At 41.7% G+C, this 72,089-nt stretch overlaps 1 protein-coding gene, 1 long non-coding RNA gene and 1 other non-coding gene across 3 annotated transcripts; 2 read left to right on the top strand and 1 right to left on the bottom strand.

Moving 5' to 3' along the window:
- Positions 1–3,888: 3,888 nt before the first annotated feature.
- Positions 3,889–3,959, top strand: TRNAG-GCC (transfer RNA glycine (anticodon GCC)). The gene has a single exon. It is a non-coding gene; the product is annotated as a tRNA-Gly (tRNA).
- A 10,308-nt stretch (positions 3,960–14,267) lies between these two features.
- Positions 14,268–18,295, top strand: LOC129657218 (uncharacterized). The gene is made up of 4 exons (XR_008716614.1): positions 14,268–14,606; positions 14,912–15,036; positions 16,552–16,717; positions 17,234–18,295. It is a non-coding gene; the product is annotated as an uncharacterized LOC129657218 (long non-coding RNA).
- A 6,785-nt stretch (positions 18,296–25,080) lies between these two features.
- RHOH (ras homolog family member H) lies at positions 25,081–66,714 on the bottom strand. Its single transcript, XM_055587456.1, has 3 exons — positions 66,566–66,714; positions 27,660–27,786; positions 25,081–27,360 (listed from the first exon to the last, which is right to left on the bottom strand). Exon 3 carries the CDS (start codon positions 27,139–27,141, stop codon positions 26,566–26,568), a length of 576 nt encoding a protein of 191 aa, XP_055443431.1. The 5' UTR covers positions 27,142–27,360; positions 27,660–27,786; positions 66,566–66,714; the 3' UTR covers positions 25,081–26,565.
- Between the last annotated feature and the right edge of the window lie 5,375 nt (positions 66,715–72,089).

Raw genomic sequence — 72,089 nt, 5'->3', positions numbered from 1 at the left:
ACATGCTATTGAACCTGTGCTCTAGAGCCCGGGAACTACAGCTACTGAGCCCACATGCTGCAGCTGTTGAAGTCCATGCACCCTAGAGCTGGTGCTTCTTCGCAAGAGAAGCCACCACAGTGAGAAGCCCCGCGCACTGCAGCTAGACAGTAGCCCCTTTACTCCACCGCTAGAGAAAAGTCCATACAGGAACAAAGACCCAGCACAGCCAAAAATAAATAAATAAATTATATTTTGAAAAAAGAGAAAAGGCTTCTCAAGGAGGTGACTTCAGCTGAAAACCAAAGAAGGGCCTGGAAGTCCTCATGAAAAGCCAGGGTTGAGGATCAAAAAGAGGGGGACAGTAAGAGGCAAGCCAGGCATGGCAGTGGAGGGAGATAATGTCAAAACAGGCACACATAAGTCTCAAAGGCCAGAGAGGGAGGTCCTTGAGCACCTGCTTCAGTCCTCCTGAAAATTGGGAGGCCATTGACACAGCATCTGGGGTTATTTTAGGAGCTCTTGCGGTAACAGGAGTGAAAGACCCTAATGAACAACACTCACTGGAATCTTCTCATGACTCATATATCATCTCGTTTAACTCTTCAAGTGCAAACTGTTCAGGTGCTTAAAGTCATCAGCTTAAGGTCTCATCGATGGTATAGGACAAAGCTGGGATTCTGATGAAGCCCTTTCCCTTGATTATCACCTTTTTCTATCTCTTTTCTATGGAGAAAGCATAAATTCTTTCAAATCAAAGTCACCTTCTTCCCCCGTGGCTCCCAGGACATGCCTGTCTGCAATCTTTTCCCCTTTGCAGAACAGTGTCTCCCAGGAGAAGAAGTTAAAAATCTAAATGCAGCAGCTAAAGGCTGCAGAGCCTGGGGGAAGCCACTTAGCCCTAAGTTCCTAGATGTTAAAACCAGCATAACCATGGCAACCCACTCCCAGGGCCTTCATTAAAGAATCTGACAGTGAAAATCAGACTAAATCAATGTAAGGAGGAGAATGTTCCATTCTTTCTAAGTGCAGCTGGTTCGCACCCTGAGGAACTAAAAGCATTCTCCACCACCCACTGCAGCAGGGCAGCCCACCACCCACTAGAGACTCCCCATCTGTAAGACAGAAATTTCAATGAACACTCCTGTGCACTCCTGGGCCTGTCCCTTTCCCCAGAGAAGGTTCTCTTGCAGAAGACATGTCCACCTTTCTAAAGAAGCCCCAGTGCAGCCAGGTAGCATCTCCTGCACATTTTCAAGAAAGAGAGAAAAAGAGAGAGAATTGGGCAGAGAGTGAGAGTTCAGTCAAACCTTCTCTATTTTCACTCTCACTCCTGTTTTTCTCTCCATTTTTCCACTTCTCCAACTTGACTTCAGCGCCTTCCCTTGATGCCTCTCAGAATTACCCTCTGGTTGGTGCTTTGGCCTAAAGTATTTGTAATACAGGTTCTCCCTGCTCCATACAGTTGTATCGGGGCAACTGGAGCCCTGCCTCCTCCACCTGTTGTCTCCAGGATGAGAAAAGACATCGGCAGCTCTGTGCCTGGTCAACTCACTAAGACCTGACTGGATTGGGAAATATTCCAACTTCAAGTGGTACTGAAGCACTGGAAGTACATTCTGTGCACTGGGGACAACCTTTGTCAGACCAAGTAGTACATTTTATTACCTCTTTAATTTCTCTGTCACCAGCAAAACTGAGGATACCCCAGGAATGACAGAGGTGAACTTTTTACTGAGTCTCCGTATGGCCCACTCACATGCTGAGTACATTACCTCATTTCAATTTAATTACATTATGAGATGGGTATTATCATTATCTTATTCAATACAAAATTATTATTTTATAGAACCACAATCTGAAATTTTAAAAGTTTAATAACGTCTTTAAAGTCATTTAGGGAGACTTCCCTGGTGGTCCAGAGGTTAAGACTTTGCCCTCTAATGCAGGAGGTGTGGGTTCGATCCCTGGTCAGGAAACTAAGATCCCACATATCTCATGGCCAAAAAACTAAAAGCATGAAACAGGAGGAATACTGTAACAAATTCAATACAGGCTTTGAAAATGGTTCACATATAATAGTCTAAAAAAAAAAAAAAAGACTTGATTTAAAAATAAAGTCGTTTAGGGTTTTAATTAACTCAGGTCATCTGACTCCATGGTTTTTTACTTCCCCAGATATTGTCTCCTGGTCAGAGAATGGATCTAGAACATTACAGTACTGATTAAACCAAAGTCTACTTTGGGCCCAGAATTGACTTGTCAACATGAGGTGACATGGGAGGTGTTGTGTCATGGGGAGTCTTACGCATATACTGTAAATGGTCACAGATACCTCTGTGAATGGAAAGTATTAACTGCCCCTAAGGTAGCTGCAGGCACCTCATGGAAATGAGGGCTCTGACTGACTCATTCGCACTGCAGATGCCTAATGGTGGCAGCGGCCTCCTTTTTTGATGTGGCTTCCTCCTCATGCTTATCTTGCCAAACTGCTAGAGAGACATGAAATTCCTTCCGTGGGACTGAGTCCTTCTCATCTTGGCTGCAGCACGCTGGGAGGAGGAACAGAGAATGAAGGAGAGTGAGCGGGTGAGCGTCTGGCTGCAGCTGGTAAGGAAGATGGGCTTCCCCAGCCGGCACAGCCTGGCAGTCTGCAGTCTCTTTTGATAGATGGAAAATATGCAAAGGGTTGGATCAGTTCAGTTCAGTCGCTCAGTCGTGTCCGACTCTTTGCGAGCCCATGAATCGCAGCACCCCAGGCCTCCCTGTCCATCACCAACTCCCGGAGTTCACTCAAACTCATGTCCATCGAGACGGTGATGCCATCCAGCCATCTCATCCTCTGCCGTTCCCTTCTCCTCCTGCCCCCAATCCCTCCCAGCATCAGAGTCTTTTCCAAAGAGTCAACTCTTCGCATGAGATGGCCAAACTACTGGAGTTTCAGCTTTAGCATCAGTCCTCAGGGTGCGGCATATATGAAAAGGCAGAGAGAGAGCCAGTTATATTAATCAATCTGTAGCATTTAATCTGTCAGTAAAGAATCTGCCTGCAATGTGGGAGACCTGGGTTCGATACCTGGGTTGGGAAGGTTCCCTGGAGGAGGGCCAGGCAACCCACTCCAGTACTCTTGCCTGGAAATCCCCATGGACAGAGAAGCCTGATGGGCTACAGTCCATGGCCACAAACATTTGAACACATCTGAGTAATTAAGCACAGCCCAGCACAGCATTTAATCACATGAATTAAATGTTTGTTTACATATTGTCTCCAACTTTTGACTGGAAGACCCTTTAGGGAAGGGACTGTGTTTTCTTTATCTTTGTTTTTCAAAGCCTTTACTTGGAAGACATGAAAATTTTGCTGAATGAATATGGGCCTGGAGTCCAGACAGCCCTGGTTCAAATCTCTTTCTCAGCCAAGTACTGTGGAAACAACAGCAAATGATTTACCTAAAGGTTGCAAACGGCCGACAAACCACATCCAAATCAGATGTGATGTGTTTGGCCCACAGAGTGTTGACCCACCACTGTCTTGAAAGTTGTAAATTAGTTGGTAGTACGTAAAACTCAGGAGATTTCATATATAAAGATCTGGATTTCTAACTTCTGCTGAAAACTTGGAAGACAGCACGTGGTCGATTGGTTGCAAAGATGGCCCCAATTCTTCACCCCTCCCTTTGATCACACAGTTTGCAGTGTCACTTTACAACACTTCCCATAAACAGTTGACATCTATGTCCCCACATTTTGCCTCTGGATCAAGCCTTGTGACTTGCCTTGGCCAACAGAATATGACAGAAATGAGTTATGGAGACATCTAATCCAAACACTCGGATCTCATGTGGACCCCTGAAATGCAAGATCCTCCCAATTATTTAATTGAAATATGCCAGTAAGAATTTTGAGGCCTGCGTTGGTGGTTCAGTGGTAGAATTCTTGCCTGCCACGCGGGAGGCCTGGGTTCGATTCCCAGCTGATGCATTGCACTGTGTTTTGGGGCTTCTCTGGTGGCTCAGTTGGTAAAGAAACTGCCTGCAGTGCAAGAGACCTCAGTTCAATCCCTGGGTGGGGAAGATCCCCTGGAGAAGGGAATAGCTGCCTACTCCAGTATTCTTGCCTGGAGAATCCCATGGACAGAGGGGCCTGGTGGGCTACAGTCCATGGGGGTACAGAGTCAGACACCACTGAGTAACTACACACACAAGAATTTTGAGACAAATATGACCATTTTGCTGGAAATTTGCAGGCATCATTCTCCATAGCTGTGAATGCACATCCTATTTTTAGTAAGGGAAAATGGATCTAAGTATGCCATACCTGAGAATAACAGTTGTCACTTATTAATCTTCTCTAGTCCCATGAGAAGGAAACTTCCACTGCAGTGCCAGAGGTCTTGGGCAGTCTAAAGTGTTATTTCCCAGGAATCTCCTGAGGTTCTTTGGCAACAGCTATCTTAAGCTAGCTATGCTTATTCCTTTTTGTAAATCCTAATGGCTCTTGGTTAATAATAAACTATCTTAAAATTGTCTAAAATAATAATATGACAGAAATGAGCATGCCAGTCCTAAGCCTGGACCTAAGAGGCCTTGGACATAGCACTCTCTTTCTTGGAAACGTGCCAAGCCCCCTGTGAACAAGCTTAGGCTCACCCACAGGAAAGTAAGAGATCATATCAAACAAACACGTTATCTCAGTTGTCCCAGCGAAGGCCCAAGACACGCAAGAGACCCTATTCAAGATCAGCAAACTGCTCACAGCTGACCCAAAAGATGACCTTACATGCATGAGTGAATCCAGCCAGGACTGAAGAACTACCTACCTGATCCATAGGTTGTAGGTAAATAATAAATACTTATTGTTTAAGTCACTGAGTCTGGGGGTAGTTTGTCAGGTAGCAATAGCTGACTGCCATACCTGGCCATGCTGGGCCAGCTGTCTCCCATGACCATACTTAACTGGGGGGAGCAGAGCCCCCTTGAGAGGAGGCTGGAATGCTGCGACTGCTCCTGCCACTGTACCCTCTTGTCTTTCTGACACAGAAGCTGAGTGAAAGTTGACACTAATTGTCATTCTTTTTTTTTGTTTTTTAATGAGTCATATGCTCTTTTATAGGTCTATTTTCTCAAAGTACGGAACAACAATGAGAGTCGTGGCATAATAACGGTAGGATTACTAAGTTTTATTGTTGATAACTATATATTGTCACCCTGTTTATTTAATTTATATGCAGAGTACTTCATGTGAAAAGCCGGGCTAGATGAAGCACAAATTGGAATCAAGATTGCCGGGAGAAATATGAATAACTTCAGTTATGCAGATGTTACCACCCTTATGGCAGAAAGTAAAGAGGAACTAAAGAACCTCTTGATGAAGGTGAAAGAGGAGAGTGAAAAAGCTTAAAACTCAACATTCAAAAACTAAGATCATGGCATCTGGTCCCACCACTTCATGGGATATAGATGGGAAAACAATGGGAACAGTGAAAAACTATTTTCTTGGGTTCCAAAATCACTGCAGATGGTGACTGCAGCCATGAAATTAAAAGATGTTTGCTCCTTGGAAGAAAAGCTATGACAAACCCAGACAGTGTGTCAAAAAGCAGAGACAACTTTGCTGACAAAGGTCCATATAGTCAAAGCTTTGGTTTTTCCAGTAATCATGTATGGATGTGAGAGTTGGACCATAAAGAAGGCTGAGAACGAAAGAATTGATGCTTTGGAATTGTGGTGTTGGAGAAGGCTCTTGAAAGCCCTGTGGACAGCAAGGAGTTCAAACCAGTCCATCCTAAAGGAAATCAGTCCTGAATGTTCATTGGATGAACTGATGCTGACGCTGAAGCTCCAATACTTTGGCCACCTGATTTGAAGAGCCAACTCACTGAAAAAAACCCTGATGCTGGGAAAGATAAAAAGCAAAAGGAGAAGGGGATGACAGAGGATGAGATGGTTGGATGGCATCACTGACTCAATGGACATGAGTTTGAGCAAGCTCCAGGAGATGGTGGAAGACAGGGAAGCATGGCATGCTGCAGTCCATAGGTCACAAAGAGTTGGACACAGCTGAGTGACTGAACAACAACAGCATTGTTGGTAACGCTGATTGAACAGTTACATGTGCTGTAGTGCATGACATCATTTAATTTCTATACCACACTATGAAGTAGATGTTCTGCTAAGTCACTTCAGTCGTGTCCAACTCTGTGCGATCCCATAGACGGCAGCCCACCAGATTCCGCTGTCCCTGGGATTCTCCAGGCAAGAACGCTGGAGTGGGTTTCCATTTCCTTCTCCAATGCATGAAAGTGAAAAGTGAAAGTGAAGTTGCTAAGTCGTGTCCGACTCTTAGCGACCCCATGGACTTCAGCCTACCAGGCTCCTCCATTCATGGGATTTTCCAGGCAAGAGTACTGGAGTGGGGTGCCATTGCCTTCTCTGGAAGTAGATGTTACTGTTCACATTTTAAAGATGAAGAAACAGAGGTTGAGAGCTTAAGTGACTTAACTATTCGAGTCACAAGCAGGCTTGACAAAGTCATGTCTTAAATATTCCCCTGGCCACATTGTCTTTACCTATGATCTTTAACAAGAATGGTCATCTTAAACTTTAAGTTGTTTGTGTTGACTAATTGAGAGGTCTTAACTCTCACTAGTAACATCTCATTATCATTCTTAAGTGGTTGTTTTTCTCATCATTTGGTTAACAGCAAACCAAGAGTTCTTATACTCTTGACTATCAATACAGATTGAGAGAGCTTTATATTCTAAGCAAAACTAGTGGAGGGAAAAGCATCATCTTACACCCACTCCCTACGAGTACCTTAGTTTGAGCTCTTGATTGAAACCCTGTAGGCTTCAGTTCTCTCTGTAAAATGAGATTAAAAACACATGCTTTGGGCTTCCCAGGTGACACTAGTGATAAAGAACCCGTTCAGCAAAGCGAGAGACGTAAGAGAGATGGGTTCGGTTCGATCCCTGGGTCAGGAAGACCTCCTGTAGAAGGGCATGGCAACCCACTCCAGTGTTCTTGCCTGGAGAATCCCATGGCCAGGGGAGCCTGGTAGGTTACAGTCCACGAGGTCGCAAAGGGTCAGACATGACTGAAGTGACTTAGCACGCACACATGCTTTGGTGGATTCTTTAAGAATTAAGTTTAGCAGAACAGACAATGATTTGGTGCATAAATTCTGGAGCTAGGTTGACAAAGTTTAAATCCCAGATTTCCCACTTATTAACTAAATCCATGAATAGTGCCTAGACAGATGCAAACTATCTCTAATAGATGTTCAGTGAAATTACTTTAGTCCCTTTCCCCTGAAAGAATTATTTCTAAACTTTACTTGGTTCTGGTAAATTATTATCAATTAAAGCTAATTTTAAAGCAGATTATTTATTTGGAAATATCCTAAGAACTGATAGGGACCAAAATAATGTGAATTTGTTGAGTACTAAATAACTTTGATAAGAATTATAAAATATTTATACCTTCTGATCAAGGTAAAAACACCTTCTGAAGATACTTCAGAAAAATAGCATAGGTGAAAACACTTTAGATATTTATAGCATCTACTCATGCAATGGAATATTTAACCTTAAATATCACTGTGGGAAAACATGAAAATTTGTTCAGAAAATAGTGTTAAATGAAAAATATGCATGCACAAAATAATAAATACACATTAATTGCAATTCTACAAAAATACAGTACACATTGAAAACACTTGGAAGAGGATATTGAATAATATAAATAGTCCTTTCAGTTAAAATTTTAAGAAAATTATCAAGTATACTCTAATTCTAAAGTTTGGAAAATACAGATCATTATGCTACCCCCATCATAAAAAGTGTAAGTATTTTAGGCTATTACTCAAAGTGAATAATCACAATATGTTATTTTATTGGTATTTATCAATAAATGTAATTGAATATTGATATGTTTCATTGGGAGACATAAGAAAAAGCTATTATATAAGCAAAATTTTTATTCTCTTAAAACCAGCAATCTGAATGTTTACACTAGGACTCATTCTTTCATTCCTACTCCCAAACCACATTCATTCCTTCTTGTTGTTAAAAACCAAACAGAACAAAGCAAAATTTCAACACTTCTAGCTCTCGATCAGACTGTAACAGGGAAATAAAAGGTTCATCCTCACCAGTGACAATATGCTATGTTCAGCCCACCAGGGGTGTTGCCCGGTGGACTGAACACAGCATAATCCTTGTTCTCTGGGTTCCAAGTTGTCTGATGAAACATTCACACCCAGGGTGTTACAGTCACAGGCAGCTTTCAGCAGGTCCTCCTCTGGTTGCATGTGGAAAGGAAGATCTCCCTCCTCCTGGATACCACTGAGTAGAAGCCACTCCATCCATCAGACACTCCTCTAAAGGAGGGTTTAGATGCATGTGCAATGCGGGAGACCTGGATTCGATCCCTGGGTTGGGAAGATCCCCTGGAGAAGGGAAAGGCTATCCACTCCAGTATTCTGGCCTGGAGAATTTCATGGACTGCATAGTCCATGGGGTCGCAAAGAGTCGGACACGACTGAGTAACCTTCACTTTCACTTTCACAGTGGAGGAAGGGCGCTATGACTAAAGACAGCTTAATTGATGAGCTGGGAGAACTCAGTTTTCTTCCTGAATCTTGTAGTTTGAGTATGGACTCTGATTTTCCATGGTGTAAAATGGACGATTCTTTCTGCCCTTTCTTATTTCATAGGTGAGAGTGGTGGCGATAATGATGGTGATGATGCTGGTAAGAGCGGCCAATGAGAGCCTGCTATGTGCCAGACCCTATGTTAAGCTTTTAATCTTCATTTCTCTCACTTCATCCCTGCAAAAACCCATGAGAATGGTATTGATATTATCCCCAATTTTATATTTGAGAAAACAGGAATTTGGAGAAGCTACATAATTCGCCTTTGTTCACACAGCTAACAAATGGCCATGAAAGAACTTTAACTCAGATCCATCTGATAATGCTAAAACCTGGCCTTTGACCTTCCTACCATACGCTCTTGATGTAAATTTATGAAGCATCCTAGGGAAGCATGTTAAATATCCAAAAAGGCTAGAAATGACATATTAGAAGATTAGTGAAAGGACATTTTATGTTATTATTTTTGGGAGGTAGTATAGGTTCCAAAACAAACTTCATTTCTGAAACACTCTTTCCTACTTGTTGGGAAGAAAAACCAAAAAAAATTTTGCTTTTTTAAAACACTACTCTTAACTCATAAAACTTACAGTCATGCTATATCAGCTCAGAGCACCAGAAGGGACTTTCAAGGTTACAGGAACCAGTCACCTCCTTTCATAATAGAAGACACTGCAGCTGGCACAACAGACGGTCATGACCACACACCGCTTTAGTCCAAGCTTAATTTTGCGAAGCCTTGGTTAATTCTCTCCTGGCCCCTTCCACAGAGCTTTAGTCTCTGTTCAGATGATTCTTGGAAGCACTGAAAAAGTCACCTGCCTTCTCCCCGTCTCCCTCCCTCCCTCCCCCTCTCCATCCCCCACCAACCACATCCTCAGTCCCTCGGTCAGGTCATCTGCCAAGCTGTTTGTACTTGCTGGGCGGCCTGCTTTCATAGTGCTCCACACGCAGGTGCAGGAAGGGCTGCAGGTGAGAGCTTTGATTCGGTGGCGAGAGGCTCCCCCAGACCTCAGCTATTCTCAGCTCACCACATTCCAGGTAGTCTCATCACTCTGCCGCAGACAGTGGGTCTCCGCCACCCTCTGGCCACCAAAAACTGCAGCTGAGATGTCTGCAGACTTGCATCTCCAAACTTTGCAAGGATTCATGCAGTAGCAAAGGAATGAAATATAACCATACAAAATACAGAGATCTGTAGAAACAGCTGATGAAGGCCCATTCTTTGACATTTCAGTGAGATCCAATCGAAAAATTCAGTTCGACCCAATTGAACACATTCTAATCAAGCTTTTGCCAATGCCTTTCAGATGAAACAGCTGTTGATAAGGTTACTATTATGTTAATAAATCCAACAGCCAGTTCTCAGTTCTCTTCCAGTTGAAACCCAGTAGCATCTGACACAGTTGAAGAATGGTAAGTGATCAGGTAATATTGTCACTTGGCTGAGAGGTTATCAATGCCCAAGTGACCAAGTTTTAGTAGTTAACATCAAAGTGGGCCAGTATTCTTTGTAGTTGTTGAACATTTGTTTGTGCTAAAGTGGTGTGGACATGCCCCTCTGCAAAATAAGTTCAGTTCTTTTTATTAGTCTTTAGGAAGTACCACATCTTTCAAGTCACATAAATCTCTCAACAGAAATCTGTTAAAGTCTAAGAGGATGTAATATTAAAACTACCACTCACACACCTGCCATTTGGTGAGAGTCCGCTATGCATCAGGGATTACATAGTCCAGTAGTTAAGATCACAGACTTCCTGGAACCTTCTGAACCCTCACCACCTAGGTTCAAATTCTGGCTCTGAGGCTAACCAGCTTAGGGAACAAGAGAAATATACAACATGTAAGACTACCTCGAGCAGTTGCCTAAGTTGTTCACTGCACAAAAGTACTCAGCCAACAAGTGAGTGGTAGCTACAGTTATATCTACAGTCCTTTCGCCAAGCCCTGTGTCCAGTGTGAGGTTATGTCCACCTGAAGGAGGGAGCTCTGCTTGCAGAAGTGTGGGCCTTTGTATACACAAAGGTGTCAGATGGCCTAGCAGCAACCCTGAAATTGGGTTCTCAAGGAGGCAGTTCTGAAACTGGGGCCTCTGTGGTCAATTAATTTCACCGCGGGATAGGTTACATTTAGAGCCTCAGTGCCGAGAATACCACCTGCCACACAGCACTCAACAATGTTTGATGAGTGAATTAAACAATTCAATTAAACAATGAGAATCATCTTCATGAAAAAGTTGTAAAAGTAATGAACAATAATCACTGTAGTAACCTCAAAAAAAAAGTCAAAATTATTTTTTAATAATACTAAGGACTGACAGACCTATTTCTCTCATTCTCTGAAAGTGTTCGGAGTTCATCCATGTGGTTCAGATTTTACCTTGCAACTCACCTTTAAGAAATCATAACATCAATTTTTGGAGTACTTTCAAAGAAAAAACATCCACAATTATCTAAAAAGCCTATTAAAGTGCATCTCTTTGTTTATGTGAAGCTGAAGCTCTGAAGTTTCTTCATATATTGCATTCAAAACGACACATTGCAAATTGTGCCCGATTGAATGCAGAAGCAGACTGAGACCCAGCTATCATTTATGAAGTTAGACATTAAAGCAAACTGCAAAAATGCAAAACAATGGTATGCTTCTCATTAAAATTTGTGTTTAGGAAAATATTTTTGAATCAAGAATATGTCATTTATGTTAATGGTGAATGGATTTATCATTACTTTCAGTTCAGTTCAGTTCAGTCGCTCAGTTGTGTCCAACTCTTTGCGACCCCATGAATCGCAGCACGCCAGGCCTCCCTGTCCATCAACAGCTCCCAGACTTCATTCAGACTCACGTCCATCAAGTCAGTGATGCCATCCAGCCATCTCATCCTCTGTCGTCCCCTTCTCTTTCTGCCCCCAATCCCTCCCAGCATCAGAGTCTTTTCCAATGAGTCAACTCTTTGCATGAGGTGGCCAAAGTACTGGAGTTTCAGCTTTAGCATCATTCCTTCCAAAGAAATTCCAGGGCTGATCTCCTTCAGAATGGACTGGTTGGATCTCCTTGCAGTCCAAGGGACTCTCAAGAGCCTTCTCCAACACCACAGTTGAAAAGCATCAATTCTTCGACGCTAAGCTTTCTTCACAGTCCAACTCTCACATCCATACATGATTACTTTAAGTGAATATATAAATATTTTGTCATTTATCCATTGCAATTTTAGTTTGGTTAACAGTAATAACTACAATTTACATCAACAAAAACTCTTTAGATTTTTCAGTGATTTTTAAGAGTGTAAAGTGGTCCCAAGACAAAAAAAGAAAGTTTGAGAATTGCAGATTTAAAACAAACTAGGTTATCAGAATCATCTAGGGAACTTGGTAAAAATACAGAATCTGGGCCCCACCCAACTAGATTCTAATTCAGTAGGGCTACAACAGAGCTCTGAGAATTTGTATTTTATAAGAACTCTCCTAGTAATTCTGATTATCAGTCACTGGTAAAAACAATAAATATATTGAAAGTTTGAGAAAATACAGCCCCAGCGGAGGCGTGCACTACAATTGTCAGAGAAGGCTTCAGTTATCCAACAAACGTTTACCAAGCACATACTAACTTCCAGGCAATATTGAGATTGCTGGCCAGACACAAACCATGTCCTGAAGAAACTCACTGACCAATGGGAGAGGTGAAGAGGGAAGGCAAGAGTTCCTGTACACAGTCATGGGGTCTGTGATGGGGGAAATGGGGTGCTGTGGGAGCGCAGAAGCAGGGCACACCACATCAGAGGGCTGGCCTGAAATGATGGGAAGGTTCTGACAAGCTGAGGGGAAAGTGGTAACAAGGACTTAAGATAAAAACCCAGAGGCTGATGGTCATGATATTCATGCGGCAGGCAGTACATTGGCCAATCCAGCTGAATTGGAGGACTAGTTAGAGAATAGAGCAAGATAAGGTCAGGGAGGTTGGGTGGGCCAGACAACGGAGGAGTTTGACACCAATGAGCTGCTTGGAGTTATAATGAAATATACAGAGATATAATGAAAGATACAGTTTAGGATTGTAACTCTGGTGACATATGGAGGATGAAGGGATGAAGAACAGGATTGCCTACTAGTTGGCAATTAGAATAATGTGATTCTGGGAGCCATCCAAGCCAGGTAAGACATTCAGCAGCAGTGTTCACGCTCAAGGTCTAAAAGAAATTAGATAATCTCCTGACAATCAGACAGTGTGATAAAATAAATTTAATAAACCCTCCCTGAACTTTCTACATCCTTTTCGTTTGGATTCTGTGAATCATTTGATAGCAGCAGCTCTTGAAATTTTAGGATCATAGACTCCTTTGAGAATCTGATGAAAGCTTTAGACTCTCTCTCCACGGTGGGGGAGGCGGGGAATGAATTTAAGCAAAAAGTTATGTGTGACTAGACAGGATTTTCTCCAATCTCATGTTCCTTTACCCTCTTATCTTTTTCTTATTCTCCTTTCTGAAAGAGGTGCTGTTTGGCAAGAAGGGAAAAAAAGATTCTTTCGGCAGAATAAGGCACCAGAGTTTTCCTGTAAGAGGTAGTATTAGCAGAAATGTTGAGGGTAGAAAGTTCACTTTGAAGTCCAGGAAGCCTCTTCCTGGGGAGCCAAAAGAAGCAATACAAAGGGAAAACAGAGACGGAGCCCAGGTTTGGTGAAAGAGGAAGGGGAGAACTCTATACAGGGTTTAACTGATGCCTCATGGAGGAAGTAAAGACTGTACACAATGAGTAGAGGGACTGCCTAGAAGTAAGGCTTTCTTTCTGGAAATGCACTCTATCTTTACACCCAGCAAACATGGTAGCTGTAACCCAGGGCAGGTTTTACACCTTAAGTCAGTTTCTTGTAAGCCTCATCTTTCACAGCATTTGGGAACCATCATCACCCAGTCAGAGCTGCTGGTCACAGTCGAGTAGGCTGTTCACTGAACAAAACTCTAGGCAGAGGGGACAATGGAGACTGAAGGCCCACACGTGCTGAGTTTGCCAAGCTCGGTGGGGCCGTGTGCACCCAGAGCAGGCGCCATTTTCTAATTCTCACACAGGTGCTCTGCAGGCTGGTTTCGCTGTACCGCCTGCATAACACTCTTTCTCTTCTGCTGCCTCCTCCTCTTCTATGGGGAGAGCGGACTATGGCAGAGAACGGTCAGTGTACAAGTCTCCACAATATTATGTGGTCTGGGAACACTGGCCAGACTCCTATCTCCCCTCCTCCCATTCCCTGACTCCACCCTTCCAACTCACCCTCATGCCTTTTCCAGAGCCTCTTACACACAGACTCTACTCTCTCAGAAAAAAATAAATCAAGGTTGAAGGAGAAAAATTATTCAGTACATGACAAGTATGCTTCTTCTACCAAGAGCACAAAGAACAAAACAGACCTCCCTCCTCCCCTCAACCCAAACCTCGAGGAGCGAAGAGAAAAGCTGTGAAAAAGGACAGCCCATAAACGGCGCCTGAGTAACAGCCACAGAATTGAAACCACAGGAGACCGCTGCCTTCTCCCACAGCTGTGGGGTGAGTCGGCTTGGCTGGCTTCCAGCTCACACACCTGCTGTGAGTCTTTCAGCCAGAATTGGCCCCAAGCACATTCGAGCTTAATGCCCTCCCCTTGACCTTAGGGGGAGATTTCAAGGTGTGGGAAATAGAGTGTTACCCCGTCAGTCAGCAAGCCTGGCTGACTTTCCCCACTTTGGGCTGTCCCCTCCTCCCCTGAGAGACTGGGCTTTTGCTGTCCTGGGTAGTTCCTTTGCTGAGGCCCCTGGTGGAGTTTGTGCCTCCAGTCTCATTCCCACCAGAGCAAGCTAAAACCCAGAGCTTGACTTGGAGCAGAGGAGCAACTTGGCAGGCCAGGCATTTTGACTTCAAGGAGACCCGGAGTCCACAGTCATCATCTTAACTCATCATTGACCAGGGGAATTTTTGCAGAAACTTATGCCTGTGGCCGGCAATTTGTTATGTAAGTGAATATTGAAACGTCTCCAGTTATCCAGTTAATAACGTTTGGGTAACAAAAGACATATTGATACAATATTAATACGTCTCTGGTCAATAATGTGATAACAATGGTGAACACTTACGGTGCATATGTTACTTACCAAACACTTTCCATCCAATGCCTCACCTAATTCCCACAACCTGAGGTATTATGCTCTCCATTTCATAGATGAAATGAAACTCAGAAATATCACAACAAAGCTTGCTCAAGGTCACAGGTTTCGGCCAACTCCACCAACCCATCAAAACTGTCTCCTCCTTCCTTAGATACGATCGTGTGGCAGACTGCTGTGGGCTTTCTTCAAGGGAAGAAGTCTCTAGGAGTCCATTTCGAAGATTCACGCTTGATAGGAATGGCCAGATAATCAGACTAGAAAAGGGAAGAAAAGAATGTATGGCTAAATGTCAACTACACAGTTGTCTAACGGTCAACAGGGGACGGGGGAAAGAAGTGTGAGGGTGACTGGTTTCCCAGAACAAGTCTCAATCCCATTACAGTCTATCAGAAAGTTGTGTAGGTATTTTATCAGGGGCATTGATTTTCTCCCCAGTAAGAGGTTTTGAATGACATCACACACACAAAGAATCTGTCCCAGACCAGGTCTAAGACAATTTTTCTTTCCAATGATATTATGATGAACATCATGTTATCTTTATGTATTCCAGGACTATTGAAATTTAATTATGTAAAAATAACATATAATCATGGTGTTACAGTAAACCTGAGAAAGTCAGGATCAACCTGTATGCCCGGCCTGTAACAGGTACTTAGTAAATTTTATTGAGAGAATGAATGGGCAAATGAATGAACTTTTCCAAACAGAGAAGGGACAAGTGAACTAGATCAAAGGTACTCAAACTGTGATCCAAAGACCAAGCAGGGCAGGTCTGCAAACTGTTACTGGACCACAGCAAGATGAGCAGAGAAATCAAGAGTATGTATTTAGAAAGTTTTTTAGCAATTCGATAATGTCTAATGAATCTACAAATAAAAACAGGACTTGCATTTTGTCTTTTTTTACTTCATTTTTTTCCTATTAAATCTTTGTCTTTTCTTCTTATTCCACAAATTCGTTGCACTTTTAAGCAGTATTGGTCTGCAACGATTGGAAATAAAGAAAAAGAAAAGGCCTTTTACCATAGTGATTTAATCAGAAGATCACAGACCCACTGGAAAGGCCAGATGATTTTCTTACATGACAAGGTCCAATCTGAAAACCTGAAAGAGATGAGACTCTGAGTCTGTCCTACATAACCCTCCAGCCAGTCAGCTCTAACAGCAGACTTACCAAAGACTGTCATTCTTTGGAGGGGAGGGAAATAGAGGTGTCCACTCAAGGGTCCTCATCAAACAGCTTCTCAAAGCTCAGAGGTTCAGCGGCTCTCGTGCTCTCCTCCCTACCTCACCCCCAAGCTTCAGAATGAACCAGGGAGAATCAGAGACGTTAGCATCAAAGCGGAGCAAAATCCGAAGCTCTGTGTTGTGGCAGGATGGGGGTTTTCTTCCCCCCTCACTCTCTTTCCTTCCTCCTCAAGATCCCCTCCCAGCCCTTCCTGGGAGGAAGTCTGGTAAAATGGAAGAAAGTGACTGTGAGAGCCTAACATCAAATACTTCTGACAGGTGTCAATAGTAACCAAGGAGAGTTGTGTTTGTTTCATAACTGTTTCACTCCGGAGGGCTTAAGCCTCCACTGGAGACCCTCTACATGAAGCCCAAGCCTGCAGGAAGGGCAGAGAAAGTAGAAAAAGATGGGATGACAGGGAGGGGAAAGATGGTCACAGAAGACCAAAAAAAAAAAAGAGCTGGATGGATGGTCGTCAAACTCTGATGAACTTACAGGTAGCTTGATAGGAAAGCAAGAACTCTCTGGACTTCATACCTGTCATACTAAGACTTTTCTTTCTAGGCTTGGAGTTCCTACAGCACCCCCTCCCCAGTTATGTAACAGGAGCTAGAGTGTGAAACCGAACAGGTGGAACCATTCTTGGAAGTGTAGTGTCAGGAGCAGAAGCTTGCCCCACATAGCCTGGACTGAATCTTGACTCTTAGGCAGGCTGGGTGTCTGACCTTGGGTAAGTTTCCTCATCTGTAAAATGGGGATAATAATATTAACTTCATCTTGGGTGCTTACAAGAAAATTAATTAACATACATAAAGCACATAGTGCCAGATATATCTGTGGTTTTTACTACAGCTTTAAGCAAGGCCACACACACGCACGCTTCCCAAAGTTCAATAGACACCCATAGATGCAATTAACAAATATGTGGTTTCAGGTTCCTGGGAAAAATCTGAAGTAGTTACCATGCTGCTTTATATACAACAGCATAGGAGTATGTATATTCATTAATATGCTGGCATTGAAAGCTGTTCCCAATATAGTAATATTTAAAAGGTAGATTGGAAATCAGATTGTACCTTATGATCCCATTTTTGCAAAGATACACACATACATATATAAGAAAACTTCTGGAAGGGTAAATACAAAAAAAAGGTTTAACAGTGATAGTGTTATCAATAATAATTAAAACAGTGATTTTAATTATTGTCTTTTGTTTTGCTTTTTTCTAATTTTTCTAAACAACAAGCATGCAATACTTGTATAATCTGGGAAGATAGGCATAGAAATACATATCTTGGCTTCCCTGGTGGCTCAGTGGTAAAGAATCTGCCTGCCAATACAGGAGACACGGATTACATCCCTAATCCAGGAAGCTGTCACATGCCACGGAAGAGGAAAATCCATGTGCCACAACTATTGAGCCTGTGCTCAATCCAGGAGCTGAAACTACTGAGCCCACGTGCCACAAGTACTGAAGCCCACTCGCCCAAGAGTCCGTGCTCCACAACGAGAGAAGCCACCGCAGTGAGAAGTTGGTGCACCACACTAGAGAGGAACCCCCACTCGCCACAACTAGAGAAAAGCCCGCGCAGCAACGAAGACCCAATGCAGTCAAAAATAAATAAAACTTGTATAAAAAAAAAAAAGAAATACATATCTATGTCAAGAATCTCTTTCCTTTATGACTCTTTTAACCTGTCCTGACCAGGCTGGTTTGCTGATTTCCCTTCTGAGCATTTGGGTGGAGGAAGGGAGAGTGTGTCTCTGGTTTCCCATGAACCCATGAAAGCCCAGCTCTGAGTTGTTCAGGGCTCATAGCTCTGGTTGTTGAGCTTGTTAATAACATGCAAGGCAGCGCTGCTGACTGGCTGCTGTGTCTTACTAAACCTTCCTGCTCCTCTACTGTTTCTGGTTTCACGTGTTGGCCTTTCCCTCTGACATTTTCTTTTTTTTTTTTTTTTAATCACCTGCCAATGTCCCTGACATTTTAAGCAAAGAGTAAACCTTTAAAATTCCATCATTGAAACCTGAAACAAATAGACACAGAGTCCAAATCTCAAAGGCAGAGCTTGGGAGGTCTGAGGCCTGAGGGAAGATGGAAGAGCTCCTCAGGGCCAAGACCTGGCCTCTAAATCTCAGCTTTGCCTGCAGCTCTGTGTCTTGGGCAACTACGAGAGTCAGTTTCTTCATCTACAAAGTGATAAGCTTGGGCCAAATCCTCCCTGAGATCTCTTCCAACTCCAAAAATATGAGTCTAGTAATAGCACATTAATAATAATAATATAATAATTATAATATAATATACAAACAGTGATACTATACAGTAAAATAATTAAAATAATAAGACAAAAATAATAGAGAACACAAGAAAATGTTCCACCCATGTTGCTTTAGATATGAGACCCTCAACAGAAGCATATACACTAACAGAAGGAGAGAAAAAAAAAGTTAGTGTGAGTTTGCATGCAGTGTACAGAGAATTAGTGCAAATATGATGTGGACCTGGACAGATAATTTCCTTCTTTCAGACTTTTCAATTTGTTGCTCAGAGGCAAACACATAGAAGTGGGTTCAGTTTTTTTAATGTGTTCTGATAATAAAGATGATACTATTAGCGAGCTGGGCTTAGAAGGGACCTCACTTCTGGACAGTAACTGTGCATGGCCTAGACACATCACATCACCTTCCTGGCTCTCATTTCTCTCACTTCTTCACAGGGTCATCTTGAGCCTCAGATGAAATCCTGATAGAGTGGAAAAAATAGGAGTTCAGAACCAAGAGATCTAAGCACAATCCTGATTTTGCCAAGCATTAGCTAGATGCACATAGATGGGGTCATTTAACCTTCCCCTATAGTCAAAAACCACCACCACCACCATAGTCAAAGCTATGGTTTTTCTAGTATCATGTATGGATGACAGAGTTGGACCGTAAAGAAGGCTGAGTCCTGAAGAACTGATGCTTTTGAACTGTGATGCTGGAAAAGACTCCTGAAAGTCCCTTGGATTGCGAGGAGATCAAATCAGTCAGTCCTAAAGAAAATCAACCCTGAATATTAACTGGAAGGACTGACGCTGAAGCTGAAGTTCCAATACTTTGGCCACCTGATGCGAAGAGTTGACTCATTGGAAAAGACTCTGATGCTGGGAAAGATTGAGGGCAAGAGAAGAGGCTAGGAGAGGATGAGATGGTTAGCTGGCATCACAACACAATGGGCATGAATTTGAGCAAACTCCAGGAGATAGTGGATGACAGAGGAGCCTGGTATGCTGCAATCCATGGGGTTGCAGAGTCAGACACGACTTAGCAACTGAACAACAGCAGCAACCTTCCTGAGTCTTAGCTTCCTGGCCTGTAAAATGGGCCAAATAATAACACACAGCATTATTGTGAGGTCCTGGGAGACAATGTACACAAAGTTAGAGAATGCTAAGCAAACACTGGCGATTAGTACCATAAGACATGGAAAGGCACTTTGGACACATTTAAAGTACTCCATGAATGAATGTGTGGGATGGTGATCATGGAGACTGATTCACTCAGGAAATAGAGGTCAGGGTCTACTATTAGCATGGCCCCATTTCAGATGCTGGAGCAACCAGAGATGGGTGACAGGGGTATCTGGCTGCAGAGAGAAATGATGATGAGGAGGAGAAAATGGGGAGGGAGAGATATATTTGAGAAGTACATACGTGCAGTGATTTATTGAAGACTTTCTGAAAACTTAAAAAAAAATAGCTTCAATCAAAATCCTCAGTAAGTCTTTAGTTCCCTGAAATGACGGCTTTACCATCCAACAACTGCCCTTCGGTTAATTCCAGTGACTCACTCGTAAATTACACCCCTGCCTGTTTCCCTCTGTATGAAAGTTCCACAGACAGAAGACAGATTGGGCATCTTGCTATGCTTTATTTAAACTACACAGCCATAAAGGGCAAAGTACTTCAACTGGATCAGTAGATGGGCTCTAGTGTGCTGTAACCTTGCTCTTTCTCGAGCCTGTGCCACCATACACGCACCAACTCTTGAAATAAGTCCACAGAGTACAGCAGGCAAGCTCTTGGCGCTCCTTTGCGGCCTATCTCTTCTATGAGTTCTAAGTCATTTCCTTCCTTGTTTTCAGAATCCGTTGGAAACCACTTGCCTGTGTAAGCTCCCAGCATCAACCTGCTTCTGTAAACCATGTCACTTTTCTGAGCCAGTCTGCTAATTCATCTCTTGGAACTGATTCCATCAGGGTTGGAACTGCCAGATGGGCTGGAATCCCCAGTTAAGTCTGTCACTTCTGGAGGGAACGGTGTTGAACACTGATTACTGTGAAAAGCATGAGTGTCCCTTTTTTGAGGCGAGCAAAGTTAAGTTTGCTCTCTTTTTCAGAGGGGTGGTTTATTTTTAAACAATGCAGTCTGTCTACGTCAGCCAGACTTCTCCTCACTTCAGAGAATAAACTACCAAATGTCCTCTCTCTCTTTTCCTAATTTGTTTCTTCATAGCATTGGTCATACATCCACATTTATCAGATTTGTTTACGTAGTTATTATCTGCACATACGTAGCTATCCCTACCTAACTAGATCCTAAACTCCACAGAAGCAGTAGCTTTGGTTATTTTCAGTCTTGGTGCTAAGAAGGTCATGGTCCAATGGGGGCATGGAAGCATAAACACATAATTATGAAATAACATTATAAATCCAGTGATGGAGAAATGCTCAGATCTATATCTCTTTTAGTGGTGGAGTTCTCTACTTTCTTTGACTTACCCCTTTTAAAGAACATCAAGTTTTAGTTGCTTGGTCATGTCCAATTATTTGTGACCCCATGGACTGTAGCCTGCCAGGCTCTTCTATCCATGGGATTCTCCAGGCAAGAGTACTGGAGTGGGTAGCCATTCTCTTCTCTAGGGGATCTTCCCGACCCAGGAATCAAACTCTGGTCTCCTGCATTGCAGGCAGATTCTTAACTGTCTGAGCCATCAGGGAAGCATAAGGAGCCTAGTAAATAATGAATAAATGAATAAGGGATTGAAGGCTCTGCTGATACCTTCAGTAAGGCACTGAAAGTCATCTGTTTTGTGCTAAGAAAGAGTACTATAAATTACAAAGTACAGGAAACCTGGATTGAAAAGTGAGCTTATGAAAAGTGAACAAGTGAAACAAAACCTCTCTACTCATGAAGCTGAGAGAAAGAGAATCCAAACGGTGGTAGCGAGAATGAGGTGGACCTTGTCTGCCACAAGCTCATAGAGCTTTGGTAAGGTCATTTAACAGTCCAGGATTATAATGTCTTTGTCCACTGAAGAGCAGGATCCTCCCAGCTCTGAGATACACAATACACCAACTGAATGATACAGCTGCCATTTGTTGAAAATTTACTATGTGCCAGTCATACTGCAGCCTTTACCTGTATTCATTCTTTTCTTTAATCCTTGCCACCTTCTGATACTCTTTTTTCCATTTTACAGATGAGGAAATTGATGCACAGAGAGGGGAGCTAACTTGCACAAGGCTGCAAGGCTAGTGAGTGGCAGAGCTGGAATTCAAATTCTGGTAATTTGACTGTACAACCTGAACTTTAAAAAAAAAAACAACTAATCTGTTTAAATTACGAAATACATCAGGCACACAAGAGTGCATAAAATACATAAGAAGAGTTTTGAGTGCTCACTGACTGCCAGCACATACAGATGACCTTGAATATTTGGTGAGTATACCAGCCAAAATCCCATAGGAAACCAAATTTATTCCAGATGGTTCAGATGAAGAGATGTGAATGAAAGCACTACTGGGAGAGGTCTGGATTAAGGCAACATCCCAAGACTAGCACCAGCAGGACCTCCTATAGGACTGACTCAGAGAGAGGAAATACAGTCCAGAGGCCCTGTGGAGACATGGAGAAGCTGCTCAGCAGGTGGGAGGGACTCTATGGACAAGCATCACCCAGGCAGGAAACAAAAGGAAAAAACACCCAACTATTCTCTTATTCTACCCTCTGACTTCCAGACAGAGTCTCCCAGCAGCTGCATCCAAGTGAAAGCCAGCCAGGAAGAGACCCTGGGTGATGCAGTCCAAGGGTTAGCCTCTCAGCCACAGGGGAGGGCAGTCAAGGGTGAAAAATGGAGACGGGGGAGTAGGGACAACCAGAAGAGACCACCACGAGCATGTGATAGGAACAATCTGAGACTTTCTCATAGGAAAAGTGACAAAAGGAAGCTCACGAAGGAAGACTGCCAAGCCCTAATCATCCGCATGTAACAAGAGTCATTTTCACCATCTTAGCTAGGGTAGCAAGTGTAATGAACATTAAATATAATTCACTGTATAATTTTTAACTGGTGGAGTTTAATTACACCAAAATTACACTTTGAAAAGTAAAGATGCAAGGAAAATATCTCTATATATTAGTCTGAGCCTCGGTTTCTCATCAAAAGAAAGAGAATAATATCTACCTTATAAGTAGTTCTGAGGATTTAATTAGATGGTGTATGTAAAGTTTGGCCTAGCACAAACTTGGAACCAGTAGAAATCAAATATAGTTTGTTGCTATTATCATTATGTGCCATTTTACTCATCTTACCCTATTTAGCCCTGCTACAAACAGCACCTGCTTCTGTGTAATTTCCCATTATGTGGCCCAGTATCAATAAGTCCTAGAATATTCTGATCGGACCTAGATTCTTCAGCCCATGTATCTGCACAGAGATCCACCCAAACCATGAAAACAGCCATGAACCATAGTCCACAGACAGAACACATTTCCACAGTCACTACTGTATGAATTCTTAGAGAAATCCAGGAATTAGTATCTGTTTTAATTTAGAGAAACTGAGGCTGAAAGACACATGACCCAGACTTTGTGATTCCAAAATATGTCACAACCATCTGCCTCTTAACTCCCATGTTATGGTGGTCTATCTACCACTAAGGATTAAGTTCTATGTCAGGACATGGACACCTTTGTAAATGATGGTGCTCCATGCCTTAGATGGGTCCCTTTCTCATTGCCAGGAAGAAAAATAAAAAGGCAAGACAAAGATCAGACTTGGAATATTTTATTAAAAATCAGCTTTAAAATACAGGCCACTTGACTGGTAGGGCTGGGGCCTATAAGGTTATATGAGATCACATGTGGCAAAGACATTCAGTCAGGCTGCTCTCGACACGGCGGTTTTGAGCACAGCTTTGAAGTTCAGCAAACACACTTGAGACTCCTGCTGCTGCTACTCACCTGCTGTGGGGCCTTGGACTCATCAGTCAGTGTGCTGGGCCTCGGTCTCCCCACATAAGATGGTACTCACACCACGTGGTGAGATAACAAACACTCGAGTGTTTAGCACAGGACCTAGAATTTCCAAAGCCCTCAACAAATTATAACTGTTGGAATGCTTTCTACTCTCTTGTCACTCAGCCTAATTTCATTGCACTAGCTTCTACCAGCCCATTTTGTCAGTATAAAGCAAGAGAAAATAGGATGAGTTATTCAACCACTCAAACCAACTCTTCAGTGTAAACAAGAGCATATTTAATGTTGCTATGTGGGATGGTTAAGAATCGACAATTTTAAGAATTAATTTAAGAAAAAAAAAAAAGTTCTGCAAGTTTTGAAGTGTAAGAAACACATACTGGAGTCCAGGCAGGAGAAACAGATATACAGTCACACAGAACATTCACGCAGAATACACTGCATGAATTCTAACAAAATGACCCATTTCCACTCCTTTCCCTCCCCCACCTCCACCCCCACAAGGTGGGGTTCCTTCCCATAACCACTTCCAACACAAGAGCCCAATTCTTGTCCTTCTCTCCAGTTCAGCACGACTGTGTTCAGCTGCAATTCCTTCCCTGAGCTGGGCGCTGGGAACCCTAAGGAGGTGGCTCTGACTTTAAGCACTATCATCTAGTAGGGGAGACAGACACCAGTTGGCCTGTTTCTGCCAGGTCCCATCACTGGCGAGGGTTTCCACATAGATTCCTATTCTCAGATGAGAGGGTTCCCAGAGGGAGTCCTTGAGTTTGGCCCCAGCCAACAGGCAGGGGACTCATCCATGTGCCCAGGTGAAGGCAAAGTCATTAGACTGTGTCTCTCTGGACTTCCCTTCCTCCACTGCTTCCACTGTGGAATCATCACCTCTTCCCTCACTTAGAGTCAGTTGCCCTTCCCGTTTTCAGATCCCTACATCCGCCACCCACCATCCCACCAATTTCCCTTCAACAAGAAAGAAAGAAAAGTTTGAAAACAGCCAATTTTGTCATTAGAAATTTATTGCTGCTATCACAGTAAATGGGGCTTCCCTGGTGGCTCAGAAGATAAAGAATCTGCCTGCAGTGTGGGAAACACAGCTTGGATCCCTGGGTTGGAAGATCTATGGAGAAGGGAACGGTACCCCACTCTAGTATTCTTGCCTGGAGAATTCCATGGACAGAGGAGCCTGGCAGACTATAGTCCATGGGGTTGGAGAGAGTCCGACATGACTGAGCAATACCTCCCACCCTAAAGACTGACCCTGAAGGAAAACTTGCATGAGTTAAGACCATTTGCGATTGTTGGAGAAGAGGAGGGATGTCAATAAGCATATCAGGAGGAGATGCGCTCCCATCACTGCCCCTGCCTGGCCAGCTTTGAAGGCCTCCACTCCCTGGATGCCCAACATAGAACGTTGGATAGAGTAGCTCTCATGTCACGGGAAACAGGTAACACAGAGGCAACGACAAGCCGTGGGACTGGAGAGCGAGAGCTGGCGCTGTCGGGTACAGGCAGATGTGTCTGCCCCAGGGAACTGAGGGAACCTCGGACTCAAAGACTCAGACCCCGGGTCCAGTTGTCTTACTGGAGGTGGATGAGATAGAGGAACAAGAGAGAAGGCAGTGTAAAGATGAGCACACTTTTGATTTTGACACTGATTAGTGCTATAAAGAATTGACCACATAAGGAAACTAGAAAATTGGTTTGGTCAGGTCAGTGTAAGTCTAATCATAGCCATTTATGCCAGCTGCCTTACCACTGGTGTGTAACGGTGTGCTGCACCATAACAGTGATGGACTTTAATCAACATGCTGCACCATAACAATGATGGACTTTAATAAACATGCTGCACCATAACAATGATGGACTTTAATAAACATGCTGTACCGTAACAATGATGGACTTTAATAAACTTGCTGCACCATAACAATGATGGACTTTAATAAACATGCTGTACCATAACAATGACGGACTTTAATAAACATGGTTCAGAGTAGTTCTAGGTTTTATTTGAATAAGTAAGTAAATGCAATATGAGGGTTTCAGGCTTGACAATTTCTTAAGTTACATAGTCCTCTGTTTTCAGCTTTAATAGATGGTTAATACTGTTGCTTTTAAGCTATCAGATAGAATGGTGGGGGGATGTTCCTATTGATTCAGTATTTCCCCTGATAACTTTGTATTACAATTGCTATACAGTTTTCCTGTTACCTGTCCTTGGAATTTGTGATTTTTTTTTCCACTCAGATGTTTCATACTCAAGAAATAGTAAAAGCTATAAATTCCCTTTTTCCCTTTAAACACATATCATTCATGTAGACACTGCCCCAATTATTCTGATTAGATCCTAAAATTAATGAATTATGTTGCCATGCTAGCTTGGTTTAGAGCTCAAACAACAAATCTATTATGGATAACTTTGAGCCTGCTCTTTCATAAGACCTACAATAAGTTAGGAAGCAGGCAAAGTGCAGCAGTCTCTGAAATGAAAGTAAGACTTCCTCACATCTGTTCCAAGTTCTGCTGCTATCACTTACGGCAGTCTGATTCTCTACCTGATAAGTTTTCCTTCAGTCTGTTTCAGTGAATGACAGAATACTTAGTGCATAATTGAAATTCTTTGGGTGAAAGGCAATACCATAAGAAATAGTTTTTTTCAATAATTACAGACATAAAATGATAGCCATTTAAAAATCATTAGGCAGTATTACAGTAATCTTATGTCATTTAACTGTATTTTATATATACAACTTTGAATAAAAAATGAGTGGAAAATTAATTGCAAGGATCAGTTTACAGTGATTTTAAAATTGGTTACCTAATAAAATCTAACAGGCAAGTGTGATTTCAACAAAATTACTACTTCAGGTGAAAATGCTAACACTATGAACATATGTCAGAGCCCTGTAAGGTCATTTCACTCACACATCAGTTTGTGAGTAGGGAGGAAAAGACTTTCCAAGTGTGAAAACTAATTATATACAAATGCTGTTCATTTGTTATTATTTAAATAAACTGTGTCTTTAAATATGGTATTCTTTGGAAAACTCACTTCATTGTCCAAAATTGTGGAGACCACTTTGGTTTTTGAATCAAAGATGAAATAGTCATTACAGTGTCCCAAGGAATCTTCTAATTGTACTGGACAAAGAGTTCATTCGTAGAGTACATATTATAAAAAATATCCAGTGGCCAAGTCCCATCAACAACTGTATCCTGTCGTAAAAGCCAGTCAGGCCATGCCCAGAAAGAGCAGCAGTTCTTTGCTGGCTTGCCTGCTCTCTCTGTCCCAGCTGGTATTTGTGGTGAGTGAGTCAATGTGGGATGAAGTCTCTGGAGTTTAGAGGATCTTGCACTCATTGATAGAGAAGAACCTCCTCCTGTTGCGTCTCCTGGCTTGGTTGACAGCAGTTCGGACGGCACATTCAAATACCTGCTGGACGCCCCGGTTGCTGAGGGCCGAGCACTCCAGGTAGCCTTTGGCTCTCACATCCTGGGCCAGTCTCTTTCCTTCGATGGCATTGACGCAGGAGGCCCGATGGGGCCCCACCTCCCGCTGGTCCGTCTGGGTGGCTACCACCAGCACGGGGGTGCAGGGCAGGTTGCTCCTGACTTCACCGATCCACTTGTTCTTCAGGTTCAGGAAGGAGTTGTGGTTGGCCACGGAGTAGCACATCAGCACCACGTCTGCCTGCTGGTAGGACAGAGGGCGGATGCTCCTGAAGGCATCGTTGCCGGCCGTGTCCCAGAGGCCCAGGCTGATTTGGATCCCATCCATGAAGACGTCTACACCTGTATTTTCATATACTGTAGGCTTATAAGCCTCAGGGAAGGTTTCCGAGGTGAAACGTACCAGCAGAGATGTTTTCCCCACAGCAGAGTCTCCCACCAACACACACTTGATGGAACTCAGCATCTTCGCGGCCCAGACTCCTAGTTACAAGTTCAGAATCCTGAGGAAGACAGCCCTCAGTGGGCTACTGAGACAAACGCCATTCGACACGAGGGGGAAGGACAACCAGACGGCTTTGTGTTCTCAGGACCTCTGACAGCCGCTTGCAGGATGTTACTTTTTCTGGGCCATCCAAGGGAGACTCACAGTCTACTTTGAAAGTATCCAAAGGCTGGTGTTCAACTGGAACAAGGAAGAGAAATGGAGAAATTGAGTCTTTTCCCCTTTTTTTGATGACAGGGATCTTCCTCATTGGCAAACAGATTAATGAGGGGTCCCATCTCTGTGGAGCTGCCCGACCCCGCTTGTCTAAGCCACTCTTTCCCCAGCAGCGAAAGCTTGAATCTGTTATACCCCAGCATTGGAACCCACAACTCCACCCAGTCAAAAAGCAGAAGCTGATTTGATCTCTAAAATCAGCCCAGCGATAAAAATACAAGCAGCTGCTCTGGCAGCAACATGAAAAAGACCTCAGTAGCAACCTGGTGTGAATGAGACGAGTTCAAACAGCTCTCTCTCTCTCTGGCCTTCTGCTCCAAGAAGTGGGGACCACAGCTGACAGAGGTCTCCGCTGCTTCAGTTTCTAATGGATCCCAGCCACTTTGGAAACTGCAAAAGAGAGCAATGTGATGAGCCTCAGATACCATGAGCACTTCCTTTCATTTATTGATTTATCAGCCAGTGTTTGATTTATGAGGGAATTTGTACCGAGGTCAGAGAGAAGAAATCACCAAAACTTTTAAAATTTGCTGTGGTTTTTCCCTTGAGGTGTTTCCAAAAACTGGCTACAAATGTAATGGAAAGGGCACTGTCCTTGGCATTTTCTGCATCTCAAGTCAGACTCCATGACCTGTGCAACGATACGGCTTTGCTTAATCGGTAGCCCCAGTTTAGTCATCTGCAAGATTGTGATAAATTTAGGAACAACTTCTCAGAGATCTTTTGGGGATAAAATTGTTTCTCTCTTTTCTGGACAGCTACCTATATATCAGGAACTCTGCTAGGCTTCTGGTTAAACAAAATAACTTGCTTAAAAGCAGCTATATTCGGTGCCTGTCACTTAAACAAGGCCGCATAAATATGGCGGCATCTCAATTTCATGAAAGAGTCAAATAAATTCTCATTCACTGCAGGTGAAAGAGCTCCAGACGATGAGATCAGCCTGGAGACGGTATCCTGTCTGCCGAAGGACATCATCACAAGGCAGCCCGGCTTCAGACGAGGGAAAGGTCTTTTGGGCCAAACTTCAAAGTAAAGGTTATTAATACAATCTGGGCTTATAACCTCCTCCACTGGCAATCTTCCTGACAGGTCACATGTAAAGTAATGTAAAGCAGATCTATAGTATATGTCCGCTTCAAAACATAATTTTTAAAAATCACTCCTCTAAATTCAGACATTCCCCTCCAAGACATTTTTATCCTTGTCCACCTACAGTCTCTGTTTAATAAGACATAATAACCTTAACAGTTTTCCCTGGTAGCTTAACTGGTAAAGAATCTGCCAACAATGAGGGAGACCCCAGTTTGATTCCTGGGTTGGGAAGATCCCCTGAAGAAGGTATAGCTACCCACTCCAGTATTCTTGGGCTTCCCTGGTGGCTCAGGCGGTAAAGAATCCACTTGCAGTGTGAGAGACCTGGGTTCAATCCCTGAGTTGGGAAGATGCCCTGGAGGAGGGCATGGCAACCCACTCCAGTATTCTTGCCTGGAGAATCCCCATAGACAGAGGAGCCTGGCGGGCTGCAGTCCATGGGGTCGCAAAGACTCAGACATGACTGAGTGACTAAGCACAGCACAGCAGCCTTTACAAACGAGTTGATCACATAAATAATTCACATGATTTTCACATATTCACTTTTACCACACATAAGCTGGGTAACCTTGGGCAAGTTACTTAACCTCTCTGAGCCTTGGTTTCTTCATAAAGATGAAAATAATAAAGGCAATTTCTTGATGGAATTATTGTAACAATTCAGTATATGGGGAGTCTGGCTTAGCACAGAACACGGCACATGGAATAGTAGTAGAATCAACTTCTACTACTGTTTATTTAAAATATTGACTGTCCAAGTGTAGGGGATGGGATGTCAGATATTCAGCCAGACTTTGAAGACTCCACATCGAATCATTCTCATACACCATGGTCCTGGACATCTCTTTGTCACCAGACCTTTGAGTAAGGTCCCCTTAGGAGCTCCTTGGGTCTCAGACTTTTGCTCCTTAAACCTATGGATGATTTAAATGAAGCAATTGTGACCTCCTCATTACTGAGTCCATTGTCAAGACTTAAGACATGTTTCAAGTTTGATGTCGACCCCAATGTAGTAGGACCAGGACCAAGAAAAATATGCATGTGTCAGGTATTTTGGTTATTAAATAATTTCTAAGAGATTGAATAAAGTCAAATTTCCTGAGTATATATCTACAAAAGGAAGTTGCTGAGGCAAAACTGTTAAGAATGCAGGCTCTAAAATCAGGTAGATATGGAATTGAATCTGAACTGACCAACTGATTACCTGTGCTGTGAACTTAGAAGAGTTTTTTAACCTCCTTAAGCCTCAATTTCCCTCTTTGTAAAATGTGATGTGATAATACCTATTAACACTGAGTTGTTCAGAGTATTAAATGTGCTTAAATATATAAAATCCTTAGCATAGTACATCACATAGTACATCAGTATGTACTTAGTACATACTGCAGGTACATAGTCACCACATAGAAAACACAATAAACAGTCCTTATTACTAAAATTATTGTTAAACAGGAATTACTAAATATAATAATCAGTTCAGTTCAGCTGCTCAGTCATGTCCAACTCTGCGACCCCATGTACTGCAGCACGTCAGGCTTCTCTGTTCATCACCAACTCCTGGAGCTTGCTCAAACTCATATCTATCGAGTCAGTGATGCCATCCAATCATCTCATCAAATATAATAATAAGCAATTTTATATCGTCAGTGGGGAATTCAAAGTACCACTAAAAAGGTTTCTGTGGCAAAGGGTGCTCTAAGAGTCTTATACCCAGCTGTGACTACAATACATATATATTCTACAAAATATATATTCTTCTTGTAGCATGTTGGAAAAGACCCTGATGCTGGGAAAGATTGAAGGCAGGAGGAGAAGGGGACAACAGAGGATTAAATGGTTGGATGGCATCACTGCCTCAATGGACATGAGTTTGAACAAGGTCCAGGAGTTGCTGATGAACAGGGAAGCCTCGCATGCTGCGGTACATGGAATTGCAAAGAGTTAAACATGACTGAGCGACTGAACTGAACTGAGCATAAAAATAAAATATGATATGAACAAAGAAATTTGTGCCTCAGCTTTGCCACTCAGAGAGTTCCGAAGACTCAGACTGGAGAAAAAAGCTCTGTTCAGTCAAGTGACCTTTATTCCCAGGCAGTTCTGGCACTAAGAGGCACATCAAACCAGCTCTCAGGGCCTCAGTTTCCCAAATCATAACTTGATTGGACAAGATTAGCTCTCTGCAGATCTATGGAAACTGAGGTCAAAGGAGAAAGCTTTATAGCCTGCAGCACATATACAATTGCATAACTCCATGTTATTCCAGACCACCAGTGTAGCAGCAAAGACAGATGACAAAACTTGATGACATGTGTAGCCTTTGGCAGATGGCTAAATATGGATCTAGGAGAGGAGTAGTGGGAGGAGTTATGGTCTAAACTAGAGCAACATCCTATACAGACATGATAGATCACCTTCAGGTGATGCCCACAACAGAGCCACTACAGGTCACTACATAATGTGTGGAAGTTTGACTGGCTTTATTTCAGTGGAATTTCACCTGAAGAGAAAGATTCTCCCCAAAGGAGCTCTGGGTGAAAAATAGAAGCAGGTTTTCAATGATATTTCACTAGTGGCTAATTGGCAGGGGTGCTCCAATTTTACGTCAGTCAATACGGAGGAGTTACCAAAAGTGACTTCAGATAGCATTGTGAGTGACCATTCTAGGACTTAAGTCAGATTGGAATTAATGAACCTTCAAGTCCAGAGCCTCTCGGGTCTCAGTAACCTCCCTCTCTCCTCTTTGCAAAGTTTCACAGAAAAGATGCTCTCCCCAGAGCCCCATGGTTCACACACAGAGATAGGAAAAGGGCAGGGAGGCTTCATCTTGCAAAGGCAATAGCGTCTATCATAGCAAAGGCACAGAGACAGAAAAAAGGGAGGGCTTGGAGATGACGCATCCTGGTCCATTCTATCTTCTGGAGGGCTGTCTAGCAGGAAAGCCTCATTTCACTTTAGCCTCAGTTCTCATCCCAACTACCTACTCTCCACTATCATTCTTTCTTCAGACACATTCTCCGATACTCTGTTTTCCAGGGAAGACTCACTCCTCCAACTTCTACCTCTTCTTGAAAAATCTTTGATCACCTGACCAGCTGCTAGATCAGATATCCCCTATGTGTTGCCATAATACCCCGCTGTGCCTCCATCATCACACTGCTCACATGGTTGGTCCTCCTGCACGTCTCCCTCACCTGAAAAACTGGAATGAGAGCTTTCTCACAGGGAGTTCATAAGGACCAGATGGAAATGATAACAACACAGCAATAATCGATGCTTGTACTTTTATAAGACTTTGTACATCCAAGAATACCTCTTGATTGTCTTATGAGAAAGTTCCTTCATAATGATAGAGCATAAAAAATAATAATCTAAAAAAGAAAAACAATAATAGACAATATAAACTATTGCTTAGAAAAACAAAACAAAACTAAGATGAAATCATGACTCGTTGACTAATAATTGTTACTGCACATTTTAGGTTATCTGGGCTTTGACTGAGGTGGCTTACTTCAAAATGCTGATGTACTCAGTCGCTCTGCTGCTGCTGCTGCTACTGCTAAGTTGCTTCAATCGTGTCCGACTCTGTGTGACCCCATAGACGGCAGCCCACCAGGCTCCCCCGTCCCTGGGATTCTCCAGGCAAGAACACTGGAGTGGGTTGCCATTTCCGTCTCCAATGCATGAAAGTGAAAAGTGAAAGTGAAGTCGCTCAGTCGTGTCCGACTCTTTGCAACCCCATGGACTGCAACCTACCAGGCTCCTCCATCCACGGGACTTTCCAGGCAAGAGTACTGGCTGGAGTGGGGTGCCATTGCCTTCTCCCTCAGTCGCTCAGTCGTGTCCAAATCTTTGCAACCCAGTAGCCTGCCAGGCTCCTCTATCCATGGGAATTCTCCAGGCAGAAATACTGGAGTGGGTTGCCATGCCCTCCTCCAGGGGATCTTCCCAACCCAGGGATCAAACCCAGGTCTCCCACACTGCAGATGGATTCTTTACCATCTGAGCCACCAGGGAAGCCAAAATACTGATTAAAACTCTTTTATTTTTTTTTTAAAAGATGAATCCATGGCAGCCATCAGCTGAGGATGGCCTGTCAATTACAGAGAATACGTCTGAATGTCATCCTTCTTAAAAGAGTTTTGGGCAAAGGACCTGCTCCGGCAGCAGCCAATTCATTCATTAAGGAAATTGCTTCTGCCGTGAATCTAGCACATAGATGATTAGGAAATCATCATGCTTCTCAGTAACTCATCTCCTGCCAGTGCCTTCACTCCATGTTCCCCCCCACAGCCTGGCAGGGACAACACAGCAAGAGCAGGCCCTGCTGGGGATGGATGAATGAATCAAGTATGGGGAGTTGGGCGTGGGGGCTGGTGCTTCATTTCATTTTGTTTTCTTCTGGGAAAAGAGAAGGCATTCAAAAATTTAAAGTAACTTCATAGAGGAAAAGTAGAGTCACTTCTAAACTTTCTCAATCCAAATTCTCACTCAGTTTTCATTCACTAGTAAATATACACTTTATATATCTTCTAAACATTGTTTTCAACATAAAATTTTTTCTATGTTCAACAGTCTACATACTTGCCAGGTTTTAACTAAATAGTTTTCCATTGTTTCAGCAATTCATAACTGCATAGCCATTTCCCACTATTAGCAGTCTTTGAATTAGTTTCAGTATTTCACAGTCATTAACAAGTGTTATTTTATATATTAAATATATATGCATTTATGTAAGTAATTATGTGGAACAATTTTCTTAGAGAATATATTCATAAATGTGGCATTAATGATCAATGAGTTCATTTTGTGACTTTTATTTACATCATTAAACATCTTCTAGGGGCTGTATCAGAGAAGGCAGTGGCAACCCACTCCAGTACTCTTGCCTGGAAAATCCCGTGGACGGAGGGGCCTGGTGGGCTGCAGTCCATGGGGTCGCTAGGAGTCAGACACGACTGAGCGACTTCACTTTCACTTTTCACTTTCATGCATTGGAGAAGGAAATGGCAACCCACTCCAGTGTTCTTGCCTGGAGAATCCCAGGGACGGGGGAGCCTGGTGGGCTGCCGTCTATGGGGTCGCACAGAGTCAGACACGACTGAAGCGACTTAGCAGCAGCAACAGCAGCAGGGGCTGTATATAGTATATATCAGCTGTTTTATTCTTTTTTTTTTTTAAAGGCAGTTTTCTGGGGCTTCTTGTAACAGGCACTGTATCGATCCTAATAGCATGGTAGTGAGCAGGCTGGCTGCTGTCTTCATGGAGATCTACATTTCAGAACTGCAGAGACTTCAGGGGGTTGAGAATCCTGCCTACAGTCACTCTTCAAAACAATGGCAGAGACAAAGTTAGACCTAAATAGAGGATGACCCCAAAGCTGCAGCAGCTCCATGTGTCACCTACACCCCACAATTCCCATTGCCCAATCCAAGGCATCTCAAGTAAAACCAAGGTTCCTGAGCAATCCCAGTTTCGAGAAAGTTTTTCTGGCCATCCTTCAGTCAGGTCCCTACTCCAGTTCTACTCCTACAGATGAGTAGCTCTTGATATTTGCAGAAAGTGTGTTGTGTCTTGATCTGGAAGCTAGTTTCACAAGTGTGTTCAGCTTGTGAAAATTTCTCAAGCTGCGGACCTACGATATGTTTACTTTTCCATACAAAGATTAAACTTCAGTAAAAAAGTATTTTTAAAAAAATAAGGTTACTGCTGAATTCTCTGGTGGTCCAGTGGTTAAGAATCCGCCTTGCAGTGATAGGTTCAATCCCTTACCTGGAAGGATCCTACATGCCTCGAGACAACTAAGCCAGTGTGCCACGATTACTGAGACTGTATGCTGTAACTACTGAAGCCTGGGCACTTAGAGCCTGTGCTCGGCAACCAGAGAAGTCACCACAATGAGAAGGCCAGGCACCGCCACTGGAGAGGAGCCCCTGCTCACCACAACTCAAGAAAGCCCGCACACAGCAACAAAAACCCAGCACAGCCAAAAATAAATAAATATTTTTAAAAATAAATAAATAAAAATAAGATTACGCCTTTACATGAGATTATCTTCTGAAGGAGTATTTTATCATAAATTTTTCATCTTGCAAGATGTTCATTTCACTAAATCTCAACTGTCTTAGTAGTAGTAGTAGTTAGCTGCTCAGTTGTGTCCATGGGATTCTCCAGGCAAGAATACTGGAGTGGGCTGCCATTCCCTTCTCCAGAGGATCTTCCCAACCCAGAGATCCAACCCAGGTCTCCAGCATTGCAGGTAGATTCTTTACCATTTGAGCTACAGGGAAGTCGTAATTCTCAACTGTACTTCAGTAATTGCCCTTAGTGCATTTCTAATTGCCACAAATAATGATTAAATTCCTCCTTCAAATCACAAAAGGAAATCACTTTCAAATCAGTTTATTTTTATACACGATAATCTGTATTCCAAATGGATTTTGTTCTGAAACTTTGCTTGCAAGATGGTTTGTGGCTTTTATTATGTGTTCTCCAGAATGTATTTAAGCAATATTTACATTCGCAAACTTAAAGCCTATGTAATCCCATTACAGTTTAATTAAAATGGATTGTCACCAATCCCTGAGCCCTCTTCAAACCCAGAGCCCTGTCCCTCTGACCCCATACCAAGCAGGGACCATGGCACCCTTCCCCTCTTCTGTCCCAACCACCCTGCCCTGATTGGTCCATGCCACTCATAGGAACACAATAATTGGATTCTCACCACAGGTCTAGAGTTTTCAATTTGGTCCAAGTTTAGAGTCAAAAACAAGGCAAGCCAGCCAGGCAACTGTCCAGAGCACCCTTAAAAACACCAGAATCTCATCTCAAAATCTACATGATGGGAAAGTGTAGTTACTGCAACCTCTCTTAAAGCAGTTGGAAGGAATTTTCTGAAAAACTGCTTGGAGTTGAGGGTGGAACCCCTACAAGACATGCTCAAGGAAAGGTCACCTGGTCTCTGACTTGCTTTCTACTTGCTTTCCCATGGACAGAGGAGCCTGGTGAGCTACAGTCCATGGGGTCACAAAGAATCAGACACAACTGAACAGCTGCTGCTGCTGCTGTTGCTGCTAAGTCGCTTCAGTCGTGTCCAACTCTTAGCGACCCCATAGACAGCAGCCCACCAGGCTCCCCCGTCCCTGGGATTTTCCAGGCAAGAGTACTGGAGTGGGGTGCCATTGCCTTCTCCGGACTGAGCAGCTAACTACTACTATTACTAAGACAGTTGAGATTTAGTGAAATGAACATCTTACAAGATGAAAAATTTATGATAAAATACTCCTTCAGAAGATAATCTCTTGTAAAGGCAAACCTTATTTTTATTTATTTATTTTTAAAAATATTTATTTATTTATTTTTGGCTGTGCTGGGTTTTTGTTGCTGTGTGTGGGCTTTCTTGAGTTGTGGTGAGCAGGGGCTCCTCTCCAGTGGCGGTGCCTGGCCTTCTCATTGTGGTGGCTTCTCTTGTTGCAGAGCACAGGCTCTTAGTGCCCAATCTTCAGTAGTTAAAATAGCAGAGTATAAGCGCATTAACTGACACAGGAAAAGGGTTCCTAAGCTGAATGACATAAAGTTAGTGTTAGTCAGTCTGACTCTATGTGACCCCATAGACTGTAGCCCACCAGGCTGCTCTGTCCATGGAATTCTCTAGGCAAGAATACTGGAGTGGGTAGCCATTCCTTTCTCCAGGGGATCTTCCCGATACAGAGATCGAAACTTTGTCTCCTGTGTCTCCTGTATTGACAGGTGGGTTCTTTACCACTAGCACCACCTGGGAAGCCCCCACCCCCATAGAAGCAGCTTTCAAAATATGAACAGTATGATTCCAAAATATGCACAGTTATGAAAAACTGTATGAAAAGCAGTATATACCAACATGTTAAGATGAAATGTCTATATTTCTGGAATTATAGCTGATTCTCATTTTATTCTCCTTGCTTCTGTGCATTTTAAAATAGAATTAAAATTAAACATGAGTTATGTGTACAGTTCTGAAGTGCTTTGTATGTGTTCCTTTGTGTTTTAGGTTTTAGGCTTGAAAGGGCAGAAAAGACTGATCTGAGGTCCCTTGAGGCAAGAGAATGTTTATGACTCCCATTAGTGTCTGAAGACAAAAATTCTCTATATCTGAACAGCCGAATTTGTTTAAAATTCCGAGAAGCAGTATCTCTGGCTTCTGATTCTTTTTTTCTAGGCCTATCCTGGAAAGAAGACAAGCTAAGCTGCGTGTACTATGCCTATTCTCAAAAATGCCCTAAGCCACCCATCTCTCCTTTTTCTCCTTATGAGAGAATTTTTAAAATTATATGTGTGCATGTGTGCTCAGTCACTCAGTCATGTCTGTCTCTTTGTGACTCCATGGAAGGTAACCCATGGAAGTCCATGGGATTCTCCAGGCAAGAATACTGGAGTGGGTTGCCATGCCCTCCTCCAGGGGATCTTCCTGACCCAGGGATCGAACCCAAGTCTCTTACATCTTTCACTTTGGCAGGCAGGTTGTTTACCACTAAAGGTGAACTGGGAAGCCCTTATATATGTATAAAATATATGTGTGTGTTAGTTACTCAGTCATGTTATATGTGTGTGTGTGTGCCTATGTTAGTTGCTCAGTCGTGTCTGACTCTTTGCGACCCCATGGACTATAGCCTACCAGGCTACTCTATCCATGGAATTCTCCAGGCAAGAATACTGGAGTAGGGTACCATTCCCTTCTCCAGGGAACTTCTCCATCTAGGGATCAAACTCGGGTCTCCTGCACTGCAGGCAGATTCTTTACTGTCTGAATCACCAGGGAATGCCATGTATGTGTATTTTTGGTAGCACCATGTGACTTGTGGGATGTTAGGATTATAGGTCCCCAACCAGGAATTGAACATGGGCCCTCAGCAAGTTCTGAGAGCTCGAAGTCCTAACCACTGGACCACCAGGGAAATTTCATCCTTCCTGTATTTTTTAAATATTTAAAGAAGTTTGAATATGGCCAGGATGTTTGATGACATTAAGGAACTCTTGCTAATTTTGTTAGGTGACAATCACATTGTGATCGTATACATTTTTAAAGTCCTTATCTGACAGGTGAAATGAATATGATGTCTGGGATTTATTTTAGATCATCCCAGAAAAGGGGGAAAAAGTAAGGATGATGCATGAAATAAGACTGGGACAATATTGAGAACTGTTAAAGTTGAATGATGGTATATGGTTTTAGTCTATTTAGTCACTATCTTTATATATGTTCAAAATTTTTCATGATAAAAGTTTTAAAGGGTAGGATCTTTTGTTTTCTATAGCATTTTGTCCAACTGTGGTTTCATTCTCATATTTAGCTTTAGAGAGAATACAGAAAAGCATCACTAAAAAATAAAAAGTATACTTTGTGCCACAATGACTTATTCAAGTATTTGAAGGAAAATTGATGCATCAAATAACAGATGACATAAACGTAGACAGTGCAGAGGCTTAGAACCTGCCTGCTGGTGGAAGGGAGACGGAGGACGAAAAGCCATGCCCAGGTGAGGATTCCCAGCCAAGTCATAAAAAGAGAGCCTTCAACTTCAAGTACAAGCTCTACCTGCATCTCAGTACGTCATCACCACCTGTCTCTGGGAAGCAAAGGCCACGTCTAGAAAATACTGTAGCCAAAGGATACTCTTGAAGTTCCTTTGAGGTTACCTGAACTTCCTAACTGGTATAACTATAACTACGTTCACTAACTTCCCTTGGCCCTCCTTGCTCCAGTTCTGCAGAATTAGCTCTTTGCAAAAGTGCAAACAGTAATAATGAAAATAATTTTTAAAAAGAAAGACACTCAAGAGTGAAAATGGACTGCCCACATAAAACCAGATGACAAATCAAAGTAACTCTGAATGTGAGGCAGACACTGCCCGCTGGGGTCTTTTTTGTCTGAAAAGGTGAAGGGGCAGTGAAGAGTTTCTACTTTTAGATTTTATGTTTCCTCCTTAGACTTAAAGTAGTTCTGATCTTTACTTACTTGGAAAATAGGAAATCTACCTGATATCTAAGTAGACTCCACCAAGCCCAAAATACCTCCCAGCTCTAAAACATCATCTCTAACAAAGAAAACCATCACATCCCTGGGTTCCCCCATCCCCCACACCGGAACTACCCCCACCACCACCATCACCACCACCACCATCATTCAACACACATATTCAAACCATTAGTGGTAACAACATTTCCTCCCTTATTTGCTGATCCAATCAGCCTGAAGACATCCTCCTCACTCTGACTTACTTTTCCCCTCATTTTCTCTGGATCATCTCTGCATTCTTTTTTTTCCCCTGATTATAAAAGTAGTTCATCCACATTATGGAACATTTGAAAAGTACTAAACCATCTAAATGACCTAAAGGAGAAAAGCAACTACCACCTAAAACCAAAAGCTGCAAGAAATTAGTGTACCTTTTCCTGTTTCGTTTTTTCAGTGTGCCTTTTTTTTTTTTTTTCAAATCTAATATCATACTTTATATTCAGCTGGGCATTTTGCTTTTTATTTAACATTTACATTGTTAATATTTCTTATGCTATTAAGATTCTTCAAACATAATTTTAATGACTGTCATACTTCATTATACAAAGGTAGTATTATTTATTTAAGCAATTGACTATTATTTAAATTGTTTCTAATTTTTACTGTAGTAACACTGAGTGAACATTTAAAAAATAAATTTGTACAAATATACAATTATTTCTTTTAGTATAAATAGATATGAGCACAATTACTAGACTAAGAAACATGAAAAACTTGGATCAATTTGTACCCCATAGCCATATATGAATATGTTTATTTCATCACATAACCATCATTGTGGGTAATAGTTGCCAGTTAGATATGTTTTCATTTGCATTTCATTTATGACTAGTGAAAATTAAAATTCATCTTTTATTGACCACATATTTCTCCTTTCATAAGTCACTTACTTCGCCTACTTTTCTAGTAAGGTGGCCATCATTTCTTAAATGATGATTTTTAAAAATCTTTTTGAGATTAAGGATATTAATCCTTTCTTGTTTAAATACATATGTAACAATTTTTCCTTATATATTTTTGTGTCCATGAATTCTGAGAACTTCCCAAACTCCTGGTACTCCCCCATCATTGAGCAACCACTAAATAGAATGTGAAATAGTATGTCCCCTGATTGTGGAAAGAAACTTCGCACGATTAGATACCTGAAAGGTCATCTAGTTCAACCCACTCATTTTCCCATGAGGAAACCAAGGCCCTGAGATAAGCAGTTTAGTTACTGGAGGCTGACTTGAAGCCCAGAAACTGAATCACTGAGTCAGCACTCTTTCCATCTACACTGTATTTTTTCAAATATGTGTATCTACATTTTATATCCCATACTTCATTTCCTTAATTTTAAAATGTAAACCCATATAGATAGATCTATAATTCAAATAGGTGGCTTTTTACTCAAAAGATAACTGCCAGTTTTAACATAAAACTTGTTTTCAAACAGATGTTCTCTTACTCATTAACTTTCTTTGAGAGACTGATCATCTCTCTTCCGGGGCAATAATTAAGGCTTCCAACACCTTCTAGAATTAGGGTAAACCCTTAATTTACAGATTGTTCAAACTATAAAAGAAGGTATTTTGTCTTGGAAATTTATCCCAGAGCACAGCAGGGAATGAGGTGACTTAGTTTCAGTTTCAAAGTATAAAATGGGTAATGTTACATCATTTGCACAGAGCCTGGGTTGTGGAGTCCAGGCCTTGGTTAGATTCTCATCTTCATTGCCGACTAATAGTATAACCTCCAGCAGGTCACATAACCAGAACTGCAAGATGTGGATAATAGTGCAGAGTTTGAAGGATTTTTTAAGGCAATTAAAAAATTCTATCTCCCATGCCTAGTGGCACACCTATTAGGTAAATAAATGTGAAGTGAAAGTTACTCAGTTGTGTCTGACTCTTTGTGACCCCATGGATTATACAGTCCATGGAATTCTCCAGGCCAGAAAACTGGAGTGGGTGGCCATTCCCTTCTCCAGGGGATCTTCCCAACCCAGGGATCAAACTCAGGTCTCCCGGATTGCAAGTGGATTCTTAACCAGCTGAGCCACTAAGGAAGCCCAAGAACACTGGAGTGGGTAGCTTATCCCTTCTCCAGCAGACCTGGATCCAGGAATAGAACCAGGGTCTCCTGCATTGCCGGTGGATTCTTTACCAACTGAGCTACCAGGGAAGCCATTAGGTGAATAAGGATAACAATAATCACATGGTATTTAGCATTGGTCAGATACTGTTTGAAGTTCTTTATGAAAATTAACTCTTTCATCATTACAATAATATTATGTGTTCAGTACCACTGTGGTTATTCTACAGCTGGGGAATGCACAGAGAAGTAAGGTAACTTGCCCAAGAGAACAAGGCTAGCGAGGAGGCCTTGCCTCCAAGTCCATTCATAGAGCTGTCTCCCCTCCCCTCCTCTGTCTCTCATTTGGGGCAAGTCTGTCTGTCTTTGCCATCTTGATGAAACTAAGCAATCTGCTATGATCTGATGTTGGTGTGCCCCTAAAATTCAGAGTGAATTAAGTTGACACCTAACCCCCACGATGACAGTTACAGGAGGTGGGGACTTTGGGAGGTGACTAGGCCATGAGAGTGGAACCTCATCAATGTAATTACTATCATTATTAAAGAGCCCCAGAGAGCTCATTTGTCCCTTCCACCATATGAGGACACACTGAGAAGGCACTGTCTAAGACTCAGGAAGCAAGCCCTCATTAGACATCATATCCATAAGAGACATCATTTTGGACTGTTCAACCTGTGAAAAATAAATTTCTCTTGTTTACAAACCGCATAGTCTGTGGCATTTTGTTATAGCAGTTCAAATAGACTAAGAGACAATCCTAAAATAAAAGCAGGAGGTGAGGTGGTAGACTCAGAAAGACATTTTTCAGCTGGTGGGTGATTTCTTTCTTACTACAGGCCTGGTTTCTAACAACATATGAAAGATTTCTCCCTTAAGCAGTCCCTCTCACACACCATTGGAAGATGTATAGAAGAACACCATCTTTGTAGAAGGCGATTTGACAGAATCCAGAAGCACACTTATTGTTTTTGACACCTGGAGCTGATCATTTTTTAAACTCTTTCATCTACATGGCAAAATTAGTTTCAAAATAATGTATAAGAGTCAGGAACAATCATTTTTTCCCTGATTCATTCTTTAGCTTTAAAATAAACAAGTAATAGTTATAACAAAGATAAATTTCAATTTTTAAAGTATTATTCAAGTGCAGTAAAATATTTTGTGTATGAACTAAAACTTGTAATTATCAATCAAAAATATTATACTCTGCTATTTGTGCTCTGCTCACTGTTTTAAATCTAAACACAAAACTCTAAATAGTCACAGAGAATAGCAGAATTAAAGTTAATCAAGTTCTGTTTCATAGTCTCTATAATCGTTGTGTTATCATTCTTTAGTTCTCATCTACTGTTTAGGAGTCAGGAATATGCAGTGCCCCAGGCAATCACAATATATCCCTGAAGTCAGCTCTAATGGAATCCACACACTCCCCTAAGCACTAACTCTATCACTGCCAGTGCGTGGTGATAACAAAAAGCAGACCCACATTGATTTTATTATTGTCTTTAAATTCTTGACAGATGATTCACTCCCTTATTGCCTATACCTGGGGTGGACCCCTTCCACCCCTATGTCCTTGATATGTCCCTGCAGGTAGCTATCAAAATTTTAAATGCATATACCTTTTAACCCAACAATTCCAACTCTTTAAATGCATTGTTTTGTTGTACCTATACAAGTAGTGAAGATATATGTGCAAGAATTTTATTGCAGCGTTATTCACAATAGCAAAAAAAAAAAAACCTGAGAATAACTAAAAGTTCCATCATAAGTCAGTGGTTAAATTAATCCTGCCATATCCATTTGATGAAATCCAATACAGCATTAAAAAGAATTAGGATAGGAGTGGGGGTGAACAGGTGAAGGGGATTAAGAGGTGAAAACCTCTAATTATAAAATAAATCACAGGAATGTGATACTAAGTAGAACGATGGTCAACAATATTATAATAACTTTATATGGGGACAGATGGTTACCAGACTTGACTCATGGTGGGGATCACTTCACAGTGTATGCAAATATCAAATCACTATGTAGTACACTTGAAATTAACATAATATTGTACTTCAACTATATTTTGATTTTAAAAAAGAATTAGGTTTTCCTTGTATGTATTGCACAAGAAGGGTACCCATGACATATTAGTAACTTTAAAAAAAGCAGTTGAACAATTCATTACAGAATCTCATTTATATAGAAAAAAAATCTACAAGTCTGGTCTGAAGCCCCTGAGTGCCCAAAATGGCCAGAATGCCATTAGGATAGGAGTAGGGGTGAAATAGGTGAAGGCGTTTAAGAGGTACAAACCTTTTACAAGGTACCATGGGTACAATGGGTCTATGCAGAGCAAAAGTATCTGTGCAGTAGTGGACACAACGAGGCTTATTATGAATGCCAGTCATCCAATACATGTCCCTCTACAGATAAACTGTACTAAGGGCACAGCAGTTACTCCCTGCTGGTAGTTTAGTCGCTAAGTCGTGTCCAACTCTTGCGACCCCATGGACAGAGGAGCGGGGCAGGCTACAGTCCTTGGGATTCTCCAGGCAAGAATACTGGAGTGGGTTTCCATTTCCTTCTCCAAGGGACCTTCCCAACCCAGTAATCGAACCCAGGTCTCCTGCATTGTAGGCAGATTCTTTACCAACTGAGCTACAAGGGAAGCCCAGTTACTCCCTAAGTTGTCTAAAGGAGAAGAGGAACAAAGAGGAATAACCTAAGAATACAGGTTTGTACAGCGTGTCTTAGGTTTTTTTAAATCCCCTTTTGGGATATCGATGTTTATACTTCCCATACTGATTATATTGCAGCTATAATACACAACAGTGGGATTAACTATCTCCTTAGATGCTCAACTTCTGATGGAGATCTTACAGAAACTGAGAGAAACAACTTCCTAACGAACCTGAAACTATCAAGATACTCCAGAGCAAAATTTTTCTTTTAACTGTTTAATTTATTGCTTATGCATACATAATGTTCTATTAAGTTCCAAATCCATAGAAGTCTGAAAATAGATGACAGGATATCTGACTTTAATTGCCTTTAAATTAGGAATTCTTTTAAGGAGCTTAAGGGGGACAGAAGATAATGAAGAAAATAATATAGTTTAGCTTAGGCCTAGAGGTTTTTTGGGAGAAGGCAATGGCACCCCACTCCAGTACTCTTGCCTGGAAAATCCCATGGACGGAGGAAGCTGGTGCGCTGCAGTCCATGGGGTCACACAGAGTCGGACACGACTGAGGGATTTCACTTTCACTTTTCACTTTCATGCACTGGAGAAGGAAATGGCAACCCACTCCAGTGTTCTTGCCTGGAGAATCCCAGGGACGGAGGAGCCTGGTGGGCTGCCGTCTATGGGGTCGCACAGAGTCGGACACGACTGAAATGACTTAGCAGTAGCAGCAGCAGAGATTTTTAGTTTTTGAAAAAAGTTTTTTCCTATTTTGTTAATGACTCTGACCCTCACTTCTTTGTTGAGGTTGCTCTCTATAGAAGAAGTGAATTCTTAAGAAGAGGTAATGAGATGGCCATGGAGAGGTAGCTGGTATGGCTGTTCTTCATCATAATAAGGCCCCATATAGCTGATATCTTAGAGAAAAAAATTCTAAATTAGAGAGAAAAGAAGCAACCTTCTACATACAAATGATCTCATGCACAGCTTCCTCCCAGAAAAAAAAATTAAAATTTAAATGGACAAATGCCATAATAAAGGTAAATGCAAAATGCCAAGAGAATGCTGAGGACAGAGTGCTTAAATCTTCCAGGATGGTGGGGGTGGAAGAAGCAGAAAGGAGTGACATTTGAGATAGGTCTTGCAGAGCGGGGGAGAAAATGGGATTGGTGGACAGCATCCAGAGAGAAGAAATGGCCAGTGTCCAGGTATGCATAGGAGAAGGGTTTGTGTAAGGGAGGGCAGAAAGTCAGCTTTTGAGACTGAAGCACAGGAGGGAGATCATTTTTAAAGGGACACTGAAGCCAATTTGTAAATGGCTCATTTCTGCATGGCAAGTATAAAATAACCTCCTTCCACCATCTCTCTCATTGCCTTTCTCCTCTTCCCCAGCCCCACTTCACCAAGCCATTGCTGCCTCCAGATTGTGTAACATCCCCCAACTCTCCCTGCCTTTCCTGACTCAGTAATCTTAAGTGTAGGCTTCCCTTGTGGCTCAGCTGGCAAAGAATTCGCCTGAAATGTGGGAGACCTGGGTTTGAATCCTAGGTGGGAGGATCCCCTGGAGAAAGGAAAGGCTAACCACTCCAGTATTCTGGCCTGGAAAATTCCATGGACTGTAAAGTGCAAGGGGTCGCAGAGTCAGACACAACTAAGCAACTTTTACTTTCACTTTCAATCTTAAGTGTGCTGCTCTCGTCTCCTGAAATACCTTCTTCTCTGCTCTGACTCTTCCTGGTAAAATTTTGCCTGTCCCAGAGCCCAGCTCAGATGCCACCTCCTCCAAGAGGCCTTCCTGAAACTCCTCATAGGCATTATTTTTCTCCCTTATTTGAGCTCACATGTAATCTTTGAGTGTTTTTATGTTTACCTTTTGAATACTTAATACATGTCTATTGTAAAATTCAAAGAGGATAAAAGTGAAAAATACATCTCTCTCCTCTGCCTGCCCTCCAGGGCCTCAGGCCATTTTCCCAGAGATAACTATTATATGAAGTTTTTTATGCATTTTCCCAAAGCTACTACATTATGACATGTATTCACAAACATATATGTATGAACAAATATGTGTAATTATGACACACATTTGCTCTTTTTTTTAATATACAAACTATAGCATATTATTCTTTACTCCCTGGTGCTTTTCTCAATTTATTTTTTCTTTATCAGCAGATTTTCAGGCAATATCTCAAAGATATTGTGGATTTGGATTCCAGACCACCACAATAAGCAAATATTGCAATAAAGTGAGTCACATGAATTTTTTGGTTTCCCATTGCATATTAAAGCTACACTTCAGTTCAGTTCAGTTCAGTTCATTTCAGCCAGTCAGTATGTCCGACTCTTTGCGACCCCATGAATCGCAGCATGCCAGGCCTCCCTGTCCATCACCAACTCCCGGAGTTCACTCAAACTCATACTGTAAGTCTATTAAGTGTGCAATAGCATTATGTCTAAAAGTAATGCACATGCCTTAATCAAAAACTAATTTATTGCTAAAAGATGTTAACCATCATCTGAGCCCTCATCAAGTCATAAACTTTCTATTGATGGAGAGTCTTCCCTCAGCGTTGATGGCTGCTGAGTGATTGGGGTGGTAGCTGCTGAAGGCCGGGGCAGCTGTGGCAGCTTATTTCTTAAAATAAGACAAAAATGAAGTCTGCCACATGGATGGGCTTTTCCTTTCATGAACAATCTCTTTGTAGCATGCAATGCTGTTTTACCTACAGTAGAACTTCTCTCAAAGTTGGAGTCAATGCTTTTAAACCCTGCTATTGCTTTGAGAGCAAATGTTGGTAGAGAAGAGCATGGAGGGGCAGATGGTTCAACCTTTCTGCCTCTGATACCCTTTCCCGACTTTTCTTTTCACCTGTCTTTGACTGTCTTTGCTTTTCCACCTCCTACCTTGACACAGAGGCTTGCATGATCAATTATATCTTTTGTGACCCCATGGACTATATATAGCCCACCAGATTCCTCTGTCCAAGGAATTTTCCAGGCAAGAATACTGGAGTGGGTTGCTGTTTCCTTCTTCATGGGATCTTCCTGACTCAGTGATCGACCTTGTGTCTCCTGAGTCTCCTGCATTGGCAGGCAGATTCTTTGGGAAACCACCCGTGATGCAGAGGCACGGGCACTAAAAAGCCTTCAGCCCTAGCACATTTGCCAAACAAAGCATGAGGGGCCCTGACAGATGTCTGATTTCAAGACAGTGTTCAGTTGCGCCCATCTTAGCAGTACACAAGATAGAAAGAGAATTTGCACCTCTTTTCCTGGGAACATGTACCAGTCCAATTTAGTGTCTACTGGCCTAACTTGTGACAGAAAGAACCTGTTAACATTTTGCACTCTAGAGAGTTTTCAGAGACTGATTGGAGAAAATCCCCAGCCCATTTACAGACCATGGCAGCAGAACAACTAGGTAGGCAAGGTGTCAGAAAGGCCCAAAGGGGAATGTCACTTAGACCCCACAAAATCCCTCAGTTCTCTAAGGCATCCTCACAGCTTTTCTTGGCACAAAAAGCAGCCATTGGCCACATCACTCATTTTCCTCCCAAATATCCACACTGAGAAGTTCCTAGGCCTGTAAAAGTGGTCCCCATGATGTTAAAATGACCAGGTCCTAGCAGGGAATGGGACTGGGTAACCATCCTCTCTCGGCGTGGTAACTCGTGGCTATCTCTAGATTATCCAGAGCTCCTACCTGGAGTTTGGTGTTCATCCTTTAGGCCAACTCTCCTACCTCCACACAGGTATTCTCAACATGCATGAGAGGAGGCCTCATCCTAAATCTGTTTCTAATAGCAAGGACTAAAAAAAAAAAAAAAAAAATAGCAAGGACTTCCAGAAAACACTCCCTGTAGAATGGACTTGCCATTTCTACTCATTTTCGCCCTCATTTGTCTTAACCTCTTAAATACAAGACAACTTGCCTCAAAGGATAACTTTTCAAAGGAGGAATACACACGTTTTTGTTATTGAATTCCTTATAATTTTAGAAAAATATTTAATAATGTGGAGAAAGGTATATGACAACACTGTTACATGCAAAAAAAAAAAAAAGCGAGTTCAAAACAGTGCATACAACATGATCCTGATTTTTCTGTAAAATTAGAGAAAGGAATAAGAAGCTAAATCCAGATGTTAGTGATGTGCTGATTGGTGCAATCACAGATTTTTGTGTGCTTATCTATGTTTTACAAATTTCCTTTTAAAACATATACTGCTTCCAAGGACTTTCCAGATAGTCTAGTGGTTAAAACTCTGAACTTCCATTGCAGGGGATGCAGGACTGATCATTGGTCAGGGAACTAAGATCCCACATGCCACACGACATAGTAAAAAAAAAAAAAAATATATATATATATATATATATATACACACACACACATACATATATACTTCTTCTATAACAAGAGGGAGTTGTAAAAGTAACTCATGACTCTGTAAAAGAAAATATAAATGCATCTTGCAAATATAAACACATCTTCCTGGATAGAAATAGCATTTGCTAGTATCACCAGATACTGTAGTCACTTTCAAGAAAGTATCACACAGGAGACCCAGATCCTGGGTCAGACTCAGACTAATGAAATGAAGTGGAACCAGTCCAGGACCTCCCCTCCCCCACCACAGTCACCTCATCTGTCAGATGAGCAGGTCTCACTGAGTCTGTAAGTTCCTTTCTTACTCAGTCTGGAACTCCTCATCCCTCTTTCAGATACCACTCATGTAAAAACAAAGCAAGCAAACAAACACACACTTTGGAATATTCCAGTGAAGCGTGGATTGTACCCAGACTGCCCTGCTCAACATCGAAGAAAAATCTCTCAGGGGAGAACTCAGATTCTAGGGAAAGAGGCTTTTTGTGTAATAGAGATGACTACCACTGTTAGGATTTATGGGAATGTATTTCCTTTTGTTACTGAGTATCAGAAAGGTCAAGGGCATGCTTTAGCCTAAGGCTCCCTTCATCTCTATGGTCTTGTGAAAGTGAAAGTGAAGTCTCTCAGTAGTGTCTGACTCTTTGTGACCCTATGGACTGTAGCCTACCAGGCTCTTCCATCCGTGGGATTTTCTAGGCAAGATTACTGGAGTGGGTTGCCATTTCCTTCTCCAGGGTATCTTCCCGATCCAGGGATCAAACCGGGGTCTTCTAGATTGCAGGCAGATGCTTTACTGTCTGAGCCACCAGGGAAGAACATGGTCTTGTGAATGGATCCTAATACAGGAAGTCTGTTAGCTGCGATTCTCTGTTCTTTGGCAATGCATGGAAGGTCACTGCCAGAGTACAATTCTCAGACTTGCTTGTTTTGTACGTTTCCATGGGTCACCACTCTCTTTTTTCTGGTCAATATCTCTTCGTATGAATGCATCTTCTCAGGAGATGACTGTCTAGTCATCTTCTTGTACTAGGCTACCCAAGTCTTGCCTTAATGATACAAGCCTACCTGAAATTACTTACAAGAGACAATAGTAAGTTTCCAAAAGAAACCCCAGGATATCAGCATTAGCCAATGTCTCAAATTCATAATTCCAAAGTGAACTGAAATGCAACAGAAGGTAATCCCCTAAATTCATTCCATCTTCCTCTAACCACCTCTTCACTTGTACATTATGTCTGTATCTTACAACACTCACATATCTCATGCAAACATCCATCAGAACACTTCTTTGGGGTTTATCATGCCCAAAGTGCTTACCTTGTAAGATTAAATTCACAAACCTCCTCATGAACTCTTCAGTATTCCATTTCCTGTGAAGCTGGACTAGCCCAGTGCACGTGTGCGTGTATGTGTACAATCAGGAACTAGAAGAGTGAGGCTCATGCTTGCTAATTTTTTTTTAACTTTTTGTTGCACCAATCAGCTTGTGGGATTTTAGTTCCCCAACCAGGGACTGAACCCCAGCCCTTGGCAGTGAGAGCATGAGTCCTAATCACTGGTCTGTAAGGGAATTCCCCACACTTGTTATTTTTCTAAAGTCCCAGGAAACTTGACTACCACAGAGTTAACTATCAGTAGGTAATTTCTTTTTTCTTTTTACATCATGGGGCACAGAAAGAGACAGAGGACTTCCTTTCTGTGCCACATGCAAGATCTGTTATCCCATCTTCTCCTTTTAATGATATTCTCCAGGCTGTATTTCAGTGTCTTCTCAACTATGAGTCATCACTGTTTCTCGTGCGTAGAACCGACAGTTCTGGACTCCTAGTTTTTAAGGAGGACAGTAATTCAGAAGCATGTTGTAAGATCTCCCCAGCACAATTCTCCATCTGGGATCATCCAGAGGCCCAGCTCAGTGAGCCACAAGGAGATGGCGAAGGAAGCAGCTTCCCAGTCTATCAGTAGTAGCTGCCATCCTGATGATAAGGATCCCCCGAAAGAAAGTCTGACACGTGGGCTTCCCAATCAGCTGGCACAGCAGGCCCAGTCCGTGCCCTTCAGGGGACAGCCTTACCAGAGGGTACCGCCTCCACAGGGGACATCTGGGTGATGGGAATTCCCCTCCCTGCTGCGCATCCTCCCACCATTGAAACAGGCCTTTCTCCAGAGGTTCAGTGCTTTGTTGGAACGCAAACATCCTTGGAAGGTTACAGTTTTCATATTTATAAGAATGTGTTCAAGTCTTATTCTATTGTCAAAGCCACTTTTGGTTGGAGGAGGAGAAATTTTCACAAAAAAGCAAAAACTGTATACAAAGAGAGGTAAGACACTGGACGATATCTTTTATTGGTGATTAATCCCATTCTGTGGGTCATTCCCTTCTATATCCAGGCGCTTCCTAAACTGGAATAGCACTGGTGGCCTACCAGTCTCCTGTACTGTCTGCAGACTGATAATCTGAAGTGTCATTGATCTCAGTTCTCAATAACACCGTTCATGTGCTCATTCCTCCAATATGTACTGCACTCTAACTACGTGCTGGGCGTTGTACTAAACGCTGCCAGTATTTAGTATTATCAGTTCAGTCGCTCAGCCGTGTCTGACTCTTTGCAACCCCATGAATCGCAGCGCGCCAGGCCTCCCTGTCCATCACCAACTCCCAGAGTTTACTCAAACTCATGTCCATCGAGTCGGTGATGCCATCCAGCCGTCTCATCCTCTGTCGTCCCCTTCTCCTCCTGCCCCCAATCCCTCCCAGCATCAGAGTCTTTTCCAATGAGTCAACTCTTCGCATGAGGTGGCCAAAGTATTGGAGTCTCAGTATAATATAATACTGACTACAGTATTAAAGAAACACTTGGTATTTATTCACTGCACTTGCCCCACAGTGATGTGATATACCATTAGCCCTAGGAAGTATCATTATTCTCAATTTACAGATTAAAAATTTTTTTTCCTTTGGTCATGCCACGTAGGGTCTTAACTCCCCAACCAGGGATTGAACCTGGAGCCACAGCAGTGAAGCACCTAGTCCTAACCACTGTACCACCAGAGAATTCCCTCAGTTTACAGATAAACTGATCAACGTCTAGGAGGTGAAGTCAGAGATCCCCAAATGTGAGAATCCTCAAAATCAGAGTTTGTTTAAAATGTTTTCCTGGGCACCTCACGGGGACATTCACATTCAATAGGTCTGGGAAGAACCAGGGAGGCAATTTTCAAAGTACGAGTCATCAGAAGCAGTCAAATTGGAAAAACAGTGTTACATAGCTAAGTACAGCATTCCCATACAGCTTTTCATTTTACCTTCACAATCTGGAAAATATAATTATTATATTAATATCCCCAGTTTACATGTGAAGCAGCTTTGGCTCACACACACACACACACACAAAATTGTCCCCCCAAAACAAAACCCTAGTCTAGAGGCGAAAGCCCTAATCAGGAGTCAGGATATTTGGGTTCAATTTCATCTCTGTCATTGGCCTTGTAACCAGAAGTAACCACTCACCTCTAGGTGCTTTCTTTCATTGAGTATAAGATAGGAGGGTTTCATTCCAGCTTGAAATGTTATGAAATGTAGATACTACTCCTATTCCAACTCCTTAAGTAGAAATACCTTTTAAATAAGTATACCTAAGTGACTATTTCTCTTCAGGGGAATGCTAAGAGGTAAACTCAGTAAAACAAAGATATATTGCCCCTGAAGCATCAGGTGGATAAACCAAGCCATCCACAGCTCCACTTATTGAGTGCCATGGTGCCTGAGGCAAGCACCTTCATATCTGACCTCGTTTTATCCTCACGATAGTCCCACAAGGAAAATAGTACTATCCCCATTTTACAAATGTGATGACTGAGAGCCAGAGAAATTAAATAACTTGACCCTGCTTAACTCCAAAACCCTGAGCTTTACACCCTGCCTCCACACCTCCAATTCTCTCATGCAGAGAAGATCAGGAAATGGAAGGCAGAATCAAGCTAGTGAACCGTTTCCAGCTCCTAAATCTGGCCTTTAGGCTTGTCTCTTATAAGTGAATTCCCACGATGTTGGTTATTTATGTTAAAACACAAATAGTGTACAGTGGGTTTTAGAACTGCAAAGAAACCCACGTCCAGCTACTTACTGGCTCTCATCTATTGATGTTTGTCACTTTTAGCTATTATAACAAGCTTTTACCAATTGCTTTCTAGAAGCACAGCACTACAGTGGACATTGTGAGAGATTCCTTGCTCTCCTGGAATTTAGCCCATTGTGAAGACAAGATATAGATGCTCGAGTCAGGTAACTAACATTAAAGACATTATGTGCGTGTGTGCTAGGCTACTTCAGTTGTGTCTGACTCTCTGCGACCTCATGGACTGTAGCCCACCAGGCGCCTCTCTCCATGGGATTCTCTAGGAAAGTGTTGCCATTTCCTTCTCCAGGGGATCTTCCCGATCCAGGGTCAGAACCTGAGTCTCTTATGTTTCCTGCATTGGCAGGTGAGTTCTTTACCACTACACTTAATTACTTAATTGGGGTTTCCCAAGTGGCACAGTGGTAAAGAATTCTCCTGCCAGTGTAGGAGATGTAAGACACAGTTTCGATCCCTGGATCAGGAAGATCTATTGCATTAGGAAATGGCAACCTGCTCCAGTATTCTTGCCTGGAAAATTCCATGGACAGCGGAACCTAGCAGGCTACAGTCCATGGGGCCGCAAGAGTTGGATAGGACTGAGCACACATGTGCACACATGCACGCACGCGTGCGCACACACACACAATTAATTAAGTACACCAAAGAGTGAAACAGATCATAAACACTATAGGATTTTAAAAGAATTGGAATTATTTTTAAAAAAAAGAAACAGAAGGAAGGAAGGGGGAAAAAAAGAAAAAAGGATGGAAATGTGCATGGGCTGGGGGCACTGTAAACAACTTGCAAAGGGAAGGGATATAAATATATATATATGGTGGTGGTGGTTGGTGGTTTAGTCGCTAAGTCATGTTGGACTCTTGTGATTCCGAGGACTGTAGCCTGCCAGGCTCCCCTGTCCATGGGATTCTCCAGGCAAGAATACTTGAGTGGGTTGCCATTTCCTTCTCGGGAGATCTCAACCCAGGAATTGAACCTGGGCCTCCTGCATTGCAGGCAGATGACTTACCAACTGAGCCATGAGGGAAGCCCATATATATATATGAGGCTTGTGATCTCATGGACTGTAGCCCACCAGGCTCCTCTCTCCATGGGATTCTCTAGGCAAGTGTTGCCATTTCCTTCTCATTATGGCTGATTGACGTTGTTGTATGGCAAAAACCAACACGACATTGTAAAGCAATTACCCTCCAATTCTTTAATTTTTTTAATTAAAAAAAAAAAGAACTTGCAAGAAAACAGGGCTTAAACTAGGTTTTGAGGAGAAGGATTAAAAAGGTTGGAGATGAAGGAAAAGGTCTTCTAGGCAAGTGGAACTGCCTAAGGATTCCCAGGGGAAGTGACCTAGACGAGAGTCTCAAGGGGAGAGGATTTGGAAGGGTAACAAGAAAGGGATTGGCCTGTGTAAAAGCACAGAGGACTGAGAGCAAAGATGTGCTTAAGAACAAAGTGGATCAGCATGCCTGGACCCTAGACCAGAGCTGAGGAAATGATAGGAAAAGAGAATGAGAAGGTAGACCTTGCGCCCGTAAGAAACTGAAAGCTACTGAAGGCTTTTGGGTGGGGTAATAAGTTCAAATTACTGCCTAGGGTGATTGGTCCAGCTTTAAAACAAGTAAAATGGTTTTTCCACTCAACATACAAAATATATATATTGGGGGGTCTATATACTAATATACAAAGATGAATAGAACACAGTTCCTATTCTTAGGAAATAGCCAATCCAGTGAGAAAAGATCACCAATTACAAGATAATGTAAGTTGTTCCTTAATTTAATTTATGACATTATCTGTGGCAGGCATTGTTAGTTTTCTACTCAATATCTGAGCCTCTCTTTGTCATTAATAATAGAATCCAGGACTTCCCTGGTGGCCCAGTGGCTAAGACTCCACACTCCCAATGCAAGGGGCCTGGGTTCAATTTCTAGTTAGGAAATTAAACTCCATATGCTACAACTAAAGACTCCATATGCCGCAAGGAAGATCAAAGAACCTGCATGTCGGAACTAAGACACGGTGTAGCTAAATACATCAATAATATTTTCCTAAAAATAGAATTCAATTTTGTTGCAAGACAATGTGCAAGACCTTAGGCAATGGACCATGCTTGGCCTAAGCCACCATTTCTCAACCTTTTTTTCATTATCATTTGCCTCAAAGCATTTTTAGACACTTTTTTCCTAATCATGCCACTCATTAAAATTTAATATCATAAATGTACTCTATGTATTGCAAGCATACCTGTGCTTTATACATAAAAAGAGTAATATCTTTCTTCTGCCCCTCCTCCTCACCAATAAACAATTCTCCCCCATAGGAGTTATCATCATCATCATCCCATCTACCCTCACCCCATCCCTACCCATACCTCCTCCTACTACACTCCCCACTTGCCTCCCTGTTGGGAATGCATAGCCTAAGACAATTATGTAACAATTCTACTTCCTGTTTCCTCACCCTCCTCACACCTGGGCTGGGCATGTAACCCAGTCCTAGCAATGACAAGATAGTTGATATCTGTTTAGGAGATCTCTGGGAAAACTCTTGTTTTCCTAGAAAATGCAGCAGCCACTGCCAGATCAGCCTCCTTTTTACCATCACCCAACTCTACGACTTAATGGAGGCACAAGATCTCTCATCCTGCAGCCCTGATGACACTCGGGAAAACGGCAGAGGCACTATCATTGAGCCCTGCACCAGGGGCAGGGGCACAGGCCTCCAGACTTCTGGCTATGAGGGAGAAATGAATCCAGATTTTTTGTAAGCTATTGTTAGGTATCGTGCAACTTGCAGCTGAAAGCTCTGCTAACTGATATGTTGTGTGTCTCACGAACCATAACTTGTCTAACATAACCATGAATTACTGTTAAACCAAAGCCAGAGAGAGAAGCACAAACAAAAGCAAACAAAAATGTGATCAGAAATATTAAGCAGTCAAACAGGAGATTTTGTTCATGTTTTAAAGGAAAATGCTTTCCTTCACTTATCAACTTTTCAAATAAACGTTAAAGCATTTGAAAGAATATTTAGCATTTGAAACAAATAAACTTTAAGATATCTGTTACTGTGCAGAAAAATGGTCATGAAAGGCTACAAGATAATTTTGCTACTTTATAACAAATGATTTGCCTAGTAGGTATCTTTCAAAATATTTAAAAGTCAATTATTTCTAAATTAAATATTTAAGAAACATAAGGAATATGTGCTTCTTAAAGGATCCCTCTGGGAATCTTTTCCCATGTTAAAAAATTTTTAGATAAACATCTATATTCATCATTTGAATATCGTGTATTTTACTTAAATTCTGATACTAGTTAAAGTTAATTCTCGTATTTTAAAAACATAAATCAAACCTATTTAATAACTCCAAAATCTCTCATAAAAGTGATTTTCAAGGTTCAAGATAAAAGAAACTTGAAATCCCTTTAAAGCTAAAGCTCATTTAAATCTTAAACGATAACATTTAATTATAGGCTTAGGACTATCAAGCACTAGGTTTTCTTCAAGATGTCAAAATAATTCTCACATCAAAATCATTTTACTAGTTTCACTATTAACCTCACACCATAAATTGACTTTCTTTTAAAAAGATTTTTTCCTTTTTATTATAAAAATAATATATGCAAATCACAGAAAATATAGGAAACATAAAAACCATATATAATTTTATCATACACTAGATGATAACTTTTAACATACTGGTTTATCTACTTCATATTCTGAATTCATGTAAGAATATATAAGCCTTTTTAAATAAAAATATATGATTTTAAACTCTGATTTTTTTCTCACCTATTAAACATTCTTCAAAAAATTATTGTGTTGAAAAGCTTTGCTTTTATAGTAAAACACTTGCTGTTTTCTTAGGATCAATTCTTAGAAGCAGTCACAGGATAGGAACATTTTAAGGCTATTCCTTCAGACTGCCCAGTTACTTGCAATTTTTCTTAAAAGAATGGCCTTTCCATAGCCACCTAAAGTAATTTAAAATAATAATTTAGAACAGAGCATATTACATGGTGAATAGAAGGATCATTCAACTCTTTTTCCCTGACTGGAGATATTATTTATAAATTGTACTTTGGCCTTTATTTTACAGGAAAAGGAAAAACTTGATAATAATTTAAAAGTTCATCAAACTCTTAAACAAACTCTGATGAACTCAAAGAGTTCATCAAACTCTTTGAAGGCAAGTGAATTTGCTTTGTTATTTACCCTACATTTTTGTAATTACTTTGTTAAAGATCTAGTATGTAAGAATCATTAAGCACTTTCAAAACTGTCAAAAGAAACAAGCAATTATAACCGGTAGGTAAAATAATGAAATACATACCTTTTGAGAAATAAAACCAGTCACGACCAAATATATAAAGGAGCACTAACACTGAAAACTCCAAACAGGGTAAATGTAGGAAAAATTTTAAATATGATCACTTCAGCCCTCTAAAGAAAAGAACAATGAATCCGAGGGAGCTTCAAGATAATATAACTTCATAAGATTGACTGGTCACAGATCGGAAGAAAAAGTTGAACATGAGCTTAAGCTGAAAAGGCTGGTGACTTGTCTTCTTGAGTGCAATTGCACAATTTAGTTTCTAAACTGAAAACCACAAGAGTCTAGCCCCTGTTGGAAGACAAAACTTTTGTTTTTCCTTCCATATTTGTGTGTGTTGGGTCTTTCCTGGATGACATATCAAACGGGTAGCCCTTGGGGAAATCCAAAACTATTGGTTTGGGTTTTCAACGTTTGGTCCAAGTTTTACGTAGAACTTCCCTGTCACGATGCCAAAACTGCCTATGTGTTTTCATGGCTCTAGAATTTAATAGAAACATTGCCATAATCTACATCTTGAAATCTCTTTTCCTGAGATGTAGAGAACAAAAAGGAAGAAAAGATACCTATGGGAGTCAGCAAAGTTGCTTGCCCATCATTAATTCAATTGATCCATTTAATCATCAGCTATATTTCTCTTATGTTAAGAAGCAACATTTAAGCACCTTTCTATAGTTTCTGCACATTTTGGAGGGAAAGCACTAGCCTGATGGTGTTTTTAATATGTGAAAACCTAAATACTCATAAAATATATACATATATATTTAGGTTAAAAGCATATGCTACATTTTTTACAAATATGTGTTACTATTTTCCTTCTCCAAGGGACCTTCCCAACCCAGGGATGGAACCCATGTCTCCTGCAATGGCAGGTAGATTCTTTACCTCTGAGCCACCAGGGAAGCCCATTATAAAGTCAACATCATTACAGATATTTCTAATATTACCAGATAGTTTGTGTCTAGGAATAGAGTGACAATATCATTTGTCATATCAACAAATGTAGGAAATTGTGGTACTGTCAACATGTAAGGTTTTTCTGCCTTTCCCCTCCTATTTCCTGTATATATCTCCAACACCCTCTTCTACTTCCTTATTATAGCCAGAGGAAGAGAGAGAGTGAGTGAATGACTATCGATATAAATTGCAGCAAGTTATAGTCCAAAGTCATTGGAGCTTAAGGAAAGTCAGGTTTTATCCCCCCAAAAAATATACCAAAGGGATTTCTGAACTCTTTAAGGGTATTTGCAGCAGATGACAATGGTCTTACATTATTTAAATTTGAATCCCAATACATGGCCCTCCTTTGTTAGAAGGATTAATCACAGGCATTCTTATACTTCTTAATCATGGTTGAGATCATTTTCAGCTCAAGATTGGAACAAAGACAGGTAGAATTTTTTGTGGCAACTGAGAAAAAGCACATGATAAGATATGTGTATTTATTTTTATTTTTTTGTGTGTGTGCTTAAGAAGGAGGCACCTGGAATAGCACTAGGGAAAACAAAGGAAAAGTAGGGATTCTACTTTTCAAAGGAGCCTCTGAAAAGAAAGGAAAAGTATGGAGAAAAAGACAAATGTCAGTCAGTTTCCCACATCAGCAATTAGGTTGCTAGGCAGAATGCTGAAGCAGGGGAAGCAATCTGCAGGAGAAAAGGGGAAGAAGAGTTTGCCAGTGGCCTTTGGAGCACATGGGATATTTCTGTTTTCTGAGCTGTAACTGAGAATTCTATGATGCAATATTATTATTTAAATGCATTAAATGTATTAGGGCCTTCCCAGGTAGCTCAGTAGGTAAAAAAAATCCACCTGCAATGCAGAAGATGCAGGAGACTTGGGTTCAATCCCTGGGTCGGGAAGATTCCCTGGAGGAGGGCATGGAAACCCATTCCAGTATTCTTGCCTAGAGAATCCTTTGGACAGGGGAGCCTGGCAGGCTACAGTCCACTGAGTCACAAAGAGTCACACACAACTGAAGCGACTGACCAGGCACACATGCAAAAGTATTAAATTAAAATACACTTAATGAGGACTTCCCTGGCAGTACAGTGGCTAACATTCTATGCTCCCAATGCAGAGGGCACAGTTTCAATCCCTAGTCAGGGAACTTGTATCCTGCACACTGTGGGCATGGCCAAAAATAATAATAATAAAATACACAGAATACATCAAAAAACACATTGAATACACTGAATTGAAATTGGCAGGAGCTGTAGTCATGGGTTTATAATAATTAAAATGGTTGTAGAAGGTGAAGTACACGAATTACTTAAATATATATTGGTATTTGTTACAGATTTTCCTATTCTACCTCAAAGAAAGATGTATAATCCTTACATTATGCCAAACCAAGAGAAGCCTGATTCAATATCACAATTTCACTAATTTCACAATTTGTTAAGCCAATTGTATATACTTTATCTCTAGAGGGTTGAAGATGGTGCAATTCCCCTCCCCATACTGTATCTCCCCCACTCTCAAGTCTCCTGCATCTCATTATCACTTTCAACAGAGTTGACCAGTTTAAACAGATGAATTTGGGATAAATCTCCATACCCTGCCTAAGTCCCTATCACCGTCCAAGTGGACAGTACATTAACAAAGGCATGAACTTTCAACCAAAAACACCTACTTCCCCAAATTGCAAGTCAGATACCCATTAATGGAAGATGGCTAACTGGGCTTCTGTGGTCTAGAGGCTACACAGGAAAAGTACTATCTCCAAAATCAGGGCCCTAACAGATGTTCAGCTTCAGATAGGAAAACCAACATTTCACACTCCGAAGTGATCACATTACACACAAGCTAATAATGCCTTTTGCCTCTAAAAGTAGCCTGGCTGGGTATCCAGTACTCATTGAGCACCACTCGCTACACTCTGGAGTTGGCTAGATCGGTATTTAAAACCTGCCTGCATTTCTTGTGCCGAGTAGGTACCACAGAACAGTCAGTAAGACATTAAAGTAGAATCTTAGAGACTATTTTCCTGAATGGCTACTGATCTTGGCCTCACATAAGAGAATTTAGAATTAAGGACTTAGAATATTGTTTATATATACTCTGACAAGAACCAGCTCTAGCCCCACATGTTTACCCAGCTTAAGGATCCAGTGCTATAAAACTACATGTGTACCTGCCCTCTTGTCCTCTTTTTACTGTCAATTTTTCTCTCTAGCAGCTAAGTCCAACATCAGCAATGACCAGGATTTTTGCAACTTCTGCAAGGCCTCCTCTGTTGCATTGACAGTCTCTGAGCAGGATTTCTTAATATGAGGCATCTGGACTACTGATCTTCCATGGATGCACTCTGAATGTTAGTTGCTCAGTTATGTCCGACTCTTTGCAACCCCATGGACTGCAGCCCGCCAGGCTCCTCTGTCCAGTGGAATTCTCCAGACAAAATACTAGGGTGGGTTGCCATTCCCTTCTACAGGAGATCTTCCTGACCCAGGGATCAAACCCGGCTCTCCTGCATTGCAGGCAGATTCTTTACCATCTGAGCCACCAGGGATGCACTCTAGAGGATATCCCTAAATCTCCTAGAAGTGTATGACAAATATGCAGTTTCTATACATGGGCTTTTTTCTCAGGGATATGGTCTTTGGTTCTCATCAGATTCTCAGAGGAATTTATGAACATCCTGAGAGACTAGTGCCCTGATGATAGGGAATATGAAATATTTTTTTTAATTGAAGAATTTTAGCATAAAGTAGAAAAACCCCAAAATATTAAAGATGATTTGAGAGCTTATTACTGTCACTAAAGTTTTAAAGCCAGGTGAAATCAATAATCTCAGTACCGATGGCTTCTGCTACTGCGATGCGTTTACTTCAATATGTTTATTTTATGATACATACGTTGTTATTATGGCACATGTCTGATGTTATTACTTTGAGGGCTATAGTTTTCTATATAAAATACTACATTTCATCAAACATCAGGCTTTCTTTACCTCTTTAATGTGATATTATTATACACTACAGCTCAAACATTTTCTAAACACGGCAATGTGTATTCTCCTTCAGGTTTATGCTTGATGATCACTTCCCAATGATTTGAAATAGAATATTCATGGGTCTTCAACTCTCCATTTGACCATTTTTCTTTGTGCTTCCTTCTTGTAGTTCCCCTGCTCATAGCTGCTTTCAGTTGGTCCAAATGCCTGTAGAAGGGAATTTTACGGCATAATTTACATTCCCCTTTAAGGGGTATCACGAGTGTGGCCTCCTGTTTTTAGTTTGTTTCCATAGATTCAACACAATAGTTTGTCCCTTTGGGGCTTTCTCTGTTGTCACCCCTCTTTTTGATCCTAAGCCTCAAGGTATTAGTAGGCTTGCTCCCAAACACACACACACACACACACACACACACACACACGCATGCACATTCTCTAAGCCAACCCAAACTATCACCTTTAATCCATTAGCATTTCTCAAAGTATGATATGCAGACCATTTGTTTCAGAATCTTTATGAGGCCAGAGGACTAGTTAAAAATATTCCTGCCAACCTCCAGACCAATTGGATCAGAATCCATGGAGGTAAAAGCTGCTTTTGTTAATACATCCCCCATCCATCCAGCTGAGATTAGAGAACCCATGACTTACAAGAATCATTTTCTTCCTGATTGAGCCCTATTGTTTTGAGATCTAAATGGAACTACTTTCATACTCATCTGACTTGCCTCTGAGATCAGCATCTCTTTGTCTTTTCCTAAGAAATCTTCTTCCCTCTCTCTTGCCTTTGACAGTAGCTTTTCTCTGGGCTCTTCCTCAATCTCCACAGGCAGCCAGTGGCTCCTTTCTTCCAGAGCTGCCCTAAGGAAACCCCCTTAGCATCCACCACTTCAGACTGCCTGGATCCTAACACCACTTATGATACCTCACCTGGGGTTCACAGCACATATTTGCATGTCAAAAGCAAGCCCCATCTGGCCCACAAAACTCCTCTTAGCCTTGCCCTTAAATATTAAGACTACTTAAAACTGCTTATTTACAGTCTTTCTCCGCATTTTTAAGGCACACACCACTCCTACAATACATGAACTAAAAACAAAATTCTAGTATCTCACCATTCTAACATAAATGCTTTATTTTTTGGGGTTCACATTTCATCCTTATTCATAACAAAACCAGAATGTGACATGAAAACTGTAATCCTGATTTTCTAATTTAACACCATATCAAATATATTTTCATAGCTACTGTTAATGATGACCTTTAAGACTATAAAATATTGCACAGATATTAGTGCTGCCAGATCACTTTTGGTTATTATTTAGGCTATTTTTGGATTATTCTGTCCTAATAACAATACAGTGTCATAATAACAATACATAATGAACAATACAGTTCATGCATGTTACTATTTTCCTTCTTTGAATTATTTATTTAGAATAAATTCCCAGAGGTAGAATTAATGGATCAAAGTGTATGAGCATTTGGATAGCTCTTGACACATATTGCCAAGTTGCCATGGTTGTATTTTATACATTTCCTAAGCAATATGCTGGTAAATGTTTATTTAATAGATTTTTCTCAAAGGAAAAGAAAAAAGGGTGGAGTTTGATTTATAGCATTTGCCAATTTTGTGGTATAAATACCCCTATCGGGTCCAATTACAAGTTCTGAACATGATATCACTTAATACAGATGTTTCATAGCATCATTATATGATATATTGATATAATATATATATCACATCATTATAATATTTCTATCACACAGATAAATTGGAGACGATAACTTCAAAAGCACAGATGACAGAAAAATATTGTAAATAATAGGAGTAATAAGTTTTTTGAATATTACATTTATTTTTAATATAAATTATTGAACTGGGATTTATAGAATTTAATTTTCAATAGTGACTGTTTAACAACTGGTTTGGAAATTTTCTGGAATAACACAATCAGTTCTTGCAAGCAAGTACAGGCTCCCACATATATCTCACTAGATATTGCCTATATCTCACTAGATATTTTGCAAAAGCACACCTTTTTTTTTTCATGGAAGCCATTGAAAATTCACCTGATTCCATCTGTGCCATAAGCAATAGCCATGCTTTTAAGTTAGCAAATTATGATAATGCATAATGAATAAAACATAATCCAAAAAAAAAAAAAGAGAGAGAGAGAGAAGAACAGGAAGTCTATGTGAGTAAATTCATTCTGCCCACTCTCCCCCAATTTGGGTAATACACTCTTCATCCATTCATTTTACTGGTGTTTTTCCATGGGTCACCTATTAAAAAGCACTCAATCATTTATTTACTTGAACAATGACTGAATGGATAACTATATGTAGTTCTCATGGCACATATTATGAGAACCATATTGATGTTACCTAACCACTGTCTTCGTTGGTTTTCTTTTCTACGAAATGGGGAAGAGGTCACTGCTGACTTCAGTTTTACAGGAAACTAATGTAGTGATTAGAAGACTTCAACTTATGCTCAAAGAAGCAATCAAGTATTCCGTAATGCTTTGAAATTTTCTTCCAAAAGTAATTCATTAGTATTGTGTTTTACTGGAAGAGAGACGTGGGAGAGTGATTTGGCACTATCTCATGTGAAAGCCGCATTGGAGAAAGAAATGGCAACCCACTCCAGTGTTCTTGCCTGGAGAATCCCAGGGACGAGGGAGCCTGGTGGCCTGCTGTCTATGGGGTCACACAGAGTCGGACACAACTGAAGCAACTTAGCAGCAGCAGCAGCAGCATGTGAAAGCAAATTCCTGTCTTTGGGCTTTCCGTGAGTGACACTGAATAGTCTCTACACGTCTATAACACTTCAGGATTTTTCAAGTAGCACCCTACATTTTCAAGTTAACATGTAAATATGGTTAACAAAAACTCTAAACATACATACTTGACCAAATCATCCCACTTCCAGAAATTCTCCTAAGAAATAAATTCGAAACAAAGGAAAATGCTTTTGTGTGATATTAACAAGGGCTTCCCTGGTGGCTTGGACGGTAAAGAATCTGCCTATAATGCAGGAGACCTGGTTTCAATCCCTGGGTCAGGAAGATCCTCTGGAGAAGAGAATGGTTACCCACTCTAGTATTCTTGCCTGGAGAATTCCATGGGCAGAAGAGCATGGCAGGCTATATAGTCCATGGGGTCACAAAGAGTTGGACATGACTAAACAACTAACACACACGCACGTTACTAGCAATAGAGGGAAGATGGTTTTACCTCTTTTCAGCACTTACTCAACTTACCATCTCGGTGCTGGGGCCCTGGTAGGAGAGTTTTGGATCAATGGCTCCCAAATGCTCACCTATAGAACAATTGTCTCTAAGTCACTTGAGTGGGGAAAAAATGTGTATTTTTATCACACAGATTCCTGGACCTGACTCCAGGACTGGGGTGTGATACAAGAGAATTGCTATTTTTGAAAATCTTCTCAAAGGGTTTTGATGTCCAGCCAACTTGAGGAACTATGATTCCAGGCCAAAACCAGACAAATCAAACCGTCTCTGAACAATGATCCAAATCTGGAAACAGTATGATGACTTTCTACACGAGGCATCAAGAAGTTGCTTAGGGCATTCAAGCAGCAGTTGGAGTCAAATGACTGAAAAGCCTCAGAGGAGAAGCCTTAATTCTGGCACCTTCCACGTCCCTCTGTTCATCCTTTCCATCTCTGATCCCCACCCCTCACTGCCCAGCCCAGCATTCGATACTGTGAGGCTGCTTTGTAGCATGTTCCACTTTGGTATCCATCTGAACTTGTGTCCTCCCTTTACATACACAAAGCCCCCAAATTTCCACCCTGAGAATATAGTGGAGCTCTATTAAAAAAAAATTATGATAAAACCAAAATAATCTACATGTGCAGTTGAGAATCTCCTGCATAATGAGTATACTGGCCATATACCCATTTTTAAAGGGCGTTTTCTAAAGCCAAAAGAATCTCTGATCTGGAGAGCAGAATGGGAAAGCAAGATGCTTTTTAATCTTGGCTTTTGTCCAGATCCAAGCATCCAGAATTTAAATAAGCACTATGGGCATTCATTGTCAAAATGGTCCAGATTCCTAAATAGAAATGGATTTTTAGCAGTGCCTTCTCAGCACTAAAATTAAAATACATAATTTCACTTAAACAGCCCAAGCAAGTTACTCATTTATCTCTAATTCCAAGTACTCTATAATTCCACCCAAAGCATTCAGTGAGCATCAACCACAGATGTCCACAAATAGTATAGCAGTCACTCAGAGAGTTGTCTTATAAGTCTGAGAATTTGCTAAGGAAAGGCTTAAAAAATCTATTTCTAATCTTGTTTCCCTTTTCTCATGTACATTACCACTGTAATACATCTAACCCTGTGCCTTGTCTATTCTTAGTGCTAAAAAAAATGTTAAATCTCAGCCTCTACCTATCAATCCCACTTTCCTTTGAAAGGAATACTGGCATTAAAAAAGTAACTTTACAGATATGTTGTTCCTAAGCCAGGGACCATGCCATCTTCATTCTAGTATCCCCATTCTTGATAAGAATTGTAATAGCTACACTTACTGAGAGTTTATTTTATCCCAGGCACTAGGCTAAATGCTTTACATGTTTTTATCTCTTTTATCCCTACAACCAACCTCTGAAGTAGATATTTTAATTTATTGTTAGAGCTACTTTACATATTTTTTTTAATGAGGATTAAAGAAGTTAAGTAATGTGTCTGAGGTTCTCATAGGTGAGAAGCAACAGCACCAGGATTCAACACAAGGCAATCTAGCTCCAAAGTCTGGGTTTGTATTCTGGAAGGTGCTTTCATTATTATGTGGATGCAGATATTTCATAGTCCGGGGAAAAAAGTATTCAGAATCATTAGGGAAAGAACTGCAGCATATCCACAACTTATCATTCAGACACACCAAGGAAGTAACAGATGAGATTTGGGGTCTGACTGTTGAAGAATGGAGACTTGCTTATAATCAGTCAACCAGCTTGTCCGCTCAAGAGGAAGTCTACTTCAATTACCAAATGATTGAAGGGTCTCCTTAGCAGGTTGTAACCAAAAATGGAGGTCTTATAGGTACCGTAAGCCACACAAATCTTTCTCTGCATTAACAATGTACAAGGGGAAGACAGTAGAGGGAGGGCAAGTGGGGAATCACAGATGTGGGAGATACATGAGGAAGCCCGGAGCATGAACAAGCAAGGATCCCGAGGCAACCTTGCACATGGAATTGTTAGAGCTATAAGTGCTGAGAAAGAAGTGCCCAAAGGGCTAAGAATACTAGACAGCCACTGAATGGAGTAGACTCTTCTCCTCAGCAGCCTTGCCTCTCTAGGTCTTCCATAACCCATCTACACCTTAATTTTTCAACCTTATTTCCTACCAAAGTGTAAAACAAGCTTTCATCTTTTCTCAGGTCAATTTCCTTAAGTGGGATGGTCATCTTCTAGTCAGTCTCACCTTTGTGCCTTTGCCCACACAATTTTTCCAGTGTGAATTAACCCCCTTTCCATCTACTCAAATCTCTCATCTTTCCAAGTCCTGTGTCTTTCAGACTACTCGAGCTTTCCCTCAAATCTCATTCTCAGAATTCCTATAACTCTTACAACCTATGGTCATTCCATCTATTCCTTAATTCCCATCTTGCACTGCTTCCTGGATTTTAGTTCTTATCACATCTACTAGATCCTTCAAAATAGAGAATCTTTACATTTCTCTTACATTCTTCATAGCACCAGTTTAGAATCAACAAGTGATAATCAACTACTTGCTGCTTTCTTGAATATTTCAATATTAGCTTTAATTTAGTAAAGAAACCCAAACCAGTGATTTCTCTAACTTTATTTAGTTACAACCCAGGCTACCAAGTGGTACCTCACAGCATATCTCCAAATCAGACCACTTCAAAAAACTAAATTTGATTTCATTTAAAAATATGTACTTATACATCAAATATCACTTTTAGAAAAAGGGACTTTAGCATTGAGAATAGGTGAAACCAACAAGCTAGGAATTTCAGATATGAATCTACATCATTTGGATTTTGGTTCTGTTTCTTTTCTGAATTAGAAAATTTTTAAACTCATATTTTCACAGTTTAGAGGATCTTTGGATTTACTTCATCAAACAGGATGATATTTAAACTATCAAAATATTTGAACTCAATCATAGCCAATTATAAGCATATGAATTCTCTAGGAGACTATCTGGAAAACCAAAAAGCCAACTATATAATGTTTGATGTTTCAGAAACTAAATGCATCCTGTTAGACTTGGGCAGGCATGGGGAGTAGATGGATATCAGACTAACTCCCTTTGCCTGAGTAACACAGTTCTATACTTCACAACAAGTTGAACAGAGTAATCACTATGTTGAATCTATAGTAAAAGCTAAATAAAATCAGAAAGATTTCTTTTGACAGTGAATAAATATTTTTAAAGAAGTCAAAGTCTTACCTGTTGTAGAATGCCGAAGAAATTTCTTGACACCAAAATGACTGACTCCGGAAGCCAAATTTGTTCAGTGCAGGTAAGTAAAAACAAAAGCAGCCCAAGCCATTTCACTGCTAAGATTTCCTTCTAGGATCTATCTTTTCTTGCATTGGAAGACCTAAAATTTTGAGAGCTGGGCTGGTAGAGAATCAAACCCAAGATGATTGGGTTTGGTGTGAGTGGTGACTGAGGCAGCAGGAACAATCCGAATGTGACAAAAGAGATTAGCAAGTTCCTGTGCATAAGTCAATTTCCTGTAGCTGGCTTCTCCGAAGAGAGGGTTTCATTTGTGTGGGTTTAGTGATGTGTGTATGTGTGTGTGCACGTGTGTTTTCCTCCATGACAATATGAAAACTTCCCCAGATGAGGGACAGAATAAGACCTTTGCTGTATGGCAGATTTGTGTTGAATTTATCACTTCTCGGGGGACCATTTCCCACTCCCCTTTCCCCAGTTTCCCACCAGCAAACCACCTACTTAAAATTGTGGAAAGGAAAAGTAAAAAACCAAGATGATTCCTTAAGGAAGTGAAACAAACCAAGGGAAAAAAAAAAAAAAGGCCACAGGGCCACTCCACAGACTGGTCTTGGTTCATTGAAACTTAGGAAAAAGCACCTTATATCTTCAAGTCAACTTGGTGAACATACTGACTATGGAGGGAAAGCGGTAGGTGGGTGATTCACTTTGTTTTATTAATAACTACCAAACAGCAATCTGAAAAGGACAGACTCAGCCTTAGTGAGAGCTCAGACAGCCCCGCCACACATTTACCCTTGGATGGACCCACACCTGTGTTGTGAGATACGTGACTAAGAGTTGTTTTCAGACTCCTCGGAGTTTCATTACTTGCCTCCAAACCCAAATTTACACGTCTGCCTCCAGTGCAATCCAGGTGTAGAGACCATCTGCACATACTTAGATTATGACTGAGTTGCCTGTACCAATACATTTAACTTTCATGATGTGGTCACAGTCTCCCCCCTACACCCGCCTCAAATCCCTAACTAATCAATGCTACCTCCCAGGGTGAAGTCTTTGTCAAAATGCCACACGCCAAAAGGATAAAATCAACTCCACTCAAGTTAACAAGCATTTATAGAACCCCTACTGTGTGCAAAGTCCAGTGCTAGGGTAGGGGAGGGTGCTGCTGCTGCTGCTGTGCTGCTAAGTCGCTTCAGTCGTGTCCGACTCTGTGCGACCCCATAGACGGCAGCCCACCAGGCTCCCCCATCCCTGGGATTCTCTAGGCAAGAACACTGGAGTGGGTTGCCATTTCCTTCTCCAATGCATGAAAGGGAAAAGTCAAAGTGAAGTCGCTCAGTTGTATCCAACTCTTAGCAACCCCATGGACTGCAGCCTACCAGGCTCCTCCGTCCATGGGATTTTCCAAAATGGAATCTCTCACTCATAATGGTCAAAGTCAAGTGAAGGGGAAAGATGGGGATATAAAGGAAATGCTGTGAGTCAGGATCTATTTATAAATCTCACTCCAGGGACTTCCTGGGCAGTCCAGTGGTTAGGACTCTGCATTTCCACTGCAGGGACACAGGTTCAATCACTGGTTAGGGAACTAAGATCCCACATGCCTCAAGGCATAGCCAAAAGAAAAAAAAAAATCTCACTCGAAAAATCCTGGGACACCAGAGTCAGTTGAAACGAAGTGTGTACAACCTTTTAGCCAGTTAGGATAGCTACTGAATGTTAACATGGATTCTTTTGTAATATCCCAGGGAGACTCGACTGACTTTCAGAGAGCCACTCAGATCTGCATGCATCATCTGAGGGCCACCCTCATGCCCTCAGTGTTGCAGACGTGGAATTCTGTTATGTGCCTGATACCGTGAACTGAAGAGAAACACAAAGGCTGAGACAGACATATTCCCTGTGCTCTCAGCACCTGCATCCTAGTCAGAGGAAACAGAAACATTCATACAAATGTATCAGTACAGATTGTAATAACTATTGCAAAGGAATCAGAAAAGAAGTTGAACTAGAGAGCAAGACAAGATGCACATCCCAGGGGTGGTGGTCAAGGAGGGCCTCTTTGTGTATCTGACAATCAAAGTGAGACTTGAAGTTGTGAATCTCAACCCTGACTGAGAAGCTTTTGAAAAATACCAGTACCTAGGGAATTCCCTGGCAGCTCAGTGGTTAGGCCTTGGCACTCCCACTGCAAGGGGGCATGGGTTCAATCCCTGGTCGGGGAACTAAGAACTCTAATGCAATACCAACAGGCAAAAAATTACATAGGTATATCAGCACCTAGGCCCCATGCCCTAGATGGGGGGGATCTCCCCCCATGTTTGATTTGTCTGACTTGGGGCTTGGGCATCAGTATAAATTCCCCCCATTATTATAATGTAAAGTTACCTCTCTATTGCTGAAAAAGAGGAGTAGAAGGAAAGTAGGGAGTAGTACTACTTTCTAGTACTTAGTACTCTACTAAAGGGAGTAAAAGGAAAGACATTTCAATCAGAGGCAATAATAATGTGTAAAGGCCCTGAGGTGGGAAAATGCTTGGCATGTTCAAGGAAGTAAAAGAGGATTGATGTGTCTGGTGTGTAACGATGACAGGCGTAAGTGGTGAAAAATGAGCATTCTCAGAGATGCTCATATAACTACTAAGTCCATAGGAGACTCATTAACCCCTGAAACCAGGCATCAATTTTTAAGGTGCAATAAGAACTCAGTCTGGGAGGTGAGATCCTTGAGCCCTCTGATAAGCACATATTTCCTTTTAGAAAAATTTCCCAGAAAAGTCAGATCACCATCATAATGTTACTAGGTAAGCAGAACATATGGCTGGTGGATACTTTATTTACCTCTATTTGGGTCATCAAAAGATTTAGGGAGGCATATAAAAATACATATACCTTAGCAAAATAAAGCAAATTAAAACAAAAAAGATGAAGCCAAAAGAAATGAAGATGAAAATTAAGCTAAAGCCAGGGGTAAGGTTGAATGAGAAAATGAAAATACCATGTAGTTCTAAGCATTTAAGCAACTGGTGTGAAGCAGTAAACACTACCACGCTAAAAACTGAGCACATTGCTCAGGATGAGGAGGGCTTCCTGGCTCTTCGGTGCTGAGAGAGTGCTAAGAGAAACTTGGCACCTGCATTCTCATAGGACATCACAACCGAAGTGAAATGCCACCCTTAAACTAAACCCAGCCAGCCACAAGCTCTAGAGATGGCTCCTCACATTTTTCCTCAGTGTAAAATAGGCTGATTTCATCTCATGAAAAACTTGACTAAAAGCAGTCCCAGGGGCACATCAGAGAGGGTCCTGATTCGATATGCCAATTTAATGCAGAGATGAAAATAGATTTCAGAAATGCTTCTGCAAATTCAGAATAAAATTGTTTTCTCATCTGAGCTTCTAAAAAATTGAAGGCAGCAAAGAGCTGAAAATTGGTGGTACTTCCAGGAAGAGATCCAGTGGTTTTCTCAGTGACCCAGCGCCCCTTGAAAAAGCAGAGGAGTGTCCTTGAGCAAGGACAGCTGCCTCCAGGGGTAGCCCCGCTTCACCTCCATAAGAAGGCAAGACTTTGCCCTTTGGGAAACAAAGCAAAAGGCACCACAGGCTGGTTTGTAATTTCAGGGCGTTGGGCCTTGTGCATTTTCTTCACAAAAGAACATACATACTCCAGGGCAGGGTAATCAGGGTGTGTCTGAAGGCCCAAGAGCTCCCACCCGCTCTGGCTGGTGCTGGGAAGAGTACTGCCAGTTGGCTGTAAGATGTTCCTTTCCTTCTTGGCTCCCCGGCTCCCGCCCCACCCCACCACCCCCACTGCCTCTTCTGATGGCCTTGCTCTCTCTGTGTAGGTAATTGTAGTTTTAGATGTTCTCATAGAGTCAGGCTTTGTGCAGCCTCTCGCTCCTGACAGCGAGAAACGGTTTTTCCTCTTGCCTCTTATATATCTTTAGTCTTCACTAAACATATTTTTAATATATAAAACTCTTCACATATATTTTAATGTCAGAGGAGGTTTTCTGAAGGGGAGTAGGAGAAGGCTGGGAGACAGCTATCTAACTTTTTCCCTTTTCTGGAAATCTTTCTCTCTCTGACTCTAGCTCGCTCTCTCTCGTTCTTTTAACAGACAGGGGTAGTGGTGAGGGGAGGAAGCAAATAACCTAAAATACATGTACACGCTACATGCTTACACACACCCACACCCCTGTGGGTATGTAAGTCCTGAGGCTGTACAGGGCCTCAGAACAGAGATGAGGCCCAGCCTGGGGACAGAGATGAGGGGAAACCCTGGGGAATTCAGAGTGGTGGGAAGGAAGGAAATCCTGGGTGTCGAGTTCCCAGTAGGACCTTGCCTCTCATAAGCCATATTCGGGAAGCTTCCATGACAAGCACTCACCACACTGTGAGTTGGACTAGTGTTCTCCCATAAGCTCCCACGGCACCTTCTGTTAACTGCCAAGCACTCACCAAACAGCCCTGTCTCATTTAGCACAGAGCCCTTGAGGCCCAGGGCCTGGCCTTGCTCATTGGTGCATCTCAGGCACCTCACAGTCAGCCACTGATGAACCATTTGCTGATCCATGGATTGATTCTCTCATCTAATCCTCACCACAGTCTTACATGGTAATCATTTTTTAATATATTTTTACAGCTAAGAAGACCTCAGCGGGCTAAGCAATTTGCATGAAAGTACATGACCACAAAAGCAGAACAAAGACCCCCGCACAACCCATCCATCCGTTGTGGCTCTTCACCCTGCCGCCTCCCAAGGGGGAGACTGGGGCTGTGGGGACAGGGAAGCAGCCTAAGCCCGAAGCCACAGGTCCATTTTCTGTTTTCTGAGCACCCTTCCTCTGAGATTCTCTGCCAAACACAGTTGACTAAAGGTCAAGACTTGCTTTCTCAAAAACATCTTCATTTGAAATGTCCTAGACTTTCTTGGCGGAGAAGGCAATGGCCCCCACTCCAGTACTCTTGCCTGGAAAATCCCATGGACGGAGGGGCCTGGTGGGCTGCAGTCCATGGGGTCGCTAGGAGTCGGACACGACTGAGTGACTTCACTTTCACTTTCATGCATTGGAGAAGGAAATGGCAACCCACTCCAGTGTTCTTGCCTGGAGAATACCAGGGATGGGGGAGCCTGGTGGGCTGCCATCTATGGGGTCGCACAGAGTCGGACACGACTGAGCTACTTCACTTTCACTTTTCACTTTCATGCATTGGAGAAGGAAATGGCAACCCACTCCAGTGTTCTTGCCTGGAGAATCCCAGGGACAGGGGAGCCTGTTGGGCTGGCGTCTATGGGGTCACACAGAGTCGGACACGACTGAAGCGATGCAGCAGCAGAAGCAGCAGACTTTCTTGGTGGTCCAGTGGTTAAGAGTCCGCCTGCCAATGCACGGGATATGGGTTCAATTCCTTGTTCAAGAAGATTCCACATGCCATGAGGCAACAAAGCCACTGAGCCACAACTAATGAGCCTGTGCTCTAGAGCCTGGGAACTGCAAACCACA

This window comes from Bubalus kerabau, chromosome 7, assembly GCF_029407905.1.
Source record: "Bubalus kerabau isolate K-KA32 ecotype Philippines breed swamp buffalo chromosome 7, PCC_UOA_SB_1v2, whole genome shotgun sequence".
Taxonomy (NCBI): domain Eukaryota; kingdom Metazoa; phylum Chordata; class Mammalia; order Artiodactyla; family Bovidae; genus Bubalus; species Bubalus kerabau.
The sequence above is the reverse complement of the archived record's forward strand: the minus strand, read 5'-3'. Positions and strand labels throughout refer to the sequence as shown.

Bases quoted from the DNA above. Each gene is read 5' to 3' on its own strand.
- RHOH (XM_055587456.1), bottom strand. From the start codon at position 27,141: ATGCTGAGTTCCATCAAGTGTGTGTTGGTGGGAGACTCTGCTGTGGGG.